The sequence below is a fragment of the Marmota marmota genome, unplaced genomic scaffold (assembly GCF_001458135.2).
Source record: "Marmota marmota marmota unplaced genomic scaffold, marMar, whole genome shotgun sequence".
Lineage (NCBI taxonomy): Eukaryota > Metazoa > Chordata > Mammalia > Rodentia > Sciuridae > Marmota > Marmota marmota.
In genome coordinates, this window is record NW_026000221.1 from 5,625,843 (window position 1) to 5,697,931 (window position 72,089).

Consider the following 72,089-nt stretch of genomic DNA (forward strand, 5'->3'; position numbering starts at 1 on the left):
ATAGAAACTACCAAGGACTGCAGATAATTGTGTAAGGATAAAATAGAGACTTGCACTTTTGGGATTAGTTTTCAGTACATAAGGAAGAGTTACCTATTACCAGTGGGTTGAATACTAGGGTTTTTGCATTGTTTGTTTAAAATTATCTGCATGTTAGGTTGTTCAGTACAGAGGAGAAATGGCTAAAGTAAGACAGAAAGGGCATATGATATCCTGGAGAAAGAGAGTATGGCAATTTTGGGGACACTGATGGAAAGTCAATGATAAGATACTACAAATGAAAATGGCATTAATGATTTGTCTTTTAAATACTGAAGGGCCAATAGCTTTTTTTCTGGGTGTGGGTGCTGGTGGGTGCTGCTGTTGGGGGGCGCAGGCACTGATAGGAGAGAGACAGAGGAGATGTTGAGGATAGTCTAAATGTTGAGGATAGGGACAAGCAGCCCATGTGCCAATGACAGTCATTGTCTTCTCTTTCTAAATAGGTATTTATGTCTTTTGTTTTTTTTCCCCTTAATCTAATTTCAGAGTTAAATAACTAGAGTGAGACATTTATATCTAATTCCTGATAAAGAAATGCTTCTGAGATTAGACTATTAAGTGAAAAAAAAAATGCTCTGGGTGTAGGGTAAATATCCCTAATCAAATGAAAGAAGTCCTATTTATTCAATCATTTGATACATATTGAATGTTTCTGACAGTGTGGTATTTTACTACGTTTTCTTTTGTGATCTACTTCACTAATAGGCTTACATTTTTCTCTCTTATATTTTTATTTGTTCTTTTTTAGTTATATGTGACAGTAGAATCTATTTTGATATATTTATACAAGCATGGGATATATCTTATTATAATTAGGATCCCAGTCTTGTGGACATACACAATGTTGAGAGATTCATTGTGGTGTAGCCATATATGTACATAGAAAAGTTATATCAGATTTATTCTACTAACTTTCCTATTCCTGTCCCCCACATTTTTTAAAAGCAAGGACCGAATGTTGAATTTTACCAAATATCTTTTCTGTACTTGTTTAAAAGGACGTAAAGTTTTTCTTTGTTAAGTTTTAATATGTGATAAATTACATTAATTTATCTCCTCATGTTAAATCACTCATATTCTTTGAATAAAACCAATTTAGTCATTTTTAAAGCATTGCCCTGAGCTTGAATTTACATATTTTTATTTGGACTAAGTGAATTTTTGAATTATTGAATTATACAATGCTCACTTTATTTAAAATTATTGAAAATATATACTTATGAGAGAGATTTTTTGGCATAACTTTCACATTCATATAGTTTGTCAGATTTTATATCAGGAATTTGCTATTTTTTATTAAACATTTTAATTGAAACAATAATTGTGCATATTTATGGGGTACCGCATGACATTTCAATGCATGTATACAAATGTATAATGATCAGATCAAGTTAATTGGTATATTCATCACATCAAACATTTATCATTTCTTTTTTTGGTGAACATTTAAAATCGTCTTTTATGGCTGTTTTAAAATAGTGAATTAAATGTTGTCAATCATAGTTGTTATGGTTTGGATATGAACTGTCCCTCAAAAGCTCATGTGTGAGACAACGCAAGAAGGATCAGAGGAGAAATGATTGGTTGTGAGAGTCCTAACCTAATCAGTGAGTTAATCCCTGATGGTATTAACTGAGTGATAACTGGAGGCTTTTGGGGTTTGGCTGGAGGAAATGGTTAATTGTGGCTATGGGTTACATATATTTTGTATCTAGAGAGTGGAGTCTCTCTTAACTTTCTGATCACCATGATGTGAGCTGTTTCCTTCTGCAACACTCTTCCACCATGATGTTTAGCCTCACCTCCAGCCAAACTTCTGTGGACTAAGATCTTTGAAACCATGAGCTCTCAAGTAAAACTTTCCTTTTCTACAATAGTTCTGGTCACATCTTTTAGTTACAGCAACGAAATACTGACTAAAACAATGGTTTTTCTATTTTGCTATAGGATCTTAGAAATTATTCTTCCTATCTAATTGCACTTCCATACCTGTTAGTCCTGTGGTCACCATCCTCTCCTCCCAATCTCTCACTGCCTTCTTGATCTCTGGTATTCTACCACTATTCTGCTGTCAACTTCTAGAAATCAACAGTTTTGGCTTACACATATGAGTGAGAACTTGTGGCATTTGCTTTTCTATGCCTGGCTTATTTCACTTTGCATAATGTCCCCCAGTTCCATCTACACTGCCACAAGTGCAGGTTCATTTTTTTTTTTTTTTTTTTTAATGGCTGAACAGTATTGCATCGAATGCATTCACTCTTTATCCATTCACCTGTTGATCAACATGTATATTGATTCCACATCTTGGCTTTTGGTAATGGTGCTGCAATAAACATGGTAGTGTGGCTGTCTCAACATATTGATTTTCTTGTCTTTAGATAAGACTCAGTAGAGCAATTGCTAGATAATATGGTAATTCCATTTTCAATTTTTTGAGGAACCCTCACCATTTTCCATAATGAATATACCAACCCACATTCCAGTGGAGTGTGTATGAGAGTTCCCCATTCTCTGCATTCCTGCCAGCATTTTATTTTTGGCTTTTTGATGATAGTCATTCTAACTGGGTTGAGATAATATTTTACTCTGGTTTTGATTTGCATTTTTCTGATGATTAGTTGTGTTGAACATTTTTTCATAGACTTACTTGCTCTTTGTATACTTTCTTTTGAGAAATGTCTGTTCAGATCATTTGCACATTTTAAAATCTGTTTTGTTTTCTTTTGAATTGGGACTCTCATATATTCTGGATATTAATTTCTTGTCCAAATAAAAGTTTGTAAATATTTATTTCCATTCTGTAGGTTAATTCACTCTGTTGTTGCCTTTGCTATGTGGAAGTTTTATTTTTTTTTTCTTCAAATTTGTTCTCATTTTTCAAATTTTGCTTTTGTTACTTGTTTTTTTTGGGGGGGGGTGTCACATGAAAAATCTTTGCCAGCATTAACTCAGAAAGTCAAGGGTTTTATGTTTTCTCTCATATGTGGAAGCTAGATAGGAAAAAAGAAAACAAGTGGGGTGATCTCATGAAAATTGAAGGGAGAGCAGGAGAGTAGATAAAAGGACGATGGGGAAGGAGGAGGGGGAAGAAAGGGGAAATACTGCGGAAATGATTTGGACCAAATTATGATTGTTATACTGTGTGCATGTGCAAATCCAACTCATATATAAAATGCACCAATAGAAATATGGGAAAAAACAAACCAAAAAAAAAAAAAAAAGAAAAGAAAAAAAATGTTTCTAGCACCAATGTCCTGAAGCATTTCCCCTGTTTTTTTTTTTTTAGAAGTTTTTTTTATTAGTGTCTTATAGTTATAAATAGTGTGGGGTTCATTTTGAATCCCCTATGTTGTTGTTGTTGTTTTTAAAGTGTTTCATAGTTTTGGGTCTACAGTCCATTTTGAGTTGAATTAACTTTTGAACAGGCTGGGAGTGATCTAGATTTATTCTTCTGCATATGGATATCCAGTTTTCTTAGTACCATTTTATTGAAGAAACTTTCTTTTTTCCAACATGTGTTTTTGAAGTCTCTGTAGAAAATCAGTTGGCTGTAATTATGTGGAATTATTTCTGAGTTCTCTATTCTGTTCCGTTGATCTATGAGTCAGATTTTACGCCAGTGACATGCTGTTTTACTTCTTATAACTTTGTAGTTGGTTTTGAAGTTAGGTATTAGATGTCTCCAGCTTTATTCATTTGCTTAGGATTGCTTTGACTATTCAAGATCTTTTGTGATATCCCATGTGTTTTAGGAATTTTTTTTTCTATTTCTGTGAAGAATATCCTGGGTATTTTGATAAGGATTGCATTGACTCTATACATCACTTTGGGTAGTATAAATATTTTAAAAAGGTTAACTCTTTCAATCTATAGATATGGATGTCTTTTCATTTTTTCGTGTCCTCTCTAACTTCTTATATTAGTGTTTTATACTTTTCATTATAAATATTTGCTACTTTTGGATGATTTAATATTTTCACTTTTTTTTAATCAGTTTTTAATTTTCAAATTTACCCTCTGCATCTGGTCAGAAGACCAAAGATAGAGATTCAGAGACTGATTGCAGGCAAGACATGGAGCATATTTCTTTTACCAGATGGGTTATATATTCTCTTAGACCTTCTTTTGAGCTTAATATTCAATGCATTAATTATTATTACTTCTGAGATAGAATATTTACAAATATTTGGACCATGGTAAATTTACTGTTTGCGAACTTGGCTCATTTCCTGTCATACGTCATAGGCATTTTTCTTTGTTCATGTAGAACACATTTTCTTAAACTTGGCACTACTGACTTTAAGGGTCTGATAATCTTCTGTGGAGCTGTCCAGTATTGGAAGGTATTTATTAGCATCTTTGGCCCCTACTCACCAAATCTGTGTGTCAGCAGCACAATCAAAAATGTCTCCAGGTATTGTTGAAGGATTCCTAGAGTAAGGGGTGAAACTGGCGCTAGTTGAGAACTACAAATGCATTAACTATTGCATTCTTTTTAGAGAAACTACATAGCACCTTATAAACATACTAATTATTGAGTAACTACTGATGGATCTTTAATTTTTGCTAATTTGCCACTATTATAAAACATTGCAATCAATATGCTTTTACTCCTGTTGTGTTTTAATGGTATAAACTCAATATTGGATTTTCTGGATAAAATATATATACCATTTTCACTTTTACATTGCCTTTAGCCAAGAAAATAGGTTATTGAGTGCATTCCCATCAGCCAGTTTTACTGTGGTTGTTTCCTCATACTTTCTCCAAAATAGATCATCAACCTTGTCAATTTTAGGCAATTGTTTTAATTTGCATTTTCTTGTTAGACATACATTGGTGAAACTTTTGTATCTCTTTCTGTGATACATTTGTTATATTCTTTGATCTTTTAAATACTGGGTTATTAATTCTTTTATTTTTGATTTGTAGAATTCCTTTTTTTACTTTTTAAAATTTATTTTTAATTTGTTATATATGACAGCAGAATGCCTTAAAATTCATATTACACAAGTAGAGCACATTTTTTCATATCTCTGGTTGTACACAAAGTAGAGTCATACCATTTGTGTCTGCATACATGTACTTAGGGTAGGGATGTAGATTTCTTTATGTGTGAGTTAATACTTTGTTTTTATGTTGAAGTTTTTTTTTCTCAGCTTGATCTTTGTCTTTTATCCTTAGTTACTGAATTTGCTTCTGCATAGATGATTCAAATATTTATGTGTCAAATTGATGTCATCCCACTGTCCCCATTACTTTTTATAGTTTGTCCTTTTCCCTCTATTTGAAGTGTCAACTTGCCTTGTACTAAATTGCCAACTATGTATTTTCTTTTATTTGCTTAGCCATTTCTGACAAATACACTGTTTCAATTATTAAATCCTTATGGTGGATTTTGATGGTTGGTATGAATGTTCTCTTGTTCTTTTTCAAAATTGACAAAGGTATACTTGTACATCATTTTTTTATGAATTTTAGAATCAAATTCTTTGTTCCATGAAAGTTTTGCTTGCAATTTTACTTGGATTGCACTGTTTTTATATATTTTTAAATATTATTTGGGGGATCATTTAAAGGTCTGCAATATTGAATCTTTCTTTTAACTAATATGGTTTATGTCTTCATTTATTCAGTTCTCTCTAAGTCTCTAGTAACATATTTCTTCAGTTGTGTTCAGTTGGTTGTATCTCGCTTAGACTACATATTTAATTTTTTTTTAGTTGTATATGGATACAACACCTTTATTTTGTTTATTTACTTTTTTTTTTTAAAATGTGGTGCTGAGAATCAAACACAGTGTGTCACACATGCTAGGCAAACGCTCTACCACTGAGCTACAACCCCAGCCCCTACATGTTTTCTTTTTATGACTACTTTTCCCTAGTTATACATTTATTTCTACAAAGGAAAGATTTGTTGATTGGGATGGAGCTGATTTGGGTACATTGAACCCATATTCCTATCACTGCATGGAGATAGGTGGTGAGGCTGTGGTAGGGGTGGGTCATTTTACACTGGTGGACTTCCCTTTGGTGTGTGTGTGGAAGTCCCCTCTGATTGCTAAGGGAAGATGACTTTATAGGCAGGGTGTGGTGGGGAGATGTACACTTGGCTGTTTCATTCCCTGGAAGAACTGGCTCAGACTCCAATACCCTTAATAAACTCTAATCAAGCACATTTTTCTATTGGTTAGATTTAGGGAAGCTTTCTCAGACTTTTGGCTGAGGGCAGGTGCGACAGCCAGGTGTTGTGTATACATTGGGCGAATTCAAACAGACTGCCTGGCCCAGCTGTCACAGGCCATCCTTTAGTTAATCACCCCAAAGGCTGCCGTGAAACTCCTCTGTCTTCCATTCTTACCTGTTTGAAGCCTGAAGCTTTCCTGGTAGAAGTGACTCCCACTTCTGCTAAAGTCTTATCCTGTGCTCCAGTTCCCCGCCCCGCCCCACTCTGTTTTATCTGTCATTATAGTCTATGTTGCTTCTCATCTTTCAGAAAGCCATTAACTTTTCTGATCAAAACATTTATTATTACTTTTACTACTACCATGATTTACCTTTATTAGTATGGATTTACTGTCATTTTAATGGTTTTTTATGTGTATGTGAGCGTGTATTACCAGGGAGCATCTAAATCAGAAATCTAAAATTTAAAAAAATTATATTCTGTTTTTATAAATAAAGTTTTATTAGAACAAATCCATGGCCACTCATTTATACATTGTTTTTTTTTTAATTCTAATATACACTATTTCTATATAAGAAAGTAACTGAGTTTTGCATATGTAGCTAGACACCTATTTTATTCCTAGGCATTTATTTCTAATGACTTTATCTCTCCTTCCTTTCTTTTCATTTTATTTTATTTTTTTTGTGGGTTAGAACTTATTTTCCATTAGTTTATTCAGACTCAAGAGTTTTTTCTTTTCAGGAACATATTATTCCATAATTGTTTCTGCCACATTTATTCTGTTGCCCCTTTCCGGAAAAAAATGCACATATAAATATACTCCTATGTTTTGTATCTTCTATTATCTCTTTATTTTAACTCTTGTCATAATTCTGAGTCCTGGGTCTATGGCAGACATTTAATTAAAAACCTGTAAGTACAGCAAATTCTACTGCAACTCTTCTAAAAGCAGCAATTCGTGCAAAGTCATGACTCTTTTTCATAAAGGATAAAATCCTACACATGTAGGTAATTAATTGCTAGGTAATTTGAACATGCCAAAAGAGTGCTGTTTTTATCTTTTCTCCTCTCCATCATATTCATTTAAAAATAATTTATTGGTTCCATTATTCAATCTTAGTTTTCTCAAAAGGAAGCCAAGCAGACATTTCCTGATTAAGTGGTTACTCATGAGGTTCTTCCAAAAACGGACACTGAGGCAGAATAGACCATTTCTCCCAGTCCTACAATCATGAGAGTTTCTGCCAGACCAAAGTCCACATGTATGAAGTCATTTACTGAAGGGTTAGGTGGTCCCCAAAGGGTGGGAGGGACAGTGGTAGACATGTTAAGTGGTTTATGTGTTTCTTTTTGTTGCCCAGGGGAGGATGTTTCTAGGCTTTTGGTTTTCATATGCTCAGTGCTCCCTCACATTTCCTCCACAGACTCATATATCTCAGTTTAACAACTCCAACATTCCTCAGGAACCTCTTCCTTTTCCAAAGACTCCTTTGTGCTTTGATGTTTTTTGGTGTTGTGCTCAAAGGATGCACAAAGGATGCACATGGGTGACCATCTTTGGGCAGAATCCAGAGGGTCATGGGGTCCAGGTCCAGGGAGTGAGTGGAGAGTGCTCTCCAAGTCTACTCAATTCCATTTCAGCTCCTCTCTTAGTAAGTTCCGTAGTCAGGGTCCAGCTAGGAAAACAGCATGAAAGCAAATATTTTATCAGAAATATGGGGAATTGGTATTGGAGGAGTGAAAGGCAACCAGAGATTACCAAGATAACACAGAGATTAGGGACTGTCCATAGGGCCAGGGATGAAAAGGAAGCAGGTAGGTTAATAGAGCCTGGCATTTGAGGCCCTGAAAGCTAGAAAAGGCCTGAAAAGGTGGCTGGTTGGCAATCGTATCTCTGAGGGATGCACTGAGGCTGGCTTTGGGAGTGGGGAAGCTGGAACCAACTGCTAGTAAAAGCAACTGCAGTTGCTGTAGAGAGCATTGTTTTGGTAACAAAAAGAGTACTAAGTAAACAGGAAGAAGAAGGTCATTTGTCCCTGGTCCAGCTTTACAGTCTTCTTTAGTGACCCCTTTTGTCAGAACCTAACAGGGAACCTCTGGCAAAGAAGTATTAGCAGAGACTAGGCCTCCTTATATCACAAAACTGAGCAATTTAGATAGAGAGGCTTTGGAGAAGAGAAGCAACAGTTAATATCCTACACGGTGAAAATCGGTTAGGGTCTGATGTGTCCTTGTTGTGCAGAGGTAACTATTTCCATTAATCAGAGACACAAGCCAGTCTCACCTCAGGGAAATAGTATTTTGGTACAAGGATGAACAAGTAGACTAATGGCACAGAATCCGGAAATAGATGTGTACAAATGCAGTTACTTGATTTACAATAAAGGTGCCATTGTGATTCAGTGAAGAACAGAAGAGATCACTTTCCAGTAAATAGTACTGGAGAAATTGGTACCTATTTGGGGGAAAAAAAGAATCTTGAGCTTGACCATATATAACACATGAAATTTAATTCCAGATGGATCCTAGATCTGAATGTGAAAGGCAAAACAGCAAAGCTTATAGAGTATAACAAAGGAGAATGAGCATAGAGTGAGATTTCTTCAAGACACAAAAAGCACTAAGCCATAAAAGAAAAAGAAAAATTAGTACTCATTAAAATTAAGAACCTCTGTTCATCAAAAGACCTAATTAACAGAGCAGGAAAGCCTCAGGTTGGGGGAAGATCTTCATAAAATATATACCTAACAAAGAATTCATAATCAGCATGGATGCTTACATAGATATTACATAGATACTAAAAACCTATAAATCAACAATTTAATCCCAATTAAAACTATGGGGAGAAAATAGCACAAACCCAGTTGAATGGCTAAAATTAAAAGACTTGATGTGTTGAAGAGACCCTAGAGCTGCTGGAGTCCTAAGACATTGCTGATGGAAGTGTAAATTGGTTTGATTTGTTTGGAAACTGTTGGTATGTATTAAAGCTAAATATACTCCTATCTTCTCCTAACTTGTTACCCAGCAATTCTACTTTTGGTCATATACCCAAGAAAAATGAATTAATTCATCTCCACAAGACATAGAAAAGATTTTTCTTTGCAGCTTTAGTCATAATGAAACTAGAAAACTATAAAGAGGACAAATGTCTGACAATAGAAGGATGCAAAAACCAATTGTGATATATTCATAAAATGAAATACTATTCAGTCATAAAAGGAAAAGTTGTTATATACAATATGGATAGATCTTGAAAAGAGTTTGTGGAACAAAGGGAATCAAAGACAAACGTGAATATACTTTGTGATTTCACATACATGAAGTCAAAGGGAGGCATGTATAGATGTTGATGATTAAAGTCAGAGTAGAGACTTTGTGGAGATGGGTTTTAGAATGGGAGAGGCAGGAGAAAATTGACTGGAGGGAGGGATACTCTATGTCTTGGTTTGGGTGGTAGTTGTGTAGGTTGTATACATAAGTACATTTTAATCTAGCTCTACATGTACAGATCATATCTCAAAAAAGAAAAATCCGCCTATGAAAGGAAAGGATGTTTCTTTGCTGACATGTTCCTGGCTTAGCCCTGTGGGAACAGTGGGTTCCTGTGATTGCGTGAGAGGTGTTTGGCTATTTTCTGTTCTGCAAAGGGCTAGCATCACTCAAAACAAACCAAACAAACAAGACAGACTTATTAAGTTGACCTTTTAGTGTCCCATGAGGAGTGGCATTATTTTCAAATTGATTTCTTTTAATTGAAGGCTAATTCCAAGAGAGGGCAGGGAACTGGAAGTTTGTTCATCAAACCTCAGTGTGTGCAGAAAAATGAGAAGGACCTAATCTAACGGGTCTCCTGACACAGGTGGATGAGTGCCTGGGGAGCTCTGGAAACAGAGGATGGGAATGAAGGCTTACTCAGAGTAGCTGCAGGTGACCTGCGTGTGGAGGGCACTGGATAGGTCAGAGTTGTTCATGCAATTCTTAGGTTTCTGATAAAGTGATAAAGCCAATAACACCTCTGAACAACTGGTAAAGAGTTACCTGGACTTATTTTAATCTCTAGATATGTGTGTGTGTACTACTGGAAGAAGAGGACTATTTTTCTTTTGAGACAGGATTTCTATATGTTGCCCAGACTGGCCTCTAACTCATGAGCTGAAGTGATCCTCCCGTTTCAGCCTCCCAAGGAGCTGGAACTACAGCTGCACACCACTGTGCTCAGCTCAGAGCTCCACATTATCCGGATTGTCCTTATATAGCCAGTTTGCATCTCTAACACTTGTCAGCAAGAGGCCCAGAAGAGAGTCAGGCTCTTTTCTTGGAGAAGTCATAGGTGCTCTGCCAGAGAGAGCTTGGTGCTCTAGGAAAAACCTAATTCTAACAAAAGCATCATTAAAGCAGCAAGGAGACTGAAGTGGCCATTATTTGGAAGTTAGGGGTAAAGACCAAAGAGAGAGAATGAAGACGGATGCTGTAATGCTGTCCCAAGCTGAGTTTCTAGCATTGCCTGAATAATGCATGAACCTGTAATTAAGATTTAAGATGATGCTTGTGGGAAAATGTTCTTTTGAGCCAGAAGAATTCAATCTTTTTGTGGTCATTAAAGGCAAGATAATCAATCTTGTCTTCACCCTCTATTGGAAATAGGAGGGTGGTAACTTCAACCACACAGAAAGTGTTGAGGTGTTTAGAAGGAGGAGAGGAACCTGCTGGGGATGGTGTGGAGGGATAGAAATTCCGGACTCCTGAGAGGCTTCGTTCCCATCAGCTGAAATTTGTGACAAAACACAAAAAGGCTATGACTTTTTGGTGTGTATAGGGAAAGAACTAACTTAGAGTTTTGAACTTTGAAAAAAAATTTTTTTTTAAAGTTGGCCTAAACAATTTCTGGCCTACTAGCCCACATTTACTGAGTGCTGATTTTAAGTTTGAGATCGTTGAGACGAAAGGAGAGACCGATCAAGCCATTTAGATTGAGTTCTGTGGAATTACTTTGTGCATGACAACGGATGCACAGTTCACAACTGGGAAGAAGGTGCAGAGTTGCAGAGGAGTAGAGAAGGGAATGGAAGAATCAGCTGGTTGACCGTGTGTCAGGGCACTCTAGAGGAACAAAACAAAAGAAAAAAATGTACATAAGGGGATTTGTTAGTGTGACTTACAGGATCAGAGGCCGGATAGTACCACCATGGTCATCTGCAAGCTGAAGAACTGGAGAAACTAGTAGCTTTTCAGTTTAAGAAATTGAAAGAAAGCCTCAGGACAAGAGGGACAAATGATGTAGCCATCCAGTTTCTGCAGAAGGCTTGGAAGCTCCCTGGAGAGTTGCTAGGGTGAATCCATGTTCCAAGGCTGGAGAAACTGGAGTCCTATGTCAATGGGTAATGGTAGCAGCAAAAGATATTCACCTGCTCAAGAAGAATCATGTACTGGTGGGCTTTCTCCTTCTGCATTTTGTTCCATCTGGGCTCCCCGCCTATTGGACAGTGCCATCCACATTCAAAGAGGGTCTTACCCCCTCAGTTTTCTGATCCACATGCCAATTACCTCTGGAATCACCCTCGTAGACACACCTAGAAGTTAGTTTTAACTAAGCATCTCTCAACCCAATCAATTTGACAACCGAGATTCGCCATCATGTCCACCTGCCTCTTTTTATTCCAGAATGTCCAAAGTCATGCAGCTAGTTAAGGGTAGAGTTAGAAAGTGAATTCAGGAGTCCTGACTCAGCAGTTTTGTCTATTTTGCATAGGATATCGCAAAGGGATGGTTTCCACCTGAGGTGTATTCAGTGTTCAAAGCCTCATCTCTGTTTTTGAAAGGTGTGTGCTGGTGCCTTATTGGCTTCTAATAATGGTTCATAGATGGAGAGAATCATAGACACTTTTTTTAGGTTATGGGTTTAGAAGATATAATTTCATTGATTGTTGTAAGGTATAGTTTATATATTGCCAATGAGGAGGAACATGGAGAACTTTCCTTCTGTTTTGTTTGTCTGAAAATGTCTTTCGATTACCCTCATTTTTTATGATGATAAAGTGCATTTACATTTTGAAATGACAGCCCTTTCCTTCAGTACTTTTAAGGTGCTACTGAATTATTTTCTTCTGTTATTATTATTTAGTCTGTAACTGGTCTAATTAGTGTTCCTTTACAAATATTTGATTGTTTTACTGAGGCCTTTTCACTCTTTGTCTTTGGTTTCTTGCAATTTAATCATGATAGAGTACATGTAGATTTGGCTGTGTTAATTCTGAGTGGGGCTCAATGTGATTCCTTACGCTAAGTTTGACCTTTGACCAATTGTGAAAGAGTCACAGCTATTACCTGTTCTACTCTTGTGGCTGAGGGTGTAGGTCAGCGGTAGAATGTGTGCTTAGCATGCCTGAGGCTCTGGGTTCAGTCCTAGAGCACAGGCATGTGCATGCACATGTACACACACACACACACACAGGAAAAGAAAAAAATGTGTTTCTACCCTCACTTTCCCCATCTCTCATCAGAAACATTAGACATTATTCTCCTCCGTTCTACTTAACCTCTCTGTCATGGTTTCAACCTTGATCATTTCTTCTGGTCTATCTTCTACGTCACTGATTTTCTCTTCAGATTTCTAATTTGCTGTGCTACTCTACCTGTGCATTGCGATGTTCATTTGCTTATACTACTTTAACAAATACGCTTTTCTTCTTTTTGTATGTCTTGTGATTTCTTTTTGTTTAAAACGGAACATGTGAATCTAAACATGGTAACTCTAAAAATAAGATTCTTTGCTGTCCCAGAGTTACTGATTTTGTTATTGCTTTAGTTTTACTTAAAAAAATTTAAGTTGACTTGTAAAAATTGTACATATTGATGGGTTACCATATATTTCAGTACATATATACATTGTTCACACCACAGTGAGTATATCTTCTCCTCAAACATTTATCATATTTTTGTGGTGAAAACATTCAATCATTCTAGCTTTTGGGAAATAAACAATTCATTACCTTTGTAATGTTACATTCATTATCTATATATCATTATCTTTATCATTACATTATCACTGGCATTGCCATATCATTATTATCTATAGCAGCTCTACTGTGCAATAGAACACAAGAACTTACTTATCCTAGCTGTAACTTAGTACCTGTTGACCAACCTTCCTCCATCTCTCCCTTCTCCTCCTCACGTCACCCTATGTAACTGCTATTCTATTCTCAACGTCTATGAGATCAACTCCTTCAGATTCCACATGTGAGTGGGATCAGGTACTATTTCTGTCTTCTTGCACTTACTACAGTTTCTGGGAGTTGTGTTAGTTTGACTTGCAAATTTTGTTGTATGAAAAATGGGAATCTCTTGGAACCCCAGGGCAGGCTTTTCTTTTTTTCTCTCTCTGCAAAATAACTGGAAATAGGAATTCAAATGCCAGGAAGTTTGTCTCTTTGCTTTGTGTCTCTGCTTCTTGATGTGCATCTGCATTGTTATATCTCTTTCTTATCTGCTTCCTGTTACCTAGCGAATGTCAATCACTTTTCTCCCTCTCTTCTTTTTCTCAAGATTGGAGAAGTGGTATATAGAAAACTATATGGCTTATTGGGATTGCTGCTCTCCTGTTGTGGGAGAGTTTGCAGTGTCAGGAATCTATCATTTACATTTTGTCTAACAGAAATCTCTGGGGACTTCTTGCAATTTCAAGGGAATTTGGTTGTATCGGCTTCTTCAGTCACAGAACTAACTTGTTTTGGGAAATTAACTAGAGAAAAGCAGTCTTGGGTCTGTTTTCCATCTAATTTAAGTACTAGAATCCCAACAACATGGGCTGAAATTGTCCCAAATGCCATTCATTCCTGACTTGTTCTTATTCCAATCTAATTTTGCATTTTCTGAGATTTTGGTTTGAGCCTGTTCAAAGCATTTGCATCCTGGGCTCCTTCTGCTTCAGCATCCTTTGAGTAGAACTCCTCACACTTAGGGCACCAGGCCTTGGCCAACCTGGCTTTTGTGTAACAATATTGAAACTGAAAATCCCACTAACTCCCCAAGTTAACGTAAATGTGAAAAATCCAAAGTTTAGCGCCCAATCACCTTAGAGTGGGTTTTCAAAGAAAAAGTCAAGAAGGGCTCCACCAATCTAGACTTTCTAACTCACTTCAAGCAAATAGTAGAGGGAGCATCTGTAGAGAGGTTCTTTGGAGAGAGGTGTTGTTGTGAAGGTTTCTTTTTACATTAAGCTCTGGGATGGTGGCAGCCACAGGTGCACTCAAAGAAAAGATGATGTATTGGGACTGACTTTAGGCACCTCTACAGATTGGGGTGTAAGTCTAGCCTGGAAAATCCAGAAAGGAAAAGACAGGTCAGCTCCTTGCTGCCTGGGATCAACCTGCCCTCAGAGTTGTAGGGAAAAGGATGGCTAAGTGTGGACCAGATGTGAGCCATGTAGCAGGGAGAGCTGGTTGGCAGGTTTTAATAAGCCTGCCTAGAAAAGCAAGCCAAAGAAGGGGGCTAAGAGAGAAGTTGCAGGGTATGGGAAGGACATTTTTTTTTTTGTGGTGAAAACACTCAAACATTCTAGCTTTTTGGAAATAAACAATTTTATTATATGAATGTGTTCTGTGAATGAGAGAAAAATTTGGTTTAAATATCTGCCAGGTCTAGAAAGTACAAGACCCATTTAGACAGAACCAGTCCCAGTGACAGTTCTCTGTGACCTTCCACTCAGGCTGTTGGAGGCATCCCTGCCTCCCTGTTCTGTCTTCATAGCTTCCTCTTGGTGGCTGCCAGTCTGGAGCCAGCCTAGGTTAGGGAGAGGAGGAAGGTGTGATAAATCCAGTTCAGACATTGATTCATGTGGTAGGCTGGATGGTCTGATTTGTCAATGGTGACAGTGTGCCTGACTAAAGTGACCTGACGACTGTCATGTAAAATACATGAGGAAAAAAGTCATGGGTTTGCCCAAATCTTTATCTGGGAGCCAGAGAATTATTTTCCCCATTAAATTTTCAAGGGACAAAATAAGGTTGTGTTTTGATCACTTCCAAGTGGTGGTGTGTGTTTGGATTACTGGTCACCTCTGTTGTGCTTCTTTCAAGGGCAACACTAGGGAGAAGTTCCTTAGAGATTTTTGGAGTTTGAGGAGGAAGTGAGAAAGGCCTTCAAGACCTTAAAAAATGAGGGATACTGAGTACGCCTCTGGGTTACATATTTCTGTTAGAACCCTCTGCTTCCTAACAAAATTTTTTTAAAACCAGGAAGTGATCATTAGGCCCTGGATTTCCTGAGGTCACGGTGTACTTGGTGCCATGCAACACTGCAGAAGAGGGTGGTTCTCAGACTAGTCTACAGACCAATGATATCAGCAACACTTTGAATGTGGAAAAATGTAAATTCTCAAGCCCCACTCCAGACCAACGGACTCAGAAACTCAGGGACAGGACCAGGTAATCTGTTCTACCAGGTTCTCATTGGGATTCTTTTAGACCCTAAAGGTGAAGAAACACTGTCAGAGAGGATGAGTGTTCAGGATTCAGTGTATAACAGCTCAGTCTTGAACCTGGGCTGTGCCATCACATCTGTTTAAATGTAGACAAATTCCTAAATTTCAGTCTTTCTGGCTAATCTGGAAAAAGAAGATAACTTCCCACTGTCCATTGGACTAGAATCAATATTAGATGAAATAAAAAATAATTGAATAGCTCTTTAGTATAGTCTCTAGAAAACAGACTTATTGAATCTTTACCTAAATGCAATGAATAAGGACTATGTGTATTTCCTGTGAAGCCATTCTTATATGCTCCTAAAATTCCTAAGGAAACTTTTTTTCCCAAATTATTCAAATGAAGAAAGCATTGATTTGTTGGTGGATCAAAAACATTCATAAATGAAAAATCTTTTCCTATTTTCATGTAAACGGATGACTTGCATTTAACGTGATCTATCTTGCTTAGTAACAGAAGTCAAATGGTTTTATTTTGATTTTAAAAAACACTTGGATCTTTTTCTGTATCTCACAATTTAAAAACCAAAAAACTTGCTGACTCTCTCTATTGAATATATTCATTTCTTTCCTCCATTTGGCCTTCTTTTAACAAAATTACTTAGGAGGGTGAATATTTGAAACAAATGAAATATGTTCAGATAAATGTGAGATGAGTGGGAAAGAGGATAATAAGGCTAATAAAAACATGTGCCACTTTGGCATTTTTAAATTACTTGGCAATCAATTTGAGTACCTATTTGAAAATTCATTCATTATCCAGAATAGCTGAGGCTTCACAGGCTGCAGGTTTTATCCTCCTGGGTAAAACCTGGCTCTTGCCCACATGTTCACAATCATTTGGTGAGGTAGGACTTGGCAATCTGAAGTGAAGCAGGGGCCGATGGTGCAGTACAGTGGATCATCAGTGCTGGGATGGGTGGCTCAGGGTATCAGTGCCTCCCCTAGCTTCTCCTTTTCCAGGAGAATTTAAATGGATGCTAGTATGCTTTAGTACATATTGCTGCTACCTAATTCAATTTGTTAGAAATCTCTGTAGTCTCTTTCACCTATTTTATAAACTGTGCAATGACAAATTCAAGGTAATAGTTACTTTTTTTATGAGAAGCATTTTATGGAGAGCTTCAATTTATGAATCTGAAGAATATTGGTGAAATAATCAACTATATACTTGTGATAACTTTCTAGTTTTATATGTTTAAAAATAAAAATAGATAGAAGAGATTAATTTAGAAATATTGTTTTTTTTTAACCTAGATACATGTTGTTTTTCTAGAGTACAACACTTTCACTCCTGCTTTATTATAGAAGATACCATTTTGTTTAATTTTTCCTTTTCTTTTTTTTGGTACCAGGGATTGAACCCAGAGGGACTTAACCACTGAGCCACGTCCCCAGCTCCCCCCACCCCCTTTTTTAAAATTTGAGACAGGGTCTCACTGAGTTACTTAGGGCCTTACTGCTAATGCTGACTTTGAACTCACGATCTGATCCTCCTGCCTAAGCCTCCCAAGCCCCTGGGATTATAGTTGTGTGCCACTGCGCCCAGCTGAAGATATCATTTTGAATCCATGCGTGATGCTGTTAATGGACACCTTACTTCAGATTATAAGTTCCTACATGAATGACATTTTAATTTATCCTCAATGTATGGTGAGAACTGTACAATGTAGCCCCTCATCACATTGCTTTTGAAGTGATCTTTTAAACATTTATTTATAAAACATCTAACTAAATTGTGTAACATGTATTTCCCCCCTTTTAAAACCAATTCTGTCAGGTGATCATACATTACAAATTAACATTGACTGAGGTAATGTCAGGCTAATGTGTGTGACAGGAGACCATAACACATATCATATGTCGCCTCTCTTTTCCTATGCTTCCTAGCACCCCTGCAAGCAGATGAGGTTCCCTGAGGAGTTCTGTGAAACTTAAGAGGCAGCAATTGTATCCCTTCTCAGCTAAGGTAGGAAAAAAAGCATAGGTGCAAGTATGTTTCTAGTACCACTTTGACAAGCCCCCATTCCACACAGTGTGGTTATAAGATGGTGGGACCTCTACTGTCCTGGATTCCTGAGTGACCATGTGCAATTGGCATCTATAAACCCATGGGGCAGGGGCACAGAACAAGTGAGAAATAAACATGTTGTAATTCACCACAGGGACTTTGGGGGTTATTTTGTTATCACAGAATGATCTTGCTTACCTTCACTAATTATACATCTTCTCTAAACAATGGAGAGAATGTTCTATCACATGAACTATTGTGTATTCTTGAATATAAAGTCACTCGCCTCGTATTAAGGGGCAGCATGAGAATATCCTTATATTTCGTGTATGTACCTTTTGCTCAAACTGGTTGTTTCTTTAAGTTCATGATAGGGTTCAGAATACACTACCCCTAGTATGGCAACTTGGCATTTGATAAAACAACAAGATCAAAGTCATGCTCTGGACTTTCCCCATCCTTATTCCCTGAAGCAGGCCACAAAACCTAGAAGGCATTTTTCAACTTTCTCCTGATATAGTCTGAATATCTCATATGAGAGGTGCCCACCCTGTACCTGGAGGAAAAGAGCACCTTACCACCAAAGACACAGGGAAACCAAGAGGAATCTGAACCAACAGGCCTTGCTGTGTTCCCTGCAGCTCATTGCCATCAGATCACCTTACCTTGGTTCCATCACGCTTACCCACAACTGTCTACTCTTCATCAAAACTAGCATAAAAACATACAAGTTTACCTGTTCCTTTGGATCTCCATCTCCAAAGGTGTCACTGTCACGTAAACTTATATTAAATATAATTGTATGTTTTTCTCTTGTTAATCTGTTTTTTGTTATAGGGGCCTTAGTCATGAACCTAGTGATGCTTCTGAAACTGTTACTAAAGCCATAATCTTCATTCTCCTAATAGCAGTGGGTTGAAGTAGGAGGCTTGGAAAAAAAAGCACATATCATCCCCTGAATCTTCCTCTGCAACTTTTCCCTTTGTAAAACACTTTCTTCAATTATAAAGCAAAGCCTGAAACATAATAATAAATGAAAGAAGGAAGACACAGAAGGACAGATATTGTATGATTCCACTTACATGAGGTACTTAAAATAGGTAAATTCATAGAGAGAGTGGAAGACAAGATACCAGGAGGTGAAAGGAGAGAATGAACAATTGGCTAATGGGCACAGGGCCTCTGAGATGATGAAGAATTCCTGGAAGTGGATAGTGGTGATGGCTGCACATTGTACTGAATGTTGCTGATTCATGAACTTACAAATGGTTAAAATGATAAATTATACGTGATGTAAGTTTACCACAATAAAAACAATCTCCAAAGACGAAAAAAAAAATGTTCTAGTAGACACTAACCCAGGGAATCAAACGATACTCATTTGGTCTTGCCAGATTATAAACTGCTTGAGGACAGGAACTTTATTTTGTCACTGTAAATATCACAGTGTCTGTTATAGTGTCTTGAACACAGTAAGACTCAATGAATCAGGGCGGAATTGAATTAAATGATGGCCTACAGGATTTTTCAATTTTATTCATCCTTGGAGGAAGGGAATAAGTGAATTTTCTGATGGAATTCAGGGGAATGCTTTTAAAGGCTTGTTTTCTTGGAACAGTTTGTGTGGACTTGCCAGTGTTTGACTGCAGGCTGACTGCTTTAAAAGCTGGGGAAAAAGCCAGGCAAAGCAATAAGAGAGAATTGATAGGTTGAAGGGTGAGTGATCAGAATTCAATCTGATGTGTGGCTCTGGCAAAGGGATGTTCAAAGGTTAATAGCACAAAGATATTGGCTTTGAAAAAGAACATTCTCTGAAAGAATTCAAAAGGACACGGGAACAAACTTGATTGAAATTGATTGTACAGAATCTCCAATGTGTGAAGAGAGGAGACCAGGGGAAAGCACTTAGGATGGATAATGTTCCTCTTTCACTGCAGAAAAACAAGTGACAAAAGTAGCCCCTTTCAAACCAGCTGAACTTTTCCAAAATTTATTCAAAATGACTTTTAGAGTCTTTCCTTTGACATCAATGATATCTCTACATGCATAAAGAAGGCAAAGTTGTTTTTCCGGGAGCCTACACCCTTGGGAAAATACACTACAGAATTTAGATTTTGCAGTGTAGACTGAAACACTATTTTATAATTGGAACTTAATTGAATAATAAATTTCAAATTAGGTAATTTCTTACAAGTCATACACAAACATTCTTACTCTTAAAATTTTGCACAATGATGTAAGCACATTGAGTTAAAATGAAAAACTCCCTCCTCTCCTTTTTTTTTTTTTTAAAGAACAAGCTGAATAATATATTTCTACTGGACTATCGGATACAGAAGATAGTGTGATGTGGATGGATAGTATGAATGACAAATAAAACAAATATATTTTATTTGAAATAAAAATGCTTATACAGCTTTCTGTTGGAAACAAACTCTGGCTTGACTGTATTACTAAGCAAAGACAAAGCTGAAGCACAAACATCCTTCTTGTTTGATATGTATTTGGAGTCAGGTAGGAAGACACTGCTTGGTTTTACAAATACTGACCTTCCCTTAAGGCCTGGTCATAGAAGTGTAAACAATGTAAGTGAATCCACCATTACCAGTTGTCCTATCATATCTAGGTTACTGATGTATTCTGGGACCACTCATATCTGCCAATATACCTGGGGAGGGCTGCTGCACCACAGTTATATTTGATTTCTTGGCAGGAAGGGCTAAAGAAGAGTAATTCCGAACAAGTTTTACATCTTATTTAGAAGAATACACTAATATTCCCTTAAACGACAGCTTATAATAAAAATATGCTGTCTGGAAGTTATCTTTTCATTTTGTTTCATCTTTAGTTTTTGTGATTACAGAGTTTTTAGTACAATCCTGCCACAAAGTATTCAAGAATGAGATACCTATTATTCCTTTAGCACTTGGATTTTTCAAGCTTTATACTCTACTACAGGTACAGTATGTTAGCTTTTCTCGAATACCTAAAAAATAATAAATGGATAAAACTTGTCTAAAAAGGCAGATGTCTATAACTATAACAGTGCTAAATGGGAAGGAGACATTGCAGGAATGATAAAAGCAAATGTGTTCATGTGCAGGGAATGTGGTTCAAGACCTTGGATTTAAAAACAAGTTTCCTAGAGAAGCCAGCTATCATGGAATTTTCAGAAAACTCCTTTTGCCATCCCAAAATAAACCTGAAAAGCCTCAATCTGAAATTTTGAACATTACAGTTATGGGATGTTATAAATGATGATCAAAGCAGTTGAGGGAGAAGGATGAAAGGGTTTTCCATTTAGCTAAGAGTTGTAGAATAGCCTCCTTAGCTGTTGGTGAATCAGCAAAAAGCATCAAAATAACAGAAATGCCTTGGTGCATGGGTAAAAAAAAAGTACTGTGCATATTCTCTATCTAAATCAGTAACAGGACTTCATGCTAAGAAAATTTTTCTCAACAGTAAAATGACTCAGGATAGATTGATCTCTCCCAAACACTAAATGTAGCAGGATCAACAATAAAAACAAAAACAAAATAAAAAGAAAAAATCATTTACAAATAGATATAGTGACAGCAGAAAAGTACAAGGCAGAGAACATAAAAAGATTGAGACAATGCTATAGGTTCAACAGTGGCTAAAAAATCTGTTACCTTTGAAAGCCCTAACAAAATATCACTCTTATTTATAAATCATTTACTTATTACATAACCACATGTTGACTCCTTTTCTTTCTATGTATGAAAGAATCCTACATCAGCCTTTAAGCAGTCTGCATTTCTTTGCCAGTCTGGTAGCTGAGTTGGTTGCCATGGATTTTGGTGTCGGTAACTGGAAGCTGCAGGCTCAAGGCCCTGAGTGTGGTTTCTGATGTTGTTTGATAGTTTTCATTAATTGCTATCTGATACCCTTTTTCTGCACTCTTTATGATTTTAATAAACTCCTTGACAGTTACTGTACCTTGTATATCTCTGTGACTAACCAACTGAACATTGCCATCTTCCTGAGACTGAACCTGCATTTTGAGTCCCCAGCCACCTGGGTTATAGGTGGTGTGATAGGGAACTTCCACTCTGATCTCCAACAATCATTCCAGAAATTTTTAGGCTGAAATTGATGACTTTCTAGGCTGAAACTGGTGACTTTCAATACATGCGAGAATAGTCTGTTGTCCATCTACAGTTTCAGTGCAAACAGTACAGAAGCACAGGATTCTCTCCAACACTTCAAACCTCCATCTACTTCCTTTGATTGAGGGTCATTTGCTTCTTTCCTAAGTGGTCAAACAAAGGAAATTTTGTTTCTCAGATCTAGAAATCTGCTGTTACCCAGGTTGGCATGCTCTGTCATTAAAAGCTGATCTTCATATCCTGTCTTTTCAGGTTTGAATGGATTCGTGTTATACCGACAAGTGCATGTGCTTCTCCTCCATGAGATTGTCCTTATTAAGCAGTGCACAGACATCATTGAATATTTCATTAAACTTCTTTGGGGTGCATGATGAATTTAGCAGCTATGGATATCTTCTCCTCATCCGACAACCCTTGATCCTCCAAGTTAGACGTCTTGGACTGTCTTCTACCCTGTTAATTCTTCTTTTTTTTTTTTTTAATGGAGGTGTCCACTGGTAAGATTTGGAGTGTATTCTTACAGATGATTATCTTATGTGTAAATATATAAATGGATTTTATTTATTTATTTGACACAAACTGTATCAAACTTTGCCTTTTCCTGAAACCCCACCTTTTATATTTTTTATTTTTTTTACTAGAGATTGAATGTAGGGGCACTTAGATACTGAGCCATACTCCTAGAGCTTTTTTCTTTTATTTTCTTTCTTTCTTTCTTTTTTTTTTTTTTAAATTTTGAAGCAGGGTCTCCATAAATTGCTTAAGAGCCTCTTTTAGTTGCTGAGGCTGACTTTGAACTTGCCGTCCTCCTGCCTCAGCCTCCTGGGCTGCTAGGATTACAGGTGTGCACTATCATGCCCAGCTGAAACCCACTTTTTGTTGGCGTCTTTTAAAAGTGTTTAAAGTAAGGAAAAGAGTAAGAACATCATCTGCATGACTAAAAACCCAATGTCTGTATAATAAGAAACAGAGTATACTTGGCTATTTAAAAGGATGAAATTCTATTAGATGATTTTCAAACTTTCCATGTAAAAGATATGGAAATTTTGTGATCATAAAGTAATTGTAAAATTTCTACACACCGCACATTAAAAAGTTTCACCACTTTGAAGTCACATCTTTATGTATAACATCATGAGTGAGGCAACTTGCTTGTTTTTCTTTGGCTAATGCCTTAAGAAATTTACCTTTTTGTTAAGTATAAAATTTGGCATTTTCTTTCATCCTTTGTTTTGTGAAGTGAGGAATCACAGTTAGTTGAATTAATTGGCCAATCTAGAACATGCATAATATTGAAGTCAGATATTTTGAAGCTCTAAAACAGTTAAATTGTTTAATTTAAAAGACAATTAAATTAGCTGCAGAATTTTCATTTAAGTCATAACTCTTGAATTAGAGCCAGGTTATACCTGTGTTGCAGTGGGTATGGAAAAGAGGTGTTTCCTTCTGAGTTATTTTCTAATTAATTGCTATGTTACAGATTTAAAAATATTTAGTTAGTTCTATAGATACTTGTGTTTAATTTGACAAAACCAGGCACTTCAGGTTGTTTCTTGTTTTGTTTGAGAAAGGCATTCTGAGAGTTTGAACTACAGAAAACAGACAGCTCTGCTAGGCTATTCTCAGCCACAGGAGGCCTTCTCTACCTAATGTCATGGAGGCGCTAACAGGGTTCCTTGCCTCCTTGGATCTCAGTCTCCACAGAGTTCAAAGGGCTGAATGGAGGTGAGGACAGCCAGCTATGGCTCTGGGAACTGGACTCTAAAACTGATACCGTGTCAGCTGAATATTCTGTGAAAGGATCATCTGCATCTGGCAAAATATAAAGTTGACAATCAATTTCAGTTTTGTTGCCTTCCTCTTTCTTGCTCCTGTGATTCTGATATAGGTGGTTGGCAACATACAGTGTTTCATTCATCAAAAAATATTGGGGGGCTGGGATTGTGGCTCAGCAGTAGAGCGCTTGCCTCACAGGTGCAAGGCCATGGGTTCAATCCTCAACACCACATAAAAATAAATAAATAAAAAAGGTATCGTGTCCAACTATAACTAAAAAATAAATATTAAAAAAAGTATTGGTTGCTAATAATGAAGTGGATGGCTATTTTTTGGTGTGTGTGTGTGTATGGCTATTTTTAATTGTTTTAAAGTTAGACCTTATCCACCAGCATTTACTAAATGACTTCTTTGTGTAAACAACTCAGCATTTATTTCCAGTTTTTCTGACCAGGGATAAACACATGTTTTGTATCCTTAGCTTTGAACTTCAGCAGAACCAGATAAGCAAAGAGATTTGAACATGACAGGTGATAAAGTGTTTTTTGTTTGTTTGTTTGTTTGTTTGTTTGTTTGTCCTTTAGCTGAACTACCTGAGACCAAAGGAGCTGATTCTTGAAGAGCTGATTTAAAGCTGTCAAGGTGTATGAGGCCATACTGAAAGGCAGATTAAGCAAAGCAAGTAAACCTGTTAATGATCTGTGCATCTGGTGTTTTACAGCTTCCATAATGTATCTAATAGCTTTACTTTTCATGAGCTACAGTCTGAAGGATGATGGCAAAACCAACTTGACTGGCAAAAGATGGATTCTGCATTCAACCAAGTGGGTCTGGAAATGTCTGAAAATGCAAATGACTACTCCCTCTGTTAATGAGGTTGCTATTTTTAAAGGCACACACTAATGCAACCAAGCTGCTTCATAGTACAAGGTGACTTCTTTGCCATTGCTCCTTCTCATCATTTTTTCTTTTTATCACTCTTTTCCTCTTACACATTTTATTTTCTTCCTTCATGGAACATGTTTTATACTGTTGAATCTTATGATTGTGTCATCTATTAAAATTAAATGAAATAAAGTAGAAAATAAAGTTGAGGGTTAATTATTAAATCACTAAATTACCTTAAATTCCACTAAATTGCAATACAATAGTAATTCTATTCATATTGTCTCCTAAGAAAATGTCCCCAGATTGGTGCAATATTGCTGATGGCTGCTCAGGTTATGGACCTTCTGCAATGGAGTAGCTTTCAAACTCTCTGATACTCAATCCACAGGTGCTTCTAATGCCGATTTCAACTGGCATTTGTCCAGAGCTAAAAATACAAATTTTATCTAGAGCCCAACACTATTTTAACAATATCATTTTCAATATTGTGACTTTTTAGCATAGGTTTTAAGTGGAAAGCCAATTACTTTAAAAACTATTCTGCTCCTGCCCTTTAACATGATTTCTATCAAAAGAGTCCTGTATTTTTAGAAGATTATAATGATTATTATGATTCATCACTGTCAGAAAGATCCAGAGTGTCTCAAGGAGAGTGTGGGTAACTCCAGGGGACTCACAGGATGTCTACAGAGCCTCGCCAGACTGGAGCTTGAAGGTCTGTTCTTGGGGTTAAACGGTTGAAATGACAAAAGAAAAGTGGTGAAGGGAAGAAGAGACAATTTTGTAAACAGAGTAAGATTGAAAATGACAACTGACTCCAGCAGTTTTTTTTTAAATAGGATTATAGTTTGTGTTACCTCTTCATTTTTTTAAAAAAATAATGTTTGGAGGGAAAGCAATAAACTAAAAGGAAAGAAAAAAGAAATGATGCATGCAGGATGCTGTGGGTCAGCAGTATGAGAGGTAGACACAGGCTTCCTACTTTTGGTAACCTATGAGTTGATAAAGGAGAGATTTACCAATTGCAATCATTCATATTTTATTTTTAAGTATCCATGACCTTTAGGAGCATCATTTTTATATAATTAAATCTGAATGTAGAAAGAAGTTTTGAATTTTCAGAAAATTGTAGCTTAAATTTACATTGCATTTTAATACTTTGGCATTCACAGTTTATTGGAGGTTCTCAAATATATTCTTATGCCTGATATTCATTATTTTCTATGTATGGTATAATTAACAAGAGTATAGTTTTCCTTTCCCTCAATAGTGTTTTTTTCAATCAGTTAATATTATTTGACACTTACTTACATCTTTCAGATTCAAGTAGTTATCGTATTTCTTATCACTCAACATCAAACCCAGTTACATATTCAAGAGACTTTTTGAAACTGGTCTCCATCTGTTAGACATACCCTCACTTGGCTGCGTCAATTTAATTTGTTATTTATGGATCTTTCTCTTCATTCATAATCATTTTGGGTTTTTTTTCCTCTGTCAAAGGCTGACATTTTTATATTGGCATGTGGAATTAAAATGTCTAAAATGTGGGTATTAGATTTTCCTTTGTGGTTAGAAAAGTGGTGGAGTTGGAATTCTATTTATTCTGCCATTGATTCTGATGAAAACCGAAGGGCTGGGGCCCCTGCTCTAGACAAAAGAATGCCCACTGCTGGTCCAGTCAGAGCAGTTCTAGAACCCTCCTGAGGCGGTCTTCCGGGAGGGTGTTTGCATGAGGACTGAGGTGACTTCTTGGGAGAGTTCATTCAAAGGGAAGAAGAATTTGAATACTGCCTAGAATCTTCCTGTTCGAACTGTGTCCTCCTCAGCCCGTGGGTATGTATCTGCTTCTTTGATAGTAGAGGAGAGGTTCCAATAGCAGGGAAATTCATGGCCACAGATCACCATATAGTTTTGCACCTTGGTGGACCTGGTGAGAAGTGGTGGAAGTGCTTTTGGACATCATTGGGTTTGCATAATTGAAGTGGCTCTGTCTGGTGGTTACTGTGGCTGAAGTGGTAGTTGTGTGGTGGTGAATAGGACCTCATCCTCAACCTTGCGAGAAGATGCCCTGGTGTCTTCCAGAAATAATATGGGAGACTATGTAGGAGGCAGAGGTATCGAAGAGGAGCAGATAAGAGTTTGGAGTAGAATACTAGTTAAGATGAATTTACTGTCCTGAAAAAGATATTCTTTAGGTACCATCCATTTCTTAGTATGGATGGTAGGTTGGGTTGATTTACACTGGCCTGAACGTTAGAGAGATTTCTGAATAGGAATCTCTTAGGAACTGGTTTCAGTGAATGAGATAAACCTAGTTAACACTAGCTTTAGTGCTAGACCACCAAAGTTTTAAGAGTTTATCAACAGCTTACATTTCCAACAAGGAGTGGTAGCCCATTCTTAGAGTGGGTTCAGTGGACGAAGTGGTGAACTCCCCAGTGGCTACAGAAGAACAATGTGGTTTTCTCAAAGGGAAAGTCAGTTCACCAGACCTAGAGCATACACGGGGTTTCCCACTGAGCAGAACTGTAGGCAGGAACCATGAAAGGCTCTCTAGGGACATACAGGAGACATGGCAAATAAAATAAAATAAATAAGTAAATAAAATAGCTTCTAAATTTTTACAGACCAAAAGCACATAGGATCTTTTTAAGTGCAGATTTTTCTTTTCTCACTTCACTACTGAATTTCTCAGCTATTAAAACAACAACAACAACCCTCAATTTTATATCCATGGGAAAAGGTATTCAGAGCTCCAAACATTTGATGAATAAATAAATAGCTGTTGATCCCTGAGGGTCTCTTCCACATTGTGAGATATGAAATCACAAGAGGCCCATCTTTGCTGCCTGCTTTGTGCTCATAAAGTTTCTCTTCCTCAGAAGGAATGTTTTATACTGACTGGTTTAGCTGCTACTGTGTTTGAAGCTAGGAGTTCCAGTAGATGTGGTGCGATCTATTCCAGTGCTGTTACTCTAGTTTTTTTTCCCTAGTAAAATCCAGCTTCTGTGTACTCCTAACCTTCAGGGCCCAGATGTTCTTTTCACCCCACTAGAGAGGGATTTGGAATTTTGGTCACATTTTGGATATTTTCTTCATGTGACCTAGAATGTGAGGAAAAAGCAAAATCTACCCTAACATTACGCACTCACTTACTGAAAAACAATAGAAGCTGAGAAACGTTTTGTCAAAAAGTTGTCCACTCAACAATTGATTTTTTGCATAGTCTTAGTCTTTCTACTCTTATTCATTCACTTCTTCTACAAGTGTGTGCGTGTGTGTGTGTGTGTGTGTGTGTGTGTGTTGGGGGAGAAGTTATAACTGGAAACAAGGAAGACATGGTCTCTGCTCTCTGGAGCTCTTAGACTTGCAAGCGAGGACTTTGAAAAGTCCATTGAGGACTTTGAAAAGGGGCAACTTGGCATGCGCTGGAAGCTCAATGCTAAGTCACTTAGCTCAACCTGTCTCAAACTAAACTTTTCATTTCCCTTCCTATAGTTGCTCCCTCTGCTGTCCTCTGTTATTGTAGTTTTATTTCTCAGGGAGCAAAATCTTCAAGCCACCTTTGATTCTGCTCTCTTCCCTATCCCAGAATCTCACTAGTCACCAGATCCTATAATTTGGAAAAGTGTCTCAGTGTAGTGCTATCAGGAGGTGCTGAAACCTTTAGGAGTGGAGCTTTGTGGGAGATTTTTAGGTCATTTGGGGCATGCCCTTGAAGGAAAGTTCTTTTACTTTTGTTTCCTGACCATGAGATGAGCAGTTTTCTCCTGCATATGCTCTCTACCACTGCCATCCATTACCCCCACCAGAGGCCCAAAACAATGGGCCCACATGATGGACTGGGACCTCCAGAGGTGTGAGCTAAATGAAAACCTTTCCTCTTTATAAGTTAATTTGTTCAAGTATTTTGTTATAGTGATAGAAGGCTGATTAACACACTAGACATATTCATTTTTATTAAGATATGACAATTTAGTCAACAAATAATTTTGGTATTTATCATATATAAAATTTTCTTCATAGGAAACATTATTATATTCTTTCATTTCTGTGAGTAGTACTTAGTTTTTTTGAAGGTTACCATGTACTAGGCACCATTTTAGGGGGCATAAATATATTATTTGATCCTTGTGGCAACACTCAGACACCCTTCTGATCCCCCTTTTACAGGTGAAGGGACTTATTTTTATTTTTATTCTTATTTTTTATTTTTTTACTTGTTCTAATTAGTTATACATGACAGTACAATGCCTTTTGATATATCATACATAAATGGAGTATAACTTCTCATTCTTCGGATTGTACATGATGTGGAGTTACACAGGTCATGTAACCATATATGTACAAGGGGAAATAATGTCTGATTCATTCTACTATCATTCCTACCCCCCTTCTACCTCCCTTCCTTTCACTCCCCTCTGTCTAGTCAAAAGTACCTCTATTCTTCCCTAGCACCCCTCCCCCCTTATTGTAAATTGATATCCACATATTAGGGAAAATACTCGGCCTTTGGTTTTTTTGGAATTAGTTTATTTCACTCAGCATGATATCCTCAAGTTTCATCCATTTACTGGCAAATGCCATAATTTCATTTTTCTTTAAGGCTGAGTAATATTCCATTGTATAGATATACCACAGTTTTCTTTATCCATTCATCCATTGAAGGGCACATAGGTTTGTTCCATAGTTTAACTATTGTGAATTGAGCTGCTATAAACATTTATGTGGTTGTGTGAATGTAGGATACTGATTTTACATCCTTTGGGTATATGCCAAAGTGGGATAACTGGGTCAAATGGTAGTTTCACTTCAGTTTTTCTGAGGAATCTTCATACTTCTTTCCATAGTGGTTGTACCAATTTGCAGTCCCACAGCTATGTATATGTGTACCTTTGCCCCTCATGCTTGCCAACATTTATTGTTGCTTATGTTCTTGATAATTGACCTTATGACTAGAATGAGATGGAATCTTAGTGTAGTTTTGATTTGAGTTTCTCTAATTGCTAGAGATGTGGAACATTTTTTCAAATATGTGTTGATCAGTTGTAGTTCCTGTTCTGTGATGTGTCTGTTCTATTCTTTAGCCCATTTATTAATTGATTGATTTGGTGTTTTTGTGTTAGGTTTTCTGAGACATTTTTATATCCTGGGAATTAATGCTCTATCTGAGGTACTGGTGGTAAAGATTTTTTCCCATTCTGTAGGTTCTCTCTTCATGTTCTTGATAGTTTCCTTTGCTGAGAAGAAGCTTTTTAGTTTGAATCCATCCCATTTATGGATTCTTGATTTTACTTCTTCGGGAGTCTTGTAAAGGAAGTCAGTTCCTAAGCCAACATGGTGGAGATTTGGGCCTACTCTTCCTTCTATTAACGCCCATTTAGAGGGCCCACTGATGAGATGCTGAGGCAGATCTTGCTGGCAATATTCCACGTCCCTCATTGTGTTCTTCACATTGTTCCAGTCGAACCACAAAATACTGGGCTGGCCATGTACCCCAGGAAGCAGCCCACAGTCAAGCAAATCCTTTAGCACCTATGGCTGAGACAGGGTGAGCAGCATGATTCTAGTGAGGCACTCCTCAAGTACCCAGACACCAAAATAATGACAATGCTGTTTGATAAGGGTTATGACCCATACAAGACCTGGGTGTCCCTGGTCAAGATAAAGTTCAGTACAGCCATGGCAACCTACTTGATCCTCCAGCACCAGAAAAGCCAGGGGCCAGGCTGCATGTTCCAGGGTTATGACTTGCCCCACACCCATGGATCTTTCGCATTCCCCTGTCCTCCAAAAGAGGAGCCCCAGTGAGCCTGCCCTCCACACCCTCCCTTTGCCCTGTGAGCCTCCAGTGCCTGGGGACCCCAAATAGTCAGGGCAGAAGAGCATCAAAAGGACCAGCCTGCCTGCCATCTACCTCTGCTGCCTGCCTGCAAGGACCCCCACACCTGATGTAGCCTCCAAGCCTGACTCTGGGAAACCCCATGACAACAGAAAGCTCTGGAAGCGGGAGACTGGGAGGATTGCTACCTGTGTCTGAAAACTGTGCTGCTGCCTGCCACCTGTCAGCAGTAAGGTGGCTCCAATGTAAGAGGGCAGAAATGTGCCAGATTCCTAAACAGTGTGGCTCCAATGAGGGGACAGCTGACACAGACAAACCAGTGGACAGCCAGAGCACCCTGTGCTCTGTGGATCCTGACACCTTGTGTGGACATGGGTCATGTGGACTCTAAACAGCTGCAGCAGCAAGATGTGCCAGCGACCTCAGGTCCCTCTGCACGGGTTCAAGCAGAGACCATTTGTTCATCTCCAGGGACACCAGGAGTCTCCTCTGCCTCCACCTGCAGAAGACACCAGAGACTGTTGTCCCTGGGACGCTTCCCTCTGCCCTGTTCCTCTGTCCTTTCTCCCACTCTTCTGAGATGGTTCTTAATTTGTATAGTATGATAAAATTCTTATTCCAAAGATTAAAAAGTAAGCTGATTAATAACAAGGAGGGACCTCAGGGTGAAGGCAGGAGCCCACCAGCCATCCTCCAAGGCCTGGACCACTGTTCCTCCCGCTCCAGTGCACACAGAGACTCACTCACCTTCAGCCAGAATAGCTGGGGACTCAGTAGAGCCAGTGTAGGTGGTCACTCACCTTGAGCCAGTGTAGAGCGTTCACTTGGTCTGGCCTCGTGCTGACAGACTCACTCCCTCTGACCTAGTGTAGATGGAGACCTCCCCTCCCCGGAGCCAGTGTAGACATGATTTACTCTTAGCTGATGATCTTGGCCAGAAGGAATCCCTCCCTCTGGTATGTGGATCTGGGGGTTGGTGATGGCCTCTGTTGGAGAAATCATATCTGAGAAGGCATGGGAGACCATCGTGTTCTGTGGCACTCTCTTCATGATACTGTGTTCAGAGAAGGAGGATGTGGGCCAGTGGGGTATGAACTGACTTTTAAAAACCATTTAAAATATGTATTTCTGCTGCATTCTATATCTTCAGATTGCTGTGCAATCACCACCACTGAGCATCTCTAGAAATTTCCATTGTCTTATATTTAAACTCTGTTGCAATTAATAAATCCCTCCCCACTTCCCCACTCTTCTAGCCACAGGTAATCTCTATTTTCTGTCTATGTGAATTTGACTATTCTAGGTAGCTTGTATATGTGGAGTTATATAATATTTGCCCTTTTGCTTCTAAATTATTCCACTTAGAATGAAGTTTTTAAGGCTCATCAGTATTGTCTCATGTTAATCATACAATAAGTTGTTTTAAACTATAGTCACTGTATTGTATAACAGATCTAGTGAAATCATTCCTCCTCTCCCAAATGAAGTTTTGTATCCTTTGACCTAAATTTCCCAATCCTTGCAGCCTTCCTAGCCCTCATCCTGGTAACCACTCTTCATTTTTCTGTTTCTATGATTTCAGTTTTCTAAAATTCCACATAAATGGGGTCTTGTCAACTTTGTCTTTGTGTGCATTTTACTTGGAGAATTCAAACATTCAATGTTATTTACTTTGCCCTTTGTCTCTGTTGAGTATGTTTACTGGCCCTCGTTATTACCACAGAATTTACAGTGCTTAAAATTTAATACGACTGTTAGGATTTTCCTCTTGATTTAGTATTCTCTCCATGTAGAATGTGACTTACAAGTGACTGTTAAAGCCCGTTGAATTGTTTTGTTACTGTGAATCTATTAACCTATTGATTCAACAAATATTTATCAAGCACTTAATATCATATGCAAGGTATTTTGGATGCTTTATGTATGCAAAGGTGAAATATTAAAGGATGAATAATAGTGTACAAAAACAGAATAATAATCCATGTTAGGAGAATATATATCCCAGGAAAGGAAAGAGTTATTTCCACAGGATATAATTTCTTTTTCAAAGTCACTAAAGAGAATATATATCTAAAAAGGAAGAAAGATAAGGTAAGAATGAGAAATAAAGAGAACAAAGGGAAGATGGTGGTACTAGAGAAAAACTGAGGATAGGGGCAGCACCACTTAAGAACTAAAAAGAATAGCAAGGAAGGGAAGAGATGGGACAAAAAATAGTCATTCCCAGGAGGTTAAGCTTGAAAAAACCATAGAGTATTCAAAACTGAAAGAAACACAGAAATAGCTATGGAAAGCTACAATACCAATCTAAAATATGAAGAAACGGTGAATTGAATAATGGACAAAATTAAAGGAAGAGTGAAAGAGAGAACAACAGAGATTGGCTGTTAGCTGAAGAAAAGAGAATCCGGGAAACAGGTAGGTAGCAAAAAAAAATTATACACACACACACACACACACACACACACGTATATAGTAACAAAAATAATACAAAATAAGACTAAAATATACTAATCAAACCTACTAGTTCACAAAAAAACTAATCTGTGTAAAAGAATTGGCTTAAAAAATGCTAGAATTGAGAAAAAATATGAAAATATATAAATGTCCACCTACCATCAAGGCCACAATTAAAAAGAGAAAAAGAATTAAAAAGAAAAAAGTAAAAAAGAAAAAAAAGAAGAGGAAAAAAAATCTTGATGAAAAGTTGAAGAATTCTTTCCATTGGATTTCAAAAGGTGAGAACTTCTCTTCTCAGCAGTTTTAGGTGGGGTCATCTGGAGCGTTATGCTCCCTTCTGGATTGCTAGAATGAGGGAGGTAATCCCATAGGTGGAATTCCTGGAGGCAGTGTTTAGGCTTAGGTGGGCTCTAGGCTCTTCACTGAATGCCAATTTGTCTGGAGATTCTAAATCAGCATACCTCCAGTGCCCAGTACTTGTTGGTCCACGCTGGAAAGACTGTACCCCAGGGGTCTCCCCTGGGTTCCACTTGTGTGGTGGAGGAGCCAATTCTTAGTGCCCTATGTCACTTGGTGACCCCATATGTCCTGTACTTGTGTTCAGTCTGCAAACAATCCTTCCTGCCCTCCCCTCCCCACTTACAAGTTCCCAGCTGGATGCCTCTCTTCCAGCAGGTCCAGTTGGACTGGACGTGGAGCCAGGTGAGTTTCTGCAACCAGTTGTACCTTGTGTAAACCTGTCTCCCCATTTGATTTTTCTCCTGGTCACTTAAGCACACTCTGTGTCATGTAGTGCGTGTTTCCTGGACCTGAATTTCAGACCAAGCTTGGGTGTGCCAGGAGTCTGCTCTCTCAGGTATCCACTCATGTGCTAAGGCTGCAAAACGGTTCCTTCCTTTATCATCCACAAGCCACCTGGAGAGATGGTGGTTTCTTTACCTAAACACAGATATCGTGCAATGCGTCTTTTCAGGTTTGTTGGGCAAACCTGAAACACTCTGTACCCAGACATGCCTCAGGCCTCCCCAAAATATGGGCTCCTTAATTCCCTCTACTATATTCATGTAGGCATGTAGGGACCTCTCTGGCTGGTGCTTTCACTAGGGCCTTGGTAGCGGCTGTACCTTGGGGAACTTTTCCTTATTTTAATATATCTAATCTCCTATGTCCCTGGTCTGCTTTGAGTGTCCAGTTTTAAATTCTAGTAAACCCCCTGCACACACACTTTTTTTTTTTTTTTTGCAGAGAAGGTGCCTGTCTGTATTCTTGGCTTCCTGCCCCAGAGTAGCCAGGAATGTGACTTCCTCTATTCTACTGTCTTGAAAAATAAGTGAAGGTATTTAAGCAAAGAAGAATGACTTTTGTTATTTCATATGCAAGTACATATAAAAATATATAAATATTTCCAAGTTCACCAGTTAGTAAATAGAAGAGTTCGGTTTTGAAACGAAGTGGTCTAACTCTAGAATCTTACTTACCATGCAATACTGTTTTCCCCGTGCCTTGGTCATATCTTGTTAAGACCTTCTTATTCAGAGACTGATGTTTTATGCAAGAACTCCTAAGGCGAAGGAATAGGGTTCTGAAGTTCTGCTATTCCAGGATTGCCAATAGTGGACTCCATGGTTCCTCTCCAGAGCCACCTAGTGGGCCAAATTCACCTATGCACTGTGGCATTGGAGTCTATGCCCTGTGTGTAGAACGCAGCAGAATTCATATCCAGTGGGGAAAATTGGACTCTTGCAAAAGAGTTTGAGGTATTCAAATATGCATCTGAAAGTTCCCCTAACTTTTCTTTTAATATGTATTTTTTTTAGTTGTAGGTGGATGCAATACCTTTATTTTATTTTTATGTGGTGCTGAGGATCTAACCCAGTGCTTCACACGTGCCAGGCGAGCGCTCTACCACTGAGCCACAATCCTAGTCCTCCTCCTAACGTTTCATTCACTCTCCCCCTCATATTCCCTAGTAATTGTGAGATATACAAAACAAAACAAAAACTACAAAATAGTCTCTGAATTCAAGGAACTGGAAATCTGCATGGGGTCAGGAGAGATAAGCTATATACTTGTGAAAAGTGGCAAACTGTGAAAACTTTGAGAGGGCCTAGTGGGAGGTATTCTGGTCACAGGGGGCTAGGTTGATGGGAATAGTAGGACTGTAGCTCCCTCCTTTTCCTCTCTTTCTTGCCTGAGCTGAGTGGTGAACAGTCTTTTTCTCTGCTATGTGCTGTTGCCAGGATGAATTGCTTTGCCACAGGCCCAAAAGCAATAGGGTCAATGAATTATGGACTGAAACCTCCCAAACTGTGAACCAAAATAAACATTTTGTCTTTATAAGTTGATTGTCTCTTGTATTTATTACAGTGACAGAAAACAAATACTAAATGGCATTTTAATAATGATACTTTATTTAACAAGTATTGATTGGGTACTGTGTTAGGCCTTAGGATAAAGAGATACAAGCATTTTCTGCTATAAGGAACTTACAGTCTATAAGATAGGAATAAAGCAAGTGTTGAGAAGGTTAATTCTGGAAACTAAATAATATGCTACTGAATGAACAATGGGTTGCAGAAGACATCAAGGAGGATATTAAAAATTTTTAGAGGTGGATGAGAACATAGATACAACATATTGAAATCTCTGGGACACTATGAAAGCAATTCTAAGAGGAAAGTTTATTGCATGGAGCTCATTCCTTTAAAGAAGAAAAAGTCAACAAATAAATGACTTAACATTACATATCAAATCCCCAGAAAAAGAAGAGCAAATCAACACCCAAAGCAGCAGAAGACAGGAAGTAATTAAATTCAGAGCTGAAATCAATGAAATTGAAACAAAAGAAGCAATTGAAAAAATTGACAGAACAAAAATTTGGTTCTTTGAAAAAATAAATAAAATTGACTGACCCTTAGCCATGTTAACGAAGAGAAGGACTAACATATGTGATGAAAAAGGAAATATCATGACAGACACTACAGAAATACAGAAGATAATTAGAAATTATTTTGAAAACTTGAACTCCAATAAAATAGAAAATATTGAAGGCATTGACAAATTTCTAGAGCCATATAATTTGCCCCAATTGAATCAGGATGATATACACAATTTAAACAGATCAATTCTGAACTGTAGCAATTATGTAGGTATTTAGCTGATGACAATATCTTAGAGGTCCCAGGATAGTACAGAGCTAAAGGTAAAAGGGAACAATAATTACTAGCCCTCCAGGAGAGAGAGACTGCAGGAACTATGAGGCAGGGAAGGCTCAAGGGAGGCCCTGAGAGCTAAACACAGTTCAGGCACAGAAAAAGGAGGATTCCCCCACCCCCACCCCACTGTTGGTCCCTTCAAGTGGAGCACAGCAGGCTGCCGCAGAAGGAGGTAAGGTTGTTTTCCAAGGCAGCTTGAAATAGAACTGATGGAGCTGTTGGTAGAGGTCCCTTGGGGACCAGGAGACCTGGGTTCAGTCTCAGGCCTGATGTGAAGTGTTCTGGTGGTGGACAGTTAAGCCCATTGCTTCTGCTCTGTTCTTTGCTTCTAAAATGAGTGGGTTGGACTAAGTGATTTGCAAATCCTATGTTCAAATCTATGATTGTGTAATTCTTCACTTGGAACATATGGCTAATTCAAAAGATGAGAATTTGAATGAGGCTCATGAAAATTTGGAAAATACTATCTCTTTTCATGCCAGAGCAAGCAATGTGGGGGGGGGGGACACGCAATATCCTCTAATTTGATTGTATTAGGTATTTCTTTGCCCTAGGAAATTTATTTTTAATGTCTTGCAAATGTTTCCCTGGCATTTCCTCCTACTCATCAAGGATTTCAGAAGGGACATTTCTCCCTAACATAGCACTTGCTTTTTTTGTTGTTGGTATTGTTTCCGAAGGAGAAGTCTTCAAATACCCTTCTCCTTAGACTTGGAGAAGTACCTTTGACTTGTGGTTTTGTGGACCTGTCACTTGGGGGGAACTTTCTCAGTCTGGTCCACAATTGTCCGTTAGACTTCTAAGCTCAGAGACTTTTGGTTTTGGAAAGGCCGTATGCCATCTACCAAAGACTACTTCAGGCAGGGATTGGGCTTCATATAAAAATATATTGTGGTAGCAGCAGTAGAACTGAAATTATGATTTTGTAAAAGAATGAAGGCAGGAAGGAATTCTGAGCTTTTATCAGAGCACTTTATTTCAATAACAAAAATGGCTGTGTCAATAATCATGCAATTACATTCATGTGTCACTTCATGGCAGGGTTTATGCCCCAACAAATGTATCATTAAGTGACTTCATCATTGTGAGAACATCATAGAGGTTCTCACACTAAGATAGCTGTGATGTTGCTAGGTGACATAATTGTGTGGGACTGGAAACTAAGGAGGAGATTAAAACATTTTTAGAGGTGAATGAGAACACAGATACAACATTTTGAAACATTGTGTATGGGATCCACAGCAGATCAAAGTGTCATTATGTGGCACACGTCTATATTCTGATTTTTGTAGATATCCAAAATGCTGAAAAACAAAAGGCTAAAAGTGTTTCTTGTAGTTTTATCACCTGATTTATTATCCAGATTGGTTGATTAGGTTTAACAGATGAACAGTAAAACTATACTCGTTTTGTGTGATTGGCAGAAAGTGACATGACTCTTTCTTTGTGCCATTCAGATAGAAGTAGGTTTGGGGTTCATTAAAGTATTAGTGGGAACATTTTTTTGTTCAGCAGGGTTTTTTTCTTTTTCTCCTGCAGTTCTGCAGGCTGGAGAATGGTGGTGCTGCTACCCCATCCTTACTTTCCTCTTGAAAAAAAGGCTCGGGCTTTCTCCTCTCTGGATCATTAATAATGTTTGCAGCAAGGCAGAGGAAGGAGAAAGTGCCACTCGATATCATGATCAGGAAACAAGCCTAGGACTTTTAAAGGCTAGAGAAGGGGCTGCCAGCATTGTCCTGGCTGAGGTATGCAAGTGTCCCACAAGGTTACCAGGTGCATTGGTTAGCTCTGTCACTTACAGGCAAATGCTAGATATGGGCTTCGGCTGCGGAGGCAAAAGCTGACTCTAGCAGATTGGTCAGTGGAGGCAAACTTGGAATTTATCTAATTCATTTCAGTAAGCTCTCTGCCCCTGAAGCACAAACCGGGTCAAAAGCCTGGTTTCCTCTGAAGCAAAAACCAGGGGAAAACATGAACTAACTTCTGAAGAGAAGTACAAAGTGTAGAGCTTTGTGGAGTGGTAAGGCTTCTGAGTAGCGAAACTTATGTGTTTTTGTATGCATGAAGGTAGAAGCTTTCCAAAGAAAGACCAGGAATTTGTACCTCTGCCTCTAGATGAAGGCAAATGTGCTTTGAGTGGCCTCAATCGGAGAACAGTTTCCCATTTCTCTCCACTTGGGACTTGCTGCTGGGTGGACAGTCACTAGGGCCTGGCTCTCTTTCCTTCTCCCTTCTGGGGTTGGAGGGTGGGCGATGTCCTCCTTCAGAGCTGTCACTTTGGCTCCTGTTCAGTGAAACCAGGCCATCAGCAGGCAGGTGGCTCTGGCACTATCCAGTTCATCAACCGTATTCAGATCATGTTTCTCAGGGATCTTTGGAGGGTCTCTGCATGCACATGGAAACACACGGCGTTGCCTGGCTTCTTCCTCCTTGGAGCTTGTCATGAGATAGCATCGTTAGCTGTGTGTGTATCTGAATTAAAGTGCTTTGTGCTGTTATGGAGCCAAAAGAATAACAACAACAATAACAAAATAATTCTGACAGCTTTGAAGGCAGACCCTCTTGCTAGGTTTAAATCACAGGTGCCCTTCTCTGGCTAGCTCTATGGAACAATAACAAGGAAAAATACAAAAAATAAAAAAAGCAGGCTGAGAAGCTGCGTGTTGCTCCTGTACGTGGGCGGGCTTGTCTGGGGAGTGTTTCCAGGGAACTCTGGCAGGAAGGTTCTTGTTCGTGAAGGATTTCCCCAGCGCTGCGCCACGGCAGGATAACAGATGGGCTTCTCTGTTATTGTAGAAGGGAAAATACCTTTTGTCTTCGCCAGTGCCCTTCACTGCAGGCAAACAAATAGCAGGGTCTTGCAGGCACCCCTTCTGCTCTTGGATGCAGTCTGTGTCACGAGGAGGCATCAGACATTTTTTTCCTGTAAGAATAGAAATAGTCTTTTCACAATATTCTGCTTCTGAAAGCTGTCAGCCATGAAAAGTGCCATGTCCTTGTTTAGAGACGAAGCTTCTGCAATGCTCCAGCGAAAAGCCGAAGGCATTTCATTTTTGAAATTGTCGGAAATATCCACAGGCTTCCACTTATGCCTCCCCCTTGCTCAGGTTGCTAACCTCATTCTTTCTATCTTTAGGCTTGGACCATATGTGGAGACCAGAGGCCTCCGGATACAGAATTGCAATTTGCAAAGGTCTTCCTTGTTCCAACCAGACCTTGGCACACTTAGAATGGAGGTCAACAAAGTCGCAACCACCATGGAAATTTTCCAAAATAGTCTGTGCTTTGGTTGGCAATTTTATATTCATCTCGATCTGTTGTATTGGTAACCTTAATCACAATTTACTAGTATGAATTCTTCATTGAATTCTCATTACAACCTGGCACAGTGAGTATCATCTGTTTCTCAATTTTAGTGGCTAATGTCCTCTGAGAAGGCCAAACCAAAGAAGCAATCGGTTGGTCTGTTTCAGTAGAAGCTGACACTGTTTTGCCTCCTACTGTGAAATGTTATGAACCTGGGATCACTGCCAGTTCTGCCTCCCCCCAATCTCTAGCTGAGGGAAGAGACTCACTATTAAGGTTTTGATATGAGGTATCCTCCAAGTGTTCATGTATGGGACAATGCAAGAAAGTTTAGAGGTAAAATGAATGGGTTATGAGAGCTGTAACCTAATCAGTGCATTAATCCACTGATAGGGATTGACTGGGTGGTAACTGTAGGTAACTGTGGCTGGAGGAGAAGGGTTGTTTGGGGAGTGCCTTTGGGGTATATATTTTGTCAGTGGCGAGGAGAGTCTCTCTCTGCTTTATTCAGTGACCATGTCCTGAGCCTTTTCCCTCTACCATGGTGTTCTTGCCTTATCTCAGGCTCTGAGGAACAGAGTTGACCATCTATGGACTGAGACCTCTGAAACCAGAAGATCCCAAATAAACTTTTCTTCTTGTCAGGTCTTTTGGTCACAGCAGCAAAAAAAAAAAGCTGACTAAAACACTTACATTTAATTGAGAAGGACAAAAACCTTTTCATTTGTAGAATTCTAGTTACTAAGCTGTTGGTTTAATGTATTAATCTTTCTAGGTGCTTGTAAACTAGGTGTAGAATTGAACTTGGGGAATAATTCTATTCTGTTATTTCCACAAAGTCACCAGGCTTATTTGGAGAGTTGTTGAAAACTCTTACAAACCTATTAGTTTATGAAAGAAAATGTTCAGAAAACATATTTTAAACATTTGCATCTAGATTTTTCTGAATCCCATGAAGCCTGAATAGGAAAAAAAAATGCATTTACTACACAAATAGTGTAGTATGATAAAAAATAAAGCTAGTCTTTTGAGAGGAACAAAACAAAGAGTTAGTTTGTGTGAAATTTTGTCATTCTTATGGAATCTTTTGATGAAGTAAGGGAGTTCTTTGTTTTTCTCAACCTCTCCTGTGGGAAAGATATTAAGAACTACACAGAGCAGTATGGACAATGTTTCATTAATTGTCACTATTTTATTAATAGGGTTTGCATTTTATTTAGTTGACTCCTTTCTAGGAAGATCTGAGTTGGTTGAGTGATTAGGCTGGTAAAGTTTTGGGGTTGTAGACTTCAGAGAGCAGGCTCCAGGGCTTACAGATTTTTTTTCCCCAAATTAATGTTTGGAAGAGGGTAGTTTTAGGTAACTTCAAGGGTTTTGTTTTGCTCACTGTCATTGTGAGGTTGGTGCCAGCACTGAGTTGCTTATAACAATAAGGAGGATTTTAGAAGAATAAAGAAAAGGGTGATGAAGTGTTTAGTGACTAGATCAGAAGTAGATAGAAAAGTGTTATTTCAGGAAAAAAATTCTAAATGAAATTTTGCTGCATATTGTAAATTCTTTTCTCCCCTCCCCAATCTTCATTAAAGTTTATATATTACTTGTTAATAAATTGGCTATTTCTTTGGGACTGTAAGAGAAAGCTAACTGTGACTTCACAGTGGGCACAGGAGCCATGACTGCCCATGGGAGATGAAATATATCTGTATGTCCAAGGCAATCAGTCCTTCACCTCCTGACAGTTGCTGGAGATCTAGAGAAATGCCAAACTGATATATTTAATGGCCATATAGCAAGCATTCTTTACTCTATGCCTCCAGAACATTCTTAATTTATTAAATTTTTGCAGAAAAGGTATGATAGGCTAATTTCCCCCAAAGATATCACATCTCAACTCCCGAAACCTGCAAACGTTATCTAATATGAAAAAAAAGTATCTTTGCAAATATAATTAAGTTAAAACCTTGAAGTGGGTAAATTGTCCTGGATTATCTAGGTAGGTTCTAAATGCAGTGTATCCTTATAAGAGGGAGTTTGGGAGTGGGGTGAGGAGAGAGAGGGAGGGAGGGAGGGATCGAGAGAGAGAGAGAGAGAGAGAGATNNNTTTTTTTTTAAATAATTTTTTTATAAGAGACAGGAGAGAGAGAGAGAGAGAGATGGAGAATGGACAGAGGAGAAGGTGGTATGAAGATAAGGCAGAGAGAGATTTGAAGAAGCTGGTCTTGAAGATTGGAATGATGAAGGCAAGGAACCATAAGTTGGAAGAGGTAAGGAATGGATTCTCTGCTAGAGCCTCCTGAAGGAGCACGGAGTTGTTGGCACTTTAATTTTGTACTGATTTAAGACTTCTGGCCTCCAGAACTATAAGAGAATAAATTTCTGTTGTTTTATGCTACTACATTTGTGATTGCCACCAGACCTTGGTTTTTTGATAGTTCAGTTTAATGGTTTTTGATACTTTTTTTTTTTTCACATCTTAATGTTTCACAACTGAGAATGGTGTTAACACAAAGATTTATATTGGTCTCACCAATTTGGGATCTGAGCTGATTGCAGATGGCTCTGTTCATTTCATGTTTTTAGAAAAATAGATGTTAGTTCAAAGTGGCTTCCTTGAGCTGGGTGCAGTGGTTCATGCCTGTAATCCCAATAGCTTTGGAGGCTGAGGCTGTAGAATCTCAAGTTCAAAGTTAGCCTCAGCAACTTAGCAAGATAAAATTAAAAATTAAAAAAAGTGACTCCCTTGGAGAACCTGAAACATGAGAAAGTGGTCAGAAAAATTAAACAAGGACTAATTAAAACCTTGAAGTTATACTACTTAGATGATTGGTACTTAAAAAGGGTGTTAGTAACCTAATAACTCCATTGAAAATTAATCAATATAAATCTCATTTTGGGCAAAGTTTTCTCAGAATTCTCAGTGGAAAAGTCATAATTTCCAACTATAGTTTTCTCTAGAGTGAGTACTTCAACTGCAGTGTGATCCAGTACAGCTCAGTATCACAGTCATTCCCTGAACACCTAAAGCATATCAGACAGTCAGCCAGGTGTGGAAAATGCAGGATGAAGAATGCAGGGTTCCATTTCTCCGAAAACGAGAAAAGAGTCCCTTATTATGTCATTGTTAGATTATAAAGTCTGTCATTTCCATGAAATAACACATGAGGTCAAAATTACCCTTGAGAATGCCTCGGGGAGACCCAGTGCTCAATACATCATCTCTCAGTTTAACACCAGACATTTTTTTTCCAATACTGAATCAGGCAATGGTTTCTTGAGTTAAGCATCTGAAGAAATATTTGACTTATATTTAAGGACCACGTAATAAAATTATTCTTTTTAACATTAGGGTCATAGTTGGTGAGATTTATAGAAATAGAGATTAGCTGGAAAAAAAAAACAACAAAACAGTCCAACCATGTATTTCTTATTACATTCACTTTTAGGAACTCGCTCACTATGTGAATGATGGGTGGGATTCCCTTGTCATATGTCAGTTACAATCTGCCTCTTTACTTTTTGTCAAGTTGTATATAGTGAAGTAGAAGTAAGCGTTTTGTGATGACTTTTTTTTGTTATTTTGTTTGTTCTTTTAACATTTACTAATAGTTAATAAGGCAGAGTGGTAGGTATTGCTGAGGAAGCAAAAGTGGATGGTTCTGCTCTTAAAGAAGATTGCTGTTTAGAAGGGAGGTAAAACATGAATGTATTTTAGTTTATGACACATTAGAAGGTGATCATTGTCAACAAAGTTCAGAAAACGGAGAGATTTCTATTGGGAACTTCAGGAAAGACTTCATGGGGCCGTGGTATTTTAGCTGGATCTTATATGAAGGATGGGAATTGGAACATGTAAATAATGATGAGAAATAACTTTGGAGGCAGAACAAAAGAGTACATGAGGTGCAGAACATAGGTAAGCTTCGGGATGGAAATAGCAGTTTTAAGACAGAATGACAAATGTCTACTTCTAGTCAAAGTAGGTATCTTGGTATGTTTGGACTGCTATAACAAAACACCATAGGTTGGGTAGTTTATAAGAAAAAGGAATTTATTTCTCATATTTCTGGGGAATGGAAAGTTCAAGATCAAGGTACCAGAAAATTAAGGTGGTAGCAGATTTGATGTTTAATGAGGTTCTACCTCCTGATACACTGATAGCATCTTCTCACTGGTCTTCACCTGCTGCGAGGGATGAAAGATATCTCTAGGGTTTCTTTTATAAGAGACAAACATTATTCATGAGGGTTCTTCTCTCATCATCTCATAACTTCTCAGAGTATACTTCCTAATGCTATCAGTCTTTGGGTTAATTTTCAACACAGAAATTTGGAGGAGGACACAAATATTCAGACAAGACTTATATATCCACCTAAAACAACTGATAAATGGGACAAATATATAAAACAGGGGCTCTCAAAGCACCAAACTCAGGCAATGAATAAGAATGATTTTTGAAAGATAGGAACAAATTAGGTAGTCCCTATAATTGTATTAGTTAACGCCTGAAGAGAGCTTCAAGGCTGAAGTGCAGAGATACTCACACTAAGCCAGAGGTCTATGTAAGTGGAGCCGAATTCAGGCAGGTTAAGGGGGTAGAATACACAGGAAAAGTACTGGATGAAGCGAATTACACCAACAAATAACTCTGGAGCTCCATAGAAATTACCCTTGAGACACCTAAAGTGCAATAAGTAAAATCAAGAATCAATAAATGGGATGGCATCAAACTAAAACCTTCTTCATAGCAAAGGAAACATTCAAGAACATGAAGAGAGAGGCTACAGAATGGGAGAAAATATTTGCCACATGCATCTCAGATAGAGTATTAATTTTCAGGATATACAAAGCCCTCATAAACTTAACACCAAAAAAAAAAAAAAGTCCACAAATAACCCAATAAATAATTGGGCAAAGGAACAGGATGGACACTTCACGGAAGAAGAAATACAATTTAACAACGAATATATGAAAAAAACGTTCAACATTTCTATCAACTAGAGAAATGCAAATCAAAACTACACTGAGATTCCATCTCACTCTAGTCAGAATGGCAATTATCAAGAATACAAGCAACAATAAATGTTGGAGAGGATGTGGGGGGAAAGATACACTCATACATTGCTGGTGGGACTACCAATTGGTGCAATTACTCTGGAGAGCAGTAGGGAGATTCATCAGAAAACTTGGAATGGAACCACCATTTGACTCAGTTATCCCACTCCTTGGTTTAAAATCAGCATACTGCAGTGATGTGGCCACATCAATATTTATAGCAGCTCAATTCACAATAGCTAAATTATGGAACCAACCTAGATGCCCTTCGATAGATGAATAGATAAAAAATGTGGTATATATACATAATGCAATATTACTCAGCTTTAAAGAAGAATGAAATTATGTCATTTTGTGGGAAATGGATGGAACTGGAGACTCTAATGCTAAGTGAAATAAGCCAATCCCCCCAAACCAAAGGCCACATATTCTCTCTGATTTGTGGGTGCTAACACACAATAAGTGCGGAAGGAGAAGAATAGAAGTTCATTGGATTAAACAAAGGAGAATGAAGGGCAGGATGGGTGGATGGGAATAGGAAAAACAGTAGAATGAACTAGACATAACTTTCCTATGTTCATATCTGAATACATGACCAGTGTAACTCCACATCATGTACAACCACGAGAATGGAATCCTAATTAGAGTAAGTTATAATCCATGTATGTATAATATGTCAAAATACACTCTACTGTCACGTATATCTAAAAAGAACAAATAAAAATGCAAATTAAAAATAAATAAATAAAACTAAGCCCATGCACAGCTTTAGAAATTACTCTTGAGTATCCTGCAGAGTGCTGATTGACCACATGTATAAGAGAACCACCAGGGTCAGCAAAAGAACTACCTTAACAGATCAGAAGGAATAATACCAAGAGCTCACAATGTGCAGAAGCAGTGTCTGTTTTCAACAGCCATACTGGAAAACCCCAAATCATGAGGCTTTGGGTCAAATACTCAGAAGGAGCTTGCCTCTGTAGTGGGCAAAACTAATGCCACCTCTCACCTAGGCCAGCACAGTGTGGGTACCTTTTCTTGCACTTCAGCCTGGAAACTGTCCAGGTCGTAAGCAAGCACAGTCATAAGGACAACCTCATTTGTTTCCTGTCTCCCTCAAATCACTCTTTCATTGCCTGATGTTGGATATTTTGAGAGCCACTGTTTTATACATTTTGTCCCATTTATTTGTTGTTTTAGATCTAAAGTAAATTTTTGCTCTGTTTTATTAAAGCTTAAATGTAAGATTCAAAAGGATCAAAATAATGCCAAGATATTTAACTTCATTTCAAAGTTCAAGAATATTTATAAATATATAAGTATTCTTTTATGTTTTTATAGAATATTCTTTTTATATTTTTTATAAAATATTCAGCACCCAACAAGGTAAAAGTGACCTCTTGTCCTGTCTTCTACCATCGGTACCTCTTCTTCTCTCTCCTCTGTCCATCCCAGTATGGTTCTGGAGTTAAAGATCTGCCCCAAGAAAGTCACAGACTGGTGTAAGTGGCTTACTTTTAGAAATGGTGGCACAGATAATGTGTTATAGACACATTTCCTGGTTAATAAAATGGACTAACATTCTCTTCATTAGTTCTTGGCTTCTGCTATCCTGCAGGATTTTATAAGAATGTGACTCATGGAGGTGGCGTGCTCTGAAAAGGATTGAGAAAAGGAACATTTAATTTAGTAATTTATTGGTATTGGAAATGGAAGATGCTCTGGCATAGCATTCTCATTTCCTTTTATTATTCCAATTTTACAACCATGCAGACCATCTGTCTTCACAAGAAAAACTTAATGTGGAAGGCTGAACAATTATGAAGTAATGAAGATCTTGTAAAACAGCTATCAGTAAAACACAGGAGAGGCAGCACTTGTAAAACTGGAATGAATGTGAATCAGCAAAGCCTGCAGATGTGTGCTCTTCAATCCCAGGAATGCTACTTAGCTAATTTACAGACTTGTTGGCAATTCATTTTGAAAACATGGAAGAGAGAGCTGTTTGAGATATTTTGAAGTAGAATGGTTCTTGGCAGGTAGGCCCTAGTAAATCTAACTCATTGACTATGAAGACACCTGAACAGATGCTGAGATTACAAAGAGGGGGAGGGAGCAGAACAGTGACATAAGGAGCAGGTGAGTCCAACCTGCCTTTGAGTCTTTGCACTGTCATTTACTAGTTGTGTGATCCAGGCCAAATAATTTAATCTTTGGAACCTCAGTTTCCTCCTATGTAAATTGAAGGCAATAGTACCTACCTTAGAATATTGGTCTCAAATAAAGGAATTATCTGACCTCTTTTGTTATCAATCTATTTTGTTCAATTCAGGGAAGAAATCACAAAATGGCAAAGCGCAGCTTTTTTGATGTTACCATCTCTCTGTGTTACTAGCTTATCTAAGGGTTATTTTGCTCAAATATAGATGGAAATCATGGAGATGCAAGCAATACCATCTGAATGAGGCTTTTGTCGGGCTTGTGTTCAGGCAGGAGGGAGATACAGCACAGGCTGTGTCCTTGGGCTGCTCCCTGAGAAGCAAAAGTTATGTAAACAAAAAGGGCAGGCTTTTGCAAGTGTACAGTCAGCTGTTGCACATGGTTTAAGGATTTCTGCATTTATTTTGTTCTTTTTGCTTGGCCCTGGGATTTGCATTTGACACAGCCATTTGTGTATATATGTTGGGGTGATCTGTGTTCAGCCAGTAAAAGATGGTGGAGGAGTTTGTTCACTACCCGAGGAAGGTCATTTGTGGGTCAAGTTCAGGTATATTGCACATGCAGACATAAGAAAGCTTGGGGGAGGAGTCAGCAGCTCCTGAACCACCATCATTAGTGGAAATAATTTTTGAAAGTGTCTTGCGCTAAGTGGGAGTCCTTGGTGGGAGAATCAAGGCCTTCTCTGCTCTGTCTCATTTTAATAAATGTTATATTGAAAGAGAAATAATACAAGTCCACATTAATCCATGTTTTTGGATGGGATTACAATTATAAAAGGTAAGGGGACTTCAGTAGTCCCATGTAAATTTACTGATATTGCACAAGTCACATTTTCTGGGTACCTAACGTTGTTTAAATGCACTGTTATAAGCAAAACAGAAGGGGCAAACCCGGTGGAAATGCTTTTCTTAAATATTTGCTGCTTTGCTTTAAAATTCTCACTGTAAAATACATCCTGTGGTTGAATTGAGGTAGGCATATGGGTCATATTGATAGCTTAGCAGAGATCCAGGATCTCAGAGATACTTCATAGGACTTGCTATTCCAGAGAAGTACTGGCACATAGTTAAGAAACTGGTTCATCATGGATACTGGATTGCTTTCCAATATTGATTCTAACTATGAAAAAGTGATCATATGAAATTTCAGCTGAACAAACAAATCTGGACTATTGCCCCTATAAAGATTTAGAATCTAAACTTCCATGAGAAATAACTGAAGAGACATATAGACCAGGAACTTGGTAAGGCATGACATATAAAACAGTGGGTTTTCCCATGTGGTATAGAGACAGGTAAGTTGGGTTTGGCTTGGGTCTCAAAATGATTTTTGGATATTGGTGTAAAATATCCTAACACTCAGAGCTATTATGTACTTGATATTCCCGGTCAAACTTTGTTACCTGTTTAACATGAAAGGACATACTGGAAATTGAAGGAAAGCAATCCTTTCACCTTTCTATCTTTGTGATTTAAAAAGCCTCCATTGTACTCATTTTAGAAGTGAATGGAAAGTGACTGCTGAGGTTGGGGATATAGCTCAGTGGTAGAGTGCTTTCCTCGTATACCTGAAGCCCTGAGTTAGATCCCAGCACTGGGGAAAAAGGTATCTTCCGAAACTTTGCCTTGGCTGGAAAATGCTTGTGAGAAAAGCAGTGAGACTATCTGGGAAAGTAGAAAGGTTGGCTTTGGAGAACAAATGAAAAGGGATGATATATTTATAAGTTGCTAGTAAAAGACTTATAGCTTCTCAAAATAAGGAGTAGGCATGATTTATCATGCCTAAAACCAGAGGTATAAGAATTCAGGAGGGAGTGTGATTAGTAAACCTGAGGCTCAGGACAAAAGCAAGGGAATGTATGAATGAGAGCAAGATCTGGACTCTTAGGAAACAGTCTAGGTGGTAACATGACAGGTTGGCCAGATGGGGTTTGTCATCTACTTAGTGATCTAGAGAAATGAGTTTTGTCAGAGAGAAGCAGGCAACAAAGTCAGTCTAGGAAGTTAAGATCCAGGGCTGGGATCAGGGAGGCCTTGGGAGAGCAGCACTGGACAGCAGGTGAAGTTGAGGAAAAGTATTTCCCTGAGAGCAGAGGCTATTCATTCTCGGCCTGGATTATTACTTCCTGTTGGTCACAGGGACTCTGGGCCCATGGATGTTAACTGTATTATTTTCCATGGCTCCAAATAAGCAATCGTCAAGATCAAGCAAATATACTGCTCCTCATCAAAATATACTCTCCCAACTGAGCTATAGCCCCAACTTCCTTAATAAGACTCCTGTAGTGCAAGAATTAAAACCAAGAATCAATACATGGGATGAATTCAAACTAAAAAGCTTCTTCTCAGCAAAAGAAACAATCAGTGAGGTGAATAAAGAGCCTACAGAATGGGAGCAAATCTTTACCACAAGCATATCAGATAGAGCACTAATCTCTAGGATATATAAAGCACTGAAAAACCTTAACACCAAAAAGACAAAACAAAAAACAACAACAACAACAACAAAAAAAAACACACACACAAAAATAACCCAATCAATAAATGAGCCAAGGAACTGAACAGACACTTCTCAGAAGGATATACAATCAATCAACAAACATGAAAAAATGTTCAACATCTCCAGCAATTAGAGAAATGCAAATCAAAACTACTCTAAGATTTCATCTCACTCCAATCAGAATGGCAACTATCAAGAATACAAACAATAAGTGTTGTCGAGGATGTGGGGGAAAGGGCACATTCACACATTGCTGGTGGGACTGCAAATTGGTGCAGCCACTGTGGAAAGCAATATGGAGATTCCATGGAAAACTGGGAATGGAACCACCATTTGACCCAGCTATCCCTCTCCTCGGTCTATACTCAAAGGACTTAAAAACAGCATACTACAGGGACACAGCCATATCAATGTTTATAGCAACACAATTCACAATAGCTAAATTATGGAACCAACCTAGATGCCCTTCAGTAGATGAATGGATAAGGAAACTTTTGTGTATATACACAATGGAACATTACTCAGCATTAAAAGAGAATAAAATCATGGCATTTGCAGGTAAATGGATGAAGCTGGAGAATATAATGCTAAGTGAAGCAAGCCAATCCCCAAAAACCAAAGGCTGAATGTTTTCTTTGATATGAGGATGCTGACTCAAAATGGCAATGGATGGGGACCATGGGAGGAATGGAGGAATTTGGATAGGGCAAAGAGGAGGAAGGGAAAGGAGGGGACAAAAGGATAGGAATGATGGTGGAATGAGTTAGACATCAATACAGTACATGTATGAAGACACGAATGGTGTGAAAATACTTTGTGTACAATCAGTGACTTGAAAAATTGTGCTCTATATGTGTAGTATTGAATGAATTGCATTCTGCCATCATGTATAACAAATTAGAATAAATAAATAATTTAAAAAATGTACTCTCCAAATACAAATAGTTTTAATTTAGTAGTTTTAACTATGAAATGTACTACTACATACCCATTAGAATGGCTAGTATTAAAAGAACTAACAATACCAAGGGTTAGGAGAAACTGTAATCCTCATACATTACTATGGGAAAGTAAAATGACACATCTTTGGAGATTTTCTGACAGTTTCTTAAAAGGCTAAACATGCACTTCCCATCTGACCTAGGGATTCTACCCTCAGCTATTTGCAAAAAAAAAAAAAAAAAAAAAAAAAAAAGAGGGCATATGTCCATATAAAGATTTGTGTAACAATGTACATGGCACTTTAATACATAATAGTATCAAACTGGAAAGAACCCAATATCCATCTATAGATGACAAACTGTGGAAAATTCATACCATGATAATTCTTAGTAATAAAAATGAACAACATTCTAATACATGCAGTGGAATAAATGAATGAATCTCAAAAACATTCTGTTCCATTTAAGAAGTTATACAGAAAAGAATATATGCTATATACTTCCATTTATGTGAAATGCTTGAAAAAGTAAAGCTGATATCTAGTGAGAGAATGTAGATCAATGGTTACCTGAGAAAAGGGGTGGGGTGGTAAGTTATTGACTGAAAAGGGGCAGTTGGGAATTTTTAAAGTGATGGACAAGGTTTGAATCTTGATTTTATGGGTGACTATATAGGTGTATATTGGTCAAAATTCACAGCACTGTACAAATAATAGGTGCATTTTCTTATATGTAAATTTTGCCTCTATAAAATGTTAATCCTCCCAAATGTATCATGAATCATTTTATTATTCTTCCTTTAATGATTATTTATCATTATGCTGAATACAGGAGAACATAGGAGAATACACCACAGGAAATATTGCCGGGAGATGGGGAGCCTTCTCCAGTCTCATTTCTATTATTGAATAAGAGAAGACAGGGATGCCCATAAGTGATCAGAACAGCTATCTCAGCTCTTATTTCCTGCTGTAAAATCAAATTACAAAACAGAAACTTCATTATAGTAGTTTCTTTGACTCATCCAACAGGCATACTAAATATATTATAATGGAAACTCATCATAATATGCATTTTCCCTCTATCCTTATTTTTCATTTTGTGAGACAATGAACTTTATTGATTTTGTAAAAAGTATATAAACTTCATAAGAAATTAAAATAATAAAGAAAATGAAATAAAATCACTAAATAGCCCATTCAGTTATAAATAATGTTCTTGGGGTGGGCTGGGGTTGTGGCTCAGAGGTAGAGCACTTGCCTAGCATGGGTGAGGTGCTGGGTTCAATCCTCAGCACCACATAAAAATAAATAAATAAAATGAAGGTATTAAAAAATAAATAAATAATGTTCTCAATATTTGGTGAACCTGATTCTAGAGGTGTTTTAACACATATTCAGAAAAAAGTTACAAATAATTTAGAAATCAAGACCATATGGATACCTGCTAGTTTAAATAAAATCTATTTAAAAAGTTTTCCTTGACATTCACTGGACTTTGCAAAAGAAATGAAGAAACTGCTGGAATACAACTAATGCATTTTATACTCAGAGATTTTATTTTCTAAGAGATCCCTCTACAAATAAGACAATAGATTTGGAAAAGTTAAGATGTGAATTTGTGTGCATGCCCGTGTGGATATATGTGTACCTGCATGTGGTGTGTATGATATTTGCATGTGTGCCTGCTTTGCACATGCATATGCCTATTAGTGAGTATGTGTGCATGCAGGTATGTGTGCATGTGTGTGTGTTTAAAAATGTCTTTTGGGTGCTGAAATATCAAAATTTTAAAATAAATTTTGAAAATGTCTAACTTGCAAGACAAGTCCTTGAGCCACATTTTCTCTTGGAAATTTGTAGATGTCCATATAGTTTCTTCTTGATTATTGCTTTGGAAATAAGTACAATCATACTTTTCATACTCTGTGACTTGTTTATTGATGTAAACCTCTATATGATGTCCTTGTATATTTAATATTCAGTAACTTTAATATGTGTTTAAACCTCGATCCTTCTGTCTTTTTTCCTAGCATGTGGTATACAAACTTTTAAATTGCAGGTTCAACTCTTTCTTGCTTTAAAGAAAAATACTAACAGTGTTAGTATGTTAGTCAGCTTTTTGAGGCTGTATCCAAAATACCTAACAGGAACAACTTGGAGTAAGAAAGATTTATTTAGGCTCATGGTTTCAGAGATTTCAGTCTATGGTCAGCTGGCTCTGAGCAGAAATATCGTGGTAGAAGGGTATGGCAGAGGAAAGCAGCTCAACACATGACAGGAAGGAGAGACAGAGACAGAGACAGACAGACACAGACACACAAGGTATAGTCCCCAAGGGCACTTGCCCAAGGACTAGCTTCCTCCAACCCTGCTTCACTTGCCTACAGTTTTCTTCAACTGTCTGTAGTCCATTCAATGGATTAATCCATTGATGAGGTCTTAGTCCTCATGATTCCATCACTTCTCAAAGCCCCACCTCTGAATATTGTTGAATTGGGGACCACTTCAATACATGAGCTTTTGGGGGACATTTCAGATCCAAACCAGAACACTAACCTATATTTGATATGTCAGTACTGACATTGGAAGGTAGTTTTTTGCCATATTTCAGAAGTTTCCTTCCATTTCTACTTGACTTCAAAATTTTATTTGAAATGATTATTGGATTTTATAAAGTATTTTTCTTTAATTTGATGATGTCTTATATTGATAGATTTCCTAAAGAAGCTATCTTTGCATTCCTAACAAAGTGTTTCTTGGTTATGTTGCATTATTTTAATATATTGTTAGATTTAATTTACTGAAAATTCATTTCAAACTTTTGTATGTATATTCATGAGTGGAATTTGCAAAAGTTAATCAATATTGGTATCAAGGTAACATCGACATTATTAACAACTGTTCTTGTTTGCTGTGATCTGAAACTATTAGTTTTACTATTATAGGAGTGGTCTCTATATAAAGCTTCATTTTAACATGACTGAAAAAAAACACCTATAAAACTACCTAGGACAATTATCCTTTTAAAACAGCAGATTTTGGTGTGGTGGCACATGCCTATAAGCTCAGCTCCTTGGAAGGTTGAATCAGGAAGGTTGTGAATACAAAGCCAGCCTCAGCAACTTAGCAAGACTCTGTCTCTAAATAAAATATAAAAAGGGCTGGGAATTCGGCTCAGTGGTCAAGTGCCCCCGGTACTAAAAACAAATAAATAAACAAACAAACAAAATTGTAGATTTAAAAAATTGCTTTTTCAATACCTACTGTGTTTATTGTTCTCTTCAGATTTTGTACCTTTTCTTGGGCCAATTTTGGCACTTTCTACTGTTAGAAATTCATCCATTTCCTCTAGCTTTACAAAAATATTGATATATAATTTCAGTTGACACTCTTTTAGAAGTCTTTTGATCTCTTCTGATATCCTTTTATGATAGTTATCTTCTGATAATCTAATATTGTTAATTATTAGTATTGTTTTCTTCCCTTTTTAATTTATTTTATTTCATTTTTTTTTTTTTGTGGTGCTGGGAATTGAGCTTGGCCTCATATTAGGCAAGTGCTCTACCACCAAGCTACGTTGCCAGCCCTTCTCCCTGTTTATTAGCCAGGGCTCCAGACGTTTGTTTTGTTTTACTTCCTGTAAAAAAAGGAACTTGTTCCATTTATTTGTGGTTTCTATTATTTATAGAAATAATAATAGACCAAAGTTATCTTTCAACCTAATTTCTTTCTAACTAATTACTTCCTTTTGCTTGCTTTACTGCTTGAGTTACAATTTATTATTTTGCCTATTTAAATCACTTCTATTATTTCTTTTATTTATTTATTTTCTTATCTATTCTAGTTGCTGGCTTGAGCCATGAACCAAAGTTATGTGTATGTTGAATACAGTTCAGGTGTGACTTTTGGGGTAATATCTTTGCATTTTATTTCTTCCTCAAATTCTGAAGGCTTGATGTTTCTCCACTAATGGTAACTCAATATTTTTTTTTCTTTGAGCCATCAAGTCTCTCTCTTTTTTTTTTTTTTTTTTTTGAGTTCTTTTTCAAGAGTCAGTAAGCTTGCTATAGTTTCATTGGGGCTATAAATGACTATTACTCTGAAGTGTTCTAGAACTTATTTATGAAAATTCCTCTTTTAAATTCCTTTCCTTTATCAGATTTTACCTGTGGAAGTCCCTTGGATAGGACCCTACCTTGTAAGCAGCAGAAATAGGCTGGCTACATGGTTTCTCCTTCAGCACCGCTTCCCGTTTTTCTGTGGTGTTGGAAGGGATCTCTCCAGTTGCATTCCTAGTTTGTGTCCTTATATCTTAGTAGCCAATCATGTGATCAGTAGCAGTGCATTTGGCTGTAAGCTCAGTTTTGAGGAAGTCTGTGCCTTGCTCCTGACAGATTAGGAGCTCTGCACACTCCTTTGTCTTATTCCAGATTGCACAGGACTTTGCTGGTGGGCCTCAGAGTCTGTATTTAACTGGTTCTGTCTTCTTTCCCACTGAACCTTTGGAGAGCAATGGGAATAGAACTGGAATGGTCTTTCACCATCTACTGCATTTCCTTCCTAGTGGAAATGATGGAAGAGAAAGGCAGTAGTGAAGATAAGGAAAAGAATTTTGGGAAATCTATCAATCAGTTCTCTAGCCCTTGAATTATTAAGAAATCTGGATATACTTTGGAATAGAGAGGAGAGGCAGCCCATTTATATTGGAAGAAAATAACTTATTGGGATTGATGTTGTTTTATGAAGTCTCAGAAAGCTATGGCCCACTTATATTTCTATTTTGTCAGTTACAATGCTTCATATGATCAAGGTTGTATTTATTCATTTCTGGTGTTGGGTTCATTGCTTCTCTTAGTGGAGATTTAGTGGGTGACTTGTATGATCTGTTTTGACATTAATAACCCAAAGTCCATGTCTTTTTTTCAGATATAAAGAAGTTAAATTCTTCAACTGAGCAGCCTTGAATAACTGCCACATTGAAGGCTGGGTGAACACGTGGCAGAGGTCTGAGACCAAGTAGAAGAGGGGTGTGCTATTGCTACTGGGTTCCAAATACACCAGTCTCTGCTTTGTTTGCTAATGCTGGGGCTGGATCCAGAGAAACACGTTTCTCTTTTATTTGCTGGTTTGCTGTTAGGTCCTCTGACAGGCGGCACCAGAGATGACTAGAAGGCCGGTGAAGGAGAATGAGTGTATGGTCAAATTTGCTTCCTGTTTCTATCAGTGTGATCCTAGCAGTCCTCTTTCAACCAGGAAGCATGCTTGGTTCAAGTCTCCATCTTTTATTTTTGACATTCCAAGAACCGGGCCCATTATATCCCTTCAGATATGCTAGTAACAGCTAGATAGTACCCCCTCTTTGGGGGTCTGAGTTCTAAGAATTAAACTTGATATTATGCATCCACACATGATGAATATATCTTGGGCAAAGTTTATCAGGTTTGATGTCAGTAACTTATCTTAAGTAGGAGTAAAATAGTGAACTCTAAAATAGAATGAAATCAGTAAATATTAAGGGGAAAAGGTGAAGAGAGTTGTGGGATTCTGATATTAAAGTTCCTATTTGGAGGTTGTTTAGCTGCTTGTGGTAAAAATATAATTAACAATTTTTTTTTGCTGATAGCTGCTAAAAACTATATTATTAGGATTCTGGAGTGATGTTTGACTATATTATGCAATAAATGTAACATGACAGCTGGTAAAATAATAATGTAGAGTGAGAGGAAAAGAGGGATCAAGAGTCAGAAACAAAATCCTCATACAGATTGAAAATATGAGCAGCTTCAGTACTTCCACAGGCCAACTCCTTTATGAGAAATATTTGACTAAAATACTTAGGTCCTAGATCAGGATTACAAACTCTGGCCAGGCAGCAGTGGTAGCAGGACCCACTGTTGGTGGTGGAGCATTGGCTAACCTGTATCTAGGATGCCACAGAGAGAGAAGTGGAGACACTTGGCCCCAGGGCTTTATGTACTTGAAAGCTTAACGTTATTATTATTATTAATTTAAAAAATATATTTTAAGCATTATTCATTATTCTTTATAACTCAATTTTAAAAATTCTCTCAGTATGTGTAAATACTGCAATTCCACAAGCCTGGACTTTGTCTGGGGTTTTTCCTTAATGACTAAAATATCTCCAGCTTTTAATTGCATTGAAATATTGTCAAATGGCAGCTTAAAGTTTTCACGTAGTTGGTGCATCTTGTTCTTCAGTATCCAGATGCTGTTTGTATTGAACTGTTGTTGCTTGGAAATTTTTCAGGTTGATGCATAAACAGACACAAATATGCATATATGTGTGTTTATTGACCATTTGATGACTAGCCCAATCACTTTCCTTTCTGAATACATTGTTAGAATTTAATTTTCCTATAGGACATGGTATTTTAGGATTCTTTAATAATTTCCATTGTATTTCTTTGTAAATTCAACCTATACAAAATATTAACTTTTAAGAAAAACCTCTAAATTCAATATATTCAATATATGAAAGGGAGCTATTCTCTGTTAGTTCCATGGCTTGAAGAGTACAGACTGAAGAGTACAGACTGACTGACTTATCAAGTTGTTTGTGTCAGTGATGCCAATGTACTGGCCAATTTCCATGTCTTGTTCCATTTTAGACCTTGGGGGGCTGACACCTGTTTCTCCAGACTGATTCATCTGAATAGTGCAGCCCATGTGGTTAAATTTGAGTTTTTGAAGACCTATTTTGAATTTTACCTGTTTATGGAGAATGTTTTGCTTATATGTATTTATTTATTAATGAATGCAACGAGTGTAGTCAACTCTTGCCACATGCCAGGCTCTGTGCTGGGCTCTGAGCAGCAGTTAGCAATGGAGATAGATCCCTGAGTTCATGGAGCTAGCATTCTGGTAGAGAAGTACAATCAACAAAGTAGTATAAAACATGCTAAAAATTAATGATCATTTTAATAAGTGCTTAGAAGAAAAGTGAATATATTATGTGACAATAACTGGTATACAGGCAAGAAGTGAAAGGAAATATCAACAGCTGAGAATTAGAAGGATAACTTCAGCTGAAAAACAGAAAGAAGCATGTTCCAGCTTAGACTGAGGAGCAAGTACTGAGGTTCAGAGGCAAGGAAGACCTTGGGATGCTTGAATAATAGAGAGGGGACAGGGAGACGGGACACAGGGAGCTAGTGGTACTCTGACAAATGTCAGCCACTGCCCCAGGGATTTTTGGAAGTTTGTCATAGACTGTTCCCTTATTCTCAGAAAACTTGGGAACTGTAAAATATGTCTGTAGAAGTTCCAGTATCCATTCCATTTTCTTCCTGTTCAGTTTATTTTAAATGTTCAAAGGTCTGAACATGCTCTAATAATCAGCTATGGGAACTTAGGGGAAAGATTGTTTAGAATGATATTGAATGTTATCTGTGGTAAAAGGAAGTGAGAGCAACTCACTTATTCTCATTATCAAGAGAATTAGGCAGGGAAGGATCCCTTTTATCTCATCATATAGAGCTAACTTTGGTCCTATAATTTCTCAAGGTGCATAAAACCAAAATTTTATTTTTGTAAATTTTAGTTATATTTAATGAGAGAAGGAGAAACCAACCTGAAATATGTGATATTCTAAGGTTCTAAAATAATGTTGTACACCTGATTTTAGCTTCTTAATTTTGTAGTAATGGCAAAAATATCGTTCTGGGAATGTGTTTAGAAATTGATGGTACTCAGCTGTTGACACTGTGTGATTTGGGGAAACAAAAAATAACAGGCAAAACCTGATCTTGGTACTTGGTAACTGGGTGGCTGTGGACTTGTATTCTTCAATTAGGAAAAAATAATCATCATTCATTAAGTAGAAATATGCATAATGCCTTCTATTTGGATAACTCTTTCTTTAGAGGCCCTTAGCAGAGGTCACATATGTGTTCTCAGTGTATAACTCATGAATATATAAGATGGAGGGAAAGAGCTTCTCTGTATTTCAGGAAGAATTCAAAATTCTAGTGTCTCATTGACCTAACCAAGCTCAAAGGCAGCTCATATACACATATATATTTTTGGATCAATTCAATCTCATCAAACTCTAATTTTGTAGCTAAATTTTAACTTAATTGTCTTAATAGGCATATAGATTTAACTGATGAACAGGTCAGGTAAGAAATTTAAATTTTGTGCTAGTTTTATCCTAACCTTAATTTTAGATTCACAAATCTTAAATAATGGCACCAGTCAGTTGCTTACTTCACTCAAAGACTTAATCTTTGTGTGTTTTTATTTTAACAGGAAAATTAGATTCATAGTATGGAAAATGAAAAATCCTGTAGTCCACTCAAATCTAAGTTTGTGTGTTTTTAGTTGTTGTCTTGTTGGGGAACTTGATTTTCCAGTGTAGCAACACCACTTTCTGAAGACAGTGCAATAGGGAGCCTGTGCATTTTGGTGTCAGCCTTTAAGAAACATCCTCAGCTGGAACCATGTGGCTAAAGAGTACTTGAACCTTGCCTTACCTGGACTATGTCTTACTCTATCCAAGCTATTCCCTCACTTTTGACTTCCCAACCATGGTTGCTTTTATGAATGCACCGTAGTTATTCCAGAGACTTGTGCCTTGAGAGAAGACCCAGTCTGTTATGCAGCTATGTCTTGGCTTTCTGTCTACTACACTCTTAACCAACTCCCCCATTTTGGCTCTCTCACTTTACTCAGATCTGATGGTAACTTTTATCCCATGACCTGTATAGTGATTGGATAAAGTGAACAGGAATTCTTAGCTCAGTAGACAAACTAGCCATTCATTCATTATATATGGGTTCTTACCATATTTGGGTTATTTAGTGGTACATAAAACATAAATAGTCTATATCCTCCTGAATCTGATAGATTCCAGAGAAAACAGAAATCAAATGAACACACAGAGAGCATATGTAATTACTAAGTATTATGTATGGGCAGAGAAGAATCCTCTGGAGGGAATAACACAGGTAATGGCCCTGAGTGTGATGTGGTCCTGCGTGACAGGCCAACACAGGGGTGCTATAGAGTATGCATGTCCTGTAGACTGTCCTCCTTTCCATTTCACCTTATTGAAAATCAAGCTAGCCCAGAGTATGGACTAGTATGGACTAGTGAGGAGGTGCTTAAGGCTTCTACCATGACTCTTCTCTTTTTCTTTTTTGAAGCTTCACACAATTTGGGCCAAATCTCCTAAATGGGTGTATCTCATGCACCAATTCCATCTCTCTCTACTGCCATTTTATCCAACTTGGCTGCCTATTCTGTTGTGCACTCATCTCAACCTAATTTCTAGGCTTTTCTGACACAACCTTGCTTTTCTGGTTTCCTGCCACATGTTTGTGTCTTCCTTTCTGGCTTGTCACCCTCCTGGACTGTCATTCTCTCTCTGTAGGCTGTTCCAAGGTGACATCTTGATAGTGTCAGGAGAATCCTGATGATAATCTGACTCTAACTTTCCAGGGATGTTACAAAGACAAATTCTATATTCTAGATTATATCTCTCTCTGTGGTGAGAACCTGGGCAAGTTACTTAACTTGTCTGAGTCTCAGTTATCTCATCTATAAACAGATAATTATAGCACCTCAGAAAGTTTTAGATTGCATTATAGGATTGCATTTGGAAAATTAAATTATGTAGTTAGTATATTGCCAGGCACACAATAAACATTAATTAAATATTAACTAGTTTTCTATTATTAAAAAATTAAAAATAATATAAGGAAAAAGGAGAGAAATACAAATTTTTAATCAGATGTAACAACTTAATGTTTATATTTTTTCTAGGAAAATGGGTATTTCCTTTAAAAAACTGCTCATTTTCTAAGTCATATTTTGATTCTTGCTTTCTTTGTTCAACTAGGTTTTCTGAAAAAATGATTTTTTACTGTAATATTTATCTTCACCTTATACATTGCTTATTTTACTCTGTTCATTCACAGAAAATAATTTGTGCTATTGTCTCATTATTTTGAAGACTAATATTGAACCATTGTTCTCCATTGTATGATCTAAAAGAATAAAGAATTGCATTTGTTTAAAATAACCAATTTAGGGGCTAGGGTTGTGGCTCAGTGGTAAAGCGCTTGCCTAGCAAGTGTGAGGCACTGGGTTCAATCCTCAGCATCACATAAGAATAAATAAACAAAATAAAGGCATTGTGTCCATCTATAACTTAAAAAAAATTAAATAACCAATTTAAACAAATATGGTGATTTGCATTGTAATTAGATACAACTGGGGAATCCTGGTTTCTCTGATACGTAAAGAACTTATAAATCATCCCTCTGAACAGACTGAAAATCAAGGACTTTATTGGAGAATCGAGGCCCCAGAACAAACTGCCACTGTGTATCCTGAATTTGCAAGTTGAGTAGAGACTGTGGATTGGCTTAGCCTGAAGCAGACGTTCTGGAGCCAAGGACCAGTAGAGACAGCTAAGCATTAGCTTCAAGAAACTGCAGGAGGCTGAGTGTAGAATAGCTTGAGTGTTAAAAACTCCAACTCTTGTGGGTTTTTACCTCCAAGAAACCCACCATGTTTTCATGGTGAAGATTAAAGGAAGCCAGGCACAGTGACACATGCCTGTAATTCCAAAGGCTGGGGAGGCTGAGCAGGAAGCTTTTGAGTTCAAAACCAGCCTCAGAAACTTAGCGAGGCCCTAAGCAACTCAGCAAGACCCTGTCTCTAAATAAAATACAAAAAAGGGCTGGGATGTGGCTCAGTTAAGTGCTCCTGGATTCAACCCCTGATATCAAAAGAAAAAAAAAATGGCTAAAGGAAGATTCCCTTATGTTTGGGTAGGGGAAAATAGTCATTTGGAAATAAGCCCAGAGTATTCTCCATAACAAAGACCTATCTAGAAATGAAGAAGCTTTAACACTGTCTTACCTGATTTGGAGGAAGAAAAATTATTGCCCAATTCCAGCCTCCTATACCCAACCACAGTCCCCAATTGCCTTCCTGTTCCAACTAAAGGGGAAAAAGCCCTGAACAGTCATGTGTCAGGGTTATAGACAAAGGATACAAGCTTGCTAAAAATCCTGAGACCTAATCATAGACTTCTCCTTCCCCCACTTCTTACTTTTTCATTAGTACGGCTTCTATATAGTAATGGGATTATAGCTGAGTAAACTGCAAAGCTCAAATCTACTTAAGAAGTTTCTAGGAATACCCAAACTCAAGAGGGGATTGAAAAACAAGAACACTAGAGGAAATTTAGCTTTTGATAGCTACAGCTAGAACAAACACTGAACATAGCCTAAATCCTTGCCAGATAAACAACACCTCACACTTACAGCCTGCTTACCTTACCTGCTGTTACCTGGCACATCATACAAAGCTTTCACCCAAACATTAAAGTTATGTTAAAAGGCCACAAATAAATCAAAGAAATAAGCAAGCATTGGAACTAGACTTCAACATGGTAGAACTTTTTGGAGTCATGAGACAATCATCAATATATGATCAATATACAAAGGGAGGTAATGGAGAAAGTAAACAACACTCCAGAACAGGCAGCCAACTAAGAAAAGAATCAAAAAGAAATTCTAGAATTGACAAAAAAATGAAGAATGCTTTTGATGGGCTCATCAGTTTGGGCATGGCTGAGGAAGAAAAAAGTGAGACTGAAGACAATTCAACAGAAACTTCCCCAAAGGAAAAACAAAGAAAAAAATATATATAATGAAAGAAATGAACAGAGTACCCAAGAACTATGGGATGATTCCATAAGGCATAGTATATGCATAATGGGAACACCAGAGAAGAGAGAAAGGACAAGAGAACATAAAGTAACAATGGCTGTGAATTTTCTAAAACTAAACCACATATCCAAAAAGTCAAAGAATAAAGAACAGGATCAATACTAAAGTATCAATGTCCAGACCTATCAGATTCAAACTGCAGAAGACCAAAGAAAGATAAAATCTTCAACAATCTCTGGGCCAGGGAGAGGAGTACCTTATCTGTAGAGATGCAAAGATAAGAAATTTCTCATCAGAAACTAAAGAAGAGCATGGAGTAAAATATTTAAAATGTTGAAAGAACAAACAAACAAATCCACTAAGCTAGAATTTTGTATGCAGTGAAGAAATTATCCCTCAAAAATGAAGAAGAAATAAAAGCTTTCTCAGATAAACAAAAAAGTGAGGTAATTTTTCACCAGAACACTTCCCATGGGAAGGATGTGAAGGAAGCAGGATTGAAGAGGATGATTAATAGTACAGGGATGCAGTCGGGTGGCAAGAATAACCTAATGTTGTATGGCACAGTGGGATAACCATGGTGGACAACAATTAATTTTATGTTTTAAAATTGCTAGTAAAGAAGGTTTTGAGTATTCCAAACACAAAGAAATGATAATTGTTTGAGGTGATGAATATTCTAGTCACCCTGGTTTAAACATTACACATTGAATACATGTACTGGAATGTCACACTGTACTCCCTACACATGTACAATTAATTATGTGTCCATTCAAAAAACAAGAAAAAAGAAACCCAAAGTTCTTTTGTGAGGAAGAAAATGATATAATTTAGAAACCTGGATCGCCATAAAGAACGTAAGAAAATCAGAAAAGGAATAAATAAAAGTTCAACACTATCTTTATACAATCTTTATTTTTCTTAATCCTATCTGAATTATACAATAATATATTCACTGAATATAGCTTATGAATAAAAGAATGGGGTTGGAGGAATTTTGGGTATAGATAGTCCTCAACTTTTGATCTTTTGATGATTTGACTTATACTTTTTCAACTTTATGATGTTGTGAGAATGATACATGTTTTTTGATCTTCTCTCTCTCCTTTCTCTCTCTCTCTCTCTCTTTCGTTTTTGGTACTGGGGATTGAACCCAGGGGTGCTTAACCACTTAGCCACATTCCCAGCCCATTTTTTTTTTATATTGTAGTTAGAAACAGGGTCTTGCTAAATTGCTTAGAGCCTTGCTAAATTGCTATGGCAAGCTTTGAACTTGCAATGGGATTATAGGCTTGCTCCACAGTACCATGCACATTTTGATCTTCTCTTGAACTAGCTCTATGTAGTTCTATACCTCTAGTGATCCTGGGCATGGGAAGCAAACTATGGCTACCAGGCTACCGAACAGTGATGATAAACACTCAATCCGGTGCAGTGTCCTGTGTTGCTAAGCTATAATATTCAGTAGGTTAGGCATATTAAATGTATTTTCAACTTAATGATACTTTAACTCATTATAAGTCAAGGGACATCTGTATTCTGTTATAAGGTACCACTTGTGAAGTATTATTTCAAGTGGACTTAGGTAAGTTGTAAAAGTACAATTCAAACTTTGGGGTAACAACACACACACACAGAAGAAGAAGAAAAAGAAGAGGAGGAGGAGGAGGAACAATGTGGAAAATCCTATCTTGATAGGAAAAAATCCCTTTTAATTCAAATGTGAACTCTTATGAGAATGAGCCCACATGATCATTAGATGCAGGCACACGAAGAACTGACAAAGTCTAGAGATATCTAGAGGTGCCTGGCACTTTAAATCATGGTTTGGATGAGGCAGTTTGATATTGTACAAAGGAAATATGAAACTGGTTTTTACAAATTGGTGGGTACCAGGTATCTTGTGGGGAAGGGCTATTGAGAATTGGGAAATGAATTCAAGTCCAATCTCATGAAACTAAGCTTAGTTGAACACAGGTATGTAGTTCTATACCTCAAAACAGTCGGAAGATGTTAAGGATTCTTATTTTGTAATTTTAAAGTTCATGTGTTAAGCTGCTTATGTTTTTTAAAGAGAGAGAGATAGAAGAGAGAGAGAATTTTTAAATATTTATTTTTCAGTTTTTGGTGGACACAACATCTTTATTTTATTTTTATGTGGTGCTGAGGATCGAACCCAGCGCCCTGCGCATGCCAGGCGAGCGCGTTACCTCTTGAGCTACATCCCCAGCCCCTGCTTATGTTTTTTATTAACTATAAATAAAACCTCATTTTATAAAATGCTGAAATGACAGAATTAAGTCCTTGTTTTTAATGTTCAATAATTTAAGTTACAGATCGATGACAGAAGAAACTATAGCTAGATAATTCAAAGTCTTGTGTGCATAATATTCTCTAAAAGCAACGAATGGAAACAGCGTGTGTGGGATGCATTCAACTTTGTTAAAATGAATACCATTCCTTGTCATAAATGTATGTAACACTGTAACATAAAAGTAGGGAAAGCTTTGCCCAGGTTCTTCAGTGACAAAAAGGATCAATCACATAATCCCCAGTATTCACACCAGGATCCTAAAAGCTTGGTTTCTGGTAAGGTAATCTCCACAGTTTTTAAGGCACCCTTTTATGCACATGTGGGTACAAGACATAATCCGACTCATGACATCAGACCGTTTATTGACAAAACTTTAAATTCCAAATTTCAGAGGTATGTTCTGGACCTCAGTGACAACATTCTCTTCTGGAGGCAAAGGGGTGTCCAGGGTCAACTGAAGTGGCTGATTTCCTGCATTCTCTTTACATCTGAATTCTTAAAAATGGAAAATAGATACAAGCTGTCAGTGGTGGTCAGCTAGTGGTGGCCTTCCTCTGTGTAGAGTTTCCTGATTCGGTGGGGGAGGAGGGGGCACCATGCTCACCAGCACCTCTGGGGTTTCCCTTCTCAGTCCTCCCTGGATATCACAATACCCTGAGAAACTCAGAGTGGTGCAGAAGTCTTCTGTAAACTTATGGTGTTTTTTCCTCCAAGACCTAAGCAGCCTCAAGCACTTTGTCATGTTCCTTTTACAATGCCTTCTTGCTGTCCTGTTTCTTCTCTTATTTATATCTCCTGTCAAAACTCAGATATGCCAATCAGTGGCTCGCCAACTCTCTCTGTCAGTCAGTTTTTGCCTTCTTTAGTGTGGATGAAATCTAATTTGTGTGAATGCAGATCTTGTAGAACATGTATTTTTGGACTCTCCTATTCCTTTAATAAACCAGGTCCTGGAAAATGTCAATTATCTCTATATACTCAGTTCTCTATTTGTAGCCTAAACCAGGATGAACCAATATACTGTATCATAATTATTTTCAAGAAAATGATATGTATGCACCTTCATGGAATATTTCCATCCTGTCAATTTCATCTTCTGATGAAGTTTTGCATTTATTTTTCCTGAACTGTTATCCACAGATTTAATTACAAGTGAATCCTGTATCATTTTCTTTGACCTTGCTTATGGTAGTCATGTTTGCTGCCTGCAGTAATAAAATCACAGGGGAACTTTTCTCTGCTTTGAATGGCAGCAATATTAGGAAGGGAACCTACATGCTTCTCACATCTCAGGAAAATGGAAGAAGGACATTTTCTCAGACCAAGCTTTAGTATCAACATTGGTACAGTATGCATTAGAAAACCGAATTTTTAGTAATATTTTAAATTTATTTTCTTCCTCATATAGTTATATATAGATATAGTTAAGGACTATATCATGCACACAGGCACCTGAACTCTTTCTTCCTAGCTGCTTTTGATGGTGGTGTTAATAATCTCTACCTTACAAAGTACTAGAGAAGTAGCACCAAAGAAACTACTTTTTTGGCTTAACCTTTCTGGTCATATAGGAGAAAGTGTAAAAGAATGATAAGATAGAGTATGAAGCCTGCTTATTTCTGTTACTAAGAAACTGTATGATCTTGCATAAGACATTGAAATGTTTTGAGCCACGTGTTTTTTTTATCTGTCAGAGATTCGAGATTCCCAAGAATTCCAGTTGTTTATGACATTCACTTGAAAGGGTTAAATTTGCTCTTCAGATCATTACAGAGGATCTCTTTCTCTGCAGAAGAAACTTCAAAATGGACTCCTCTTTTTTTTTTTTTAATTTTTTATTTGTAGATAGACACAATACCTTTATTTATTTTGTATGTGGTGCTTAGGATCAAACTCAGAGCCTCACATGTGCTAGGCAAGCACACTACCACTGAGCCTGAGCCTTAGCCCCAGCCCAACTCATCTATCTTTAAATAAAAATACTTGTCTAAATATAGATAACTGTCCAAATTTGGGGAAGGACTTTCCCTGAGTCATCCATTTTTTTCAATCTCATTGATTGAATTTATTTATTTCTTAGTACTGCTCCATTCTTTAAATCTCATTGGTTGAATTTGTTTATTTCTTAGTAGGTATGATGTCTAAATGAAACTTAAGTTTTTCCACCTGGCTTACATCTCTGTCTGAAGTGGAGTTTAGTGTCCACAGTCTGCAGCTGACGCTCCACAGGGGTTTTCCTGATTCTGGGTTTTTTTTTCTGGGCATCAGAAGGCAGGGTTGTTAGTTTAAAGTTAAATCTCTTTTCTTTCCCTTGTGCTTAAACTCATTAGGCAAACACCTCCCAAGGCAGAATTATATTATAAGCAAACGAATTCACCTCTCCCTAAACAGAGTAAGAGGGAAGCATTCACAAGGGCAATAGTTTCAAACCTTTTTTTCTCACATACTCACTAAAAGAATTTTGAAAACTTAGGTAGCTTCCTGCTCCAAAAATTTTAAGTAGGTAACTCTATTTTTTAACGTAAGTTTAAATAGTCGAAAAGATTTGTAGTTTCTGGTGCACTGTAAATGCTGTATTGCTCTCTTAAATGTTTCCAGCGGAATCTAAATGTCTTGGAGATCTGATGCCCCCATCACCTATTTAAAACATATACAAGAAGTTTTCTTTAGCATTACTCTTATATCACTCCTTCTTTTCTTGGATTTGTATTTCCATTCCACTTCATTTAGATAATTTTATCCTAGTGTAATGTATTTTCTGCTTTTATCATTCACCGTGTCACAGAAGAGTGGGAGCTGAAACTTCAAACCTTGGTTTTTGTGTTTTGATGAAAGAAAATTTAGTCAGACACCAAAAGTCATGCAAGAGAACTTTATTATAAGTGACAATAGGGTGGAAGTAAAGTGAGGTGCATGTAAAGAGCACTCTCAAGAGAGGGGATCATCTCTGAGCAGAGAGCAGCCAAGGAAACCATGTTGTTTCTAAATGTATTACTGTTTGGCATTTGCTTTGAGAGCTGGAATCCACCTTCTGAATTCTTTGTCAGTCAGGAGTACAGCTCCTTTAAGATGGGTGAAGAGATGGAGTGGGGTGGGGTTTGACCCTAGTTGGTCCTCTCTGGAACTGTCTTGGGGGCCAGCCTATTCAGGGGTTCATCTACAAGTCGATCTTTTAATTGGAGGTCATAGCTGGTCGGAAATTATCTTACCCTGCATCGCTAAAGGAATCTACCTTTCTTCTCAAACAACTGGAGACACCTATAGCCATAATTTTGAACTTCACACCAATATCAATGGACCCTTGTCAGAGCTAGTCCCATTAATCCTTTTCTTTTGACATATTTCCCCAATTATCTTCTTTACTTCTGTTTATTTTCTTAAAATTAAGTGCTACCATTTGCTTTCTCATCCAAATTTGAAAGTAGTATGAAGATGACTCTGAAGTAATTTATAGAACACTTGTGACCTTGCCATTCATTTCACTGCTCGTTGCTAGCTATTACCTAATAACTGTACCTTGTGTCTCTGCAACAAAAACATTGATATAAATTGAGGTTAAACTATTTAAAAAATTTCCTCTTACCGTCATGCTTTTTCTAAATGATTCAAAACCCAAAACAAAACAAGACAAAGCAACAACAAAAACCTCCTCTCTTCTTAGTTGAGATACTGTGACATTAAAATTTTTTCTTTTACAAAATTAATAGAAGAGCTAAAAATGTTTGACAACTGGCTTTGAAACATTAAAATTAATATATTTTAAAGGATATTTATCTTCTAATAAAAAGAATGATTTTTTTGTCCAGTTTTAAAATACATACATAAATAAAGTAAGTATATAGGATTGGAGTTTTGTTATAGCAATGTCGTTGAATTTTTATATTCCCTCCAAATTATGCATCCAACTCACAGTTATATGTCATCAATGTCAGCTGAGACCTTGATTAGGTTTTCTTTTAATTTTGTTGAAATTGAGGAATGGAAAGCTACCCGATTTCCAAGTGGATTCTTTATCCAGCCATTAGAGCCTCCTCTTTCTCAATTTCTGGAACAACTATCAAAATACTTTGTCAAGACTTACCAAATGATTATTCATTATATCTGCTATTCTTTACTTATAGGCACCTTGTTGAATTGATATACTTATAAAGAGATGGATAAAAGAAATATTATTAACTTGAAAATACCTTTTTCAATTGAGTACATTTTTGCTTTTCTTTTTTTGGTGCAGGGGATTGAACTCAGGGCCTTGTGCATGCTAAGCACATGTTCTACCACTAAGCTACACCCTCAGTCTTAATTCAATACTTTCTAATAAAATACTTTTATCATTTCTTACACATACGTGCATATGTTACAACCTTGGAGTTTTAGATTTAACTCATTAAATTTATAGAAAGTATCTATCTTATAACCAATGTGCAAACCCAGTTTTTTCTGTCAAATCAAATTGTGCTTTTTCCCCTCCCTTAAAAATAATTACATTGTGTGTGTTTCTCTTCTACCCCCCCAACTTTCTCATTTTGGTACTGAAGAATCTTTCATTTAAATATGCTTTTTAGTATACCTCCCAGGGCAAAAACCTTCCTTCTAAATTCTAATTGTAAAATATATAGGCATTTAAAACATGGAGTTTTGCCATGGTTAGTGCTTGGATGATATAAAGCTCTGAGACCTGTGATCTTAATGCTTTCTTTGCTTTTAATTTCTTTACAATTAAAGATCATTGATGATTTATTGGCATGTTCTTCTGTTAGGAGGGTTGAAGTTCATACAGTAGATAAAAACCAAGGAAGAGACAAAAGATGCATCCTACTGGAACTGTAAGTTGGTTGTATTTGCTACTGATCCAACTGGAGAATCAATTAGTCTCCCCCTTTCTATCTCTTTCTTTTCATTCTTCTGAGGATTGAGCCCAGGGCCTTGTGCCTACAACTTGTGTAGGTAAATGTTTCACCACTGAACTACACCCTTGGACCTCTTAGTAAGAGTGGTAATTGTGAAGAGATAACACCTCAGCAATCCAGCGCCACCCTTTAGCCATTTTCAACCACTCTCTACAACATCCTAGGGAAGTAAGTTTATCTCAGTAAACTCCAGATGCAGTGATTATCAAAGTTGTTCATTTTGTTTTAAAATAGCAAACCTTTTTGTTTTCCTTTTAAATGAGCATTTGAAAAGATTCAGGCATAACTGCTTTGTTGTAATTATAGAAGTGGGTGTGATGGTTAATCTTTGTTGTCAACTTTAACTAGATTGAGAGACACCTAGAAAATTGATAAAGCAATATCTGGATGTGTCTGTGAAGGTGTTTCCAGAGATGATTGGCATGAGGTCAGCAAACTGAGTGGACAAGGCCCACCCTGCCTATGGGCAACGCTGTTTAATATGCCAGGGGCCCAGATAGATCAAAAGGCAGAATGGGTGGCTCACACATGCTTTGGGACTGGGTGCATTTTTGCTTCTGCCATTACCTATGGACATCAGAGTCCACTTTCTTTAGTCTTTGAATGTAGACTTGACTCAGCTCTCCAGGGGGTTTCTAGGCCTTGAACCTCAGGCTGGAGCTGCATCATTTGTCCCTTTAGTTCTGAAGCTTCAAGCTTGTCTCCTTGAGCTGAAATAATTCTACAGGTTTCTCTGGCTCTCCAGTCTGCAGACAGCAATAGTTATACTATTTAGCCTCCGATCATGTAAGTGAATTTAATAAATCCCTCCTATAACCATATATATTCTATTGACTCTGTTCTTCTGGAGAATCCTGACTAATACAGTTTGTCTAAAGTCCTACTCACTTATCTATCCTTGAATTCTGGGAAACTAGGTTTAAAAAGCACTGTCTCAACGAGCTTTACTTGCTTCTGATTCCTTTGTTATAGATCACCAAGTGGTGGTTCTTACACTTGGGTTTCAATCAGAAACAACTGTGAGCTTTAAAAAATGTTGGTGGATGCCTGAGTCTATTCCTGAGAGCTTTTGTGTTTAAGTCTCTGGGGTTTCCTGGCTATGTGATTGTAATGTGCAACCAAAGTTGAGAATAGCCATACCAGAAGGATCTCTCTCTCTCTCTCTCTTTCTCTCTCTCTCTTTCCCCCTAATGCAAATTCGATTATGTCACACTCATATCTTACATCCTTAAACTTCTCAGGCATTCTCAAAATGTGGTACCCAGACCAGCAACTTCAGTATTACCTGGGAACCTGTTGGAAATGCTAATTATCATGAATAATGCTGCAGTGAACACAGGAGCGCAGATTTCATTTTGACATTTTGATTTTAATTTTCTTTGGATATACACCTGAAGTGGGATTGCTGGATCATACGGTAATCTATTTTTAATTTTTTGATGAAATTTCATACTCTTTTCCATAGTTGCTATAATAACTTATTTTTTTTAATTTTTTTAAAGAGAGAGAGAGAGAATATTTTTTAATATTTATTTTTTAGTTTTTGGCGGACACAACATCTTTATTTGTATGTGGTGCTGAGGATCGAACCCGGGCCGCACCCATGCCAGGCGAGCGCGCCACCGCTTGAGCCACATTCCCAGCCCTGCTGTACTAATTTATATGCCCACAAACTTCTTTGTATCCTCACCAACATTATTTATGTTTTTTTAAATTAAAGCCGTTCTTACAAATATGGTTACATTGTGTTTTTGATTTGCATTGCTGTGATAATTAGGAATGTTGGGCATTATTTTCACATACCTGTGGACCTTTCACAGTCTTCTGAGAAATGTCTATTCAATTCCTTTGTCTGTTTTAAAATCAGTTTGTTTCTGGTTATTAAGTTATTTGAATTCCTTTTATATTTTGGATATTAATCCCCTATTGACTGTAGGAGTTGCATTTCCCCCCCATTTTCTTGGCTGTCTTTTCACTCTGTTGATTGGATTGTGCAAAGGCTTTGTAGTATGATGCAATCCCATTTGTTTATTTTTGCCTTTATTTTCTGTGCTTTTGAGGTCATATCCAAGAAATCTTTGTCCTGACCAATGTTGTGAAATTTCCCCCTATACTTTCTTCTAGTAGTTTTACAATTTTGGGTCTTATGTTTAAATCTTTAATCCATTTTGAGTTGATTTTATTTTTTATTCTTGCATATGGGGAGAGATGGGGGTCTAATCTCAATCTTTTTCATGTGAACACCCAGTTTTCTCAGCACCATTTGTTGAAAAATAACCCTTATTGGGTTATCTTGATGCTGTTATTGCAGATCAGCTGACTGTAGATGTGTGGATTTATTTCTGGGCCCTCTATTCTGTTTCACTGGCCCACGTTTCTTTTTGTGCCAGTGCCATGCTGTCTTGATTACTATAACTTTGTCGTAGATTGTAGATTTTATAGTCACGTAGTGTGATGCCTCTAGCTTTGTTCTTTTTGTTTAAAATTGCTTTGGCTATTCAGGTTCTTTATGGTTTTATATAAATTTTAGGATTTTTTTTCTATTTCTGTGAAAAATATCATTGGTATTTTGATAGAGATTACATCAAACCAATGGGTCACCTTGAGTAGTATTCATGATAATCATGAGATGCAATCAAACTAAGTGTTTATTCATTAACAGGTGAATGGGTAGAGAAAGAGGATACTGTGCATATACACAATGGAATACTATTCATTCTTTTAAAAAGAAGGAAATTATCAACACAAATGAACCTGAAAGCCATGATGCTTAATAAAACATTTCCCACAGAAAAATGCTTCATGACCTTGCTTATATGTGAAATCTTAAAAAAAAAATCAAACTCATAGAGGCAGAGAATAGAATGGTGATTACTGGGGGTTAGGAGTGGAGGTGGGGAGGTGAGAATGTGGAGATGTCGGTTAAAGGGCACAAAGTTTCAGTTAGGAAAGAATAGGGTATAGAGGTCTATTGTATAGCATATTGATTACAATTAATAATAATATATAGTATATTGCAAATTGCTAAGAGAATAATTTTTTAAAAAAGTTCTCATTACAAAAATAAGTATGTGAGTTGATGAGTATGTTAATTAGTTTG

The 72,089-nt window shown here is 37.4% G+C and overlaps 1 pseudogene; it reads right to left on the reverse strand.

Annotated features, from left to right (window-relative positions):
• Nucleotides 1–21,495: 21,495 nt before the first annotated feature.
• Nucleotides 21,496–30,295, reverse strand: LOC107144643 (annotated as a pseudogene).
• Between the last annotated feature and the right edge of the window lie 41,794 nt (nt 30,296–72,089).